The sequence below is a fragment of the Rhinoderma darwinii genome (genome assembly GCF_050947455.1).
Source record: "Rhinoderma darwinii isolate aRhiDar2 chromosome 12 unlocalized genomic scaffold, aRhiDar2.hap1 SUPER_12_unloc_5, whole genome shotgun sequence".
Classification (NCBI taxonomy): Eukaryota; Metazoa; Chordata; class Amphibia; order Anura; family Rhinodermatidae; genus Rhinoderma; species Rhinoderma darwinii.
The window spans coordinates 978,391-1,050,479 of NW_027461876.1; the positions used below are offsets into that span (position 1 = coordinate 978,391).

Here is a 72,089-nt window from a genome sequence, read left to right on the forward strand (position 1 = left end):
ACATAGTGATATATTCTGCAGATCATTACACCACTGACCTCTATAGAGATCTGCAGATCATTGCTCTGTCCTCTCTACCTCCTGACAGATACATAGTGATATATTCTGCAGATTATTACACCACTGACGTCTCTAGATCTGCAGAACATTGCTCTGTCCTCTCTACCTCCTGACAGATACATAGTGATATATTCTGCAGATCATTACACCACTGACCTCTCTAGATCTGCAGAACATTGCTCTGTCCTCTCTACCTCCTGACAGATACATAGTGATATATTCTGCAGATCATTACACCACTGACCTCTATAGAGATCTGCAGATCATTGCTCTGTCCTCTCTACCTCCTGACAGATACATAGTGATATATTCTGCAGATTATTACACCACTGACGTCTCTAGATCTGCAGATCATTGCTCTGTCCTCTCTACCTCCTGACAGATACATAGTGATATATTCTGCAGATTATTACACCACTGACCTCTCTAGATCTGCAGAACATTGCTCTGTCCTCTACCTCCTGACAGATACAGTGATATATTCTGCAGATTATTACACCACGGACCTCTATAGAGATCTGCACATTGCTCTGTCCTCTCTACCTCGTGACAGATACATAGTGATATATTCTGCAGATCATTACAACACGGACCTCTATAGAGATCTGCAGAACATTGCTCTGTCCTCTCTACCGCTTGACAGATACAGTGATATATTCTGCAGATCATTACACCACTGACCTCTCTAGATCTGCAGAACATTGCTCTGTCCTCTCTACCTCCTGACAGATACAGTGATATATTCTGCAGATTATTACACCACTGACCTCTCTAGATCTGCAGAACATTGCTCTGTCCTCTCTACCTCGTGACAGATACATAGTGATATATTCTGCAGATTATTACACCACTGACCTCTCTAGATCTGCAGAACATTGCTCTGTCCTCTCTACCTCGTGACAGATACATAGTGATACATTCTGCAGATTATTACACCACTGACCTCTCTAGATCTGCAGAACATTGCTCTGTCCTCTCTACCTCGTGACAGATACATAGTGATATATTCTGCAGATCATTACACCACTGACCTCTATAGAGATCTGCAGAACATTGCTCTGTCCTCTCTACCTCCTGACAGATACATAGTGATATATTCTGCAGATTATTACACCACTGACCTCTCTAGATCTGCAGAACATTGCTCTGTCCTCTCTACCTCGTGACAGATACATAGTGATACATTCTGCAGATTATTACACCACTGACCTCTCTAGATCTGCAGAACATTGCTCTGTCCTCTCTACCTCGTGACAGATACATAGTGATATATTCTGCAGATCATTACACCACTGACCTCTATAGAGATCTGCAGAACATTGCTCTGTCCTCTCTACCTCGTGACAGATATATAGTGATATATTCTGCAGATCATTACACCACTGACCTCTCTAGAGATCTGCAGAACATTGCTCTGTCCTCTCTACCTCGTGACAGATACATAGTGATATATTCTGCAGATTATTACACCACTGACCTCTCTAGAGATCTGCAGAACATTGCTCTGTCCTCTCTACCTCCTGACAGATACATAGTGATATATTCTGCAGATTATTACACCACTGACCTCTCTAGATCTGCAGAACATTGCTCTGTCCTCTCTACCTCCTGACAGATACATAGTGATACATTCTGCAGATTATTACACCACTGACCTCTCTAGATCTGAAGAACATTGCTCTGTCCTCTCTACCTCGTGACAGATACATAGTGATATATTCTGCAGATCATTACACCACTGACCTCTCTAGATCTGCAGAACATTGCTCTGTCCTCTCTACCTCCTGTCAGATACATAGTGATATATTCTGCAGATCATTACACCACTGACCTCTCTAGAGATCTGCAGAACATTGCTCTGTCCTCTCTACCTCATGACAGATACATAGTGATATATTCTGCAGATCATTACACCACTGACCTCTCTAGATCTGCAGAACATTGCTCTGTCCTCTCTACCTCGTGACAGATACATAGTGATACATTCTGCAGATTATTACACTACTGACCTCTCCAGATCTGAAGAACATTGCTCTGTCCTCTCTACCTCCTGACAGATACATAGTGATATATTCTGCAGATCATTACACCACTGACCTCTCCAGATCTGCAGAACATTGCTCTGTCCTCTCTACCTCGTGACAGATACATAGTGATATATTCTGCAGATCATTACACCACTGACCTCTCTAGATCTGCAGAACATTGCTCTGTCCTCTCTACCTCCTGACAGATACATAGTGATATATTCTGCAGATTATTACACCACTGACCTCTCTAGAGATCTGCAGAACATTGCTCTGTCCTCTCTACCTCCTGACAGATACATAGTGATATATTCTGCAGATCATTACACCACTGACCTCTCCAGATCTGCAGAACATTCCTCTGTCCTCTCTACCTCCTGACAGATACATAGTGATATATTCTGCAGATCATTACACCACTGACCTCTCCAGATCTGCAGAACATTGCTCTGTCCTCTCTACCTCCTGACAGATACATAGTGATATATTCTGCAGATTATTACACCTCGGACCTCTATAGAGATCTGCAGAACATTGCTCTGTCCTCTCTACCTCATGACAGATACATAGTGATATATTCTGCAGATTATTACACCTCGGACCTCTATAGAGATCTGCAGAACATTGCTCTGTCCTCTCTACCTCTTGACAGATACATAGTGATATATTCTGCAGATCATTACACCACTGACCTCTCTAGATCTGCAGAACATTGCTCTCTCCTCTCTACCTCTTGACAGATACATAGTGATATATTCTGCAGATTATTACACCACTGACCTCTCTAGATCTGCAGAACATTGCTCTGTCCTCTCTACCTCCTGACAGATACAGTGATATATTATGCAGATCATTACACCACTGACCTCTCTAGATCAGCAGAATATTGCTCTGTGCTCTCTACCTCCTGACAGATACATAGTGATACATTCTGCAGATTATTACACCACTGACCTCTCTAGATCTGCAGAACATTGCTCTGTCCTCTCTACCTCCTGACAGATACATAGTGATATATTCTGCAGATCATTACACCACTGACCTCTCTAGATCTGCAGAACATTGCTCTGTCCTCTCTACTGCCTGACAGATACATAGTGATATATTCTGCAGATTATTACACCACTGACCTCTATAGAGATCTGCACATTGCTCTGTCCTCTCTACCGCCTGACAGATACATAGTGATATATTCTGCAGATTATTACACCACTGACCTCTATAGAGATCTGCACATTGCTCTGTCCTCTCTACCGCCTGACAGATACATAGTGATATATTCTGCAGATTATTACACCACGGACCTCTATACAGATCTGCAGATCATTGCTCTGTCCTCTCTACCGCCTGACAGATACATAGTGATATATTCTGCAGATCATTACACCACAGACCTCTATAGAGATCTGCAGAACATTGCTCTGTCCTCTCTACCTCCTGACAGATACATAGTGATATATTCTGCAGATTATTACACCTCGGACCTCTATAGAGATCTGCAGAACATTGCTCTGTCCTCTCTACCTCCTGACAGATACATAGTGATATATTCTGAAGATTATTACACCACTGACCTCTCTAGATCTGCAGAACATTGCTCTGTCCTCTCTACCTCCTGACAGATACATAGTGATACATTCTGCAGATTATTACACCACTGACCTCTCTAGATCTGCAGAACATTGCTCTGTCCTCTCTACCTCGTGACAGATACATAGTGATACATTCTGCAGATTATTACACCACTGACCTCTCTAGAGATCTGCAGAACATTGCTCTGTCCTCTCTACCGCCTGACAGATACATAGTGATATATTCTGCTGATCATTACAACACGGACCTCTATAGAGATCTGCAGAACATTGCTCTGTCCTCTCTACCGCCTGACAGATACATAGTGATACATTCTGCAGATCATTACACCACTGACCTCTCTAGATCTGCAGATCATTGCTCTGTCCTCTCTACCTCGTGACAGATACAGTGATATATTCTGCAGATTATTACACCACTGACGTCTCTAGATCTGCAGAACATTGCTCTGTCCTCTCTACCTCGTGACAGATACATAGTGATACATTCTGCAGATCATTACACCACTGACCTCTCTAGAGATCTGCAGAACATTGCTCTGTCCTCTCTACCTCCTGACAGATACATAGTGATATATTCTGCAGATTATTACACCACTGACCTCTCTAGATCTGCAGAACATTGCTCTGTCCTCTCTACCTCCTGACAGATACATAGTGATATATTCTGCAGATTATTACACCACTGACCTCTCTAGAGATCTGCAGAACATTGCTCTGTCCTCTCTACCTCCTGACAGATACATAGTGATATATTCTGCAGATCATTACACCACGGACCTCTATAGAGATCTGCAGAACATTGCTCTGTCCTCTCTACCTCCTGACAGATACATAGTGATATATTCTGCAGATTATTACACCACTGACCTCTCTAGATCTGCAGAACATTGCTCTGTCCTCTCTACCTCGTGACAGATACATAGTGATACATTCTGCAGATTATTACACCACTGACCTCTCTAGATCTGCAGAACATTGCTCTGTCCTCTCTACCTCGTGACAGATACATAGTGATATATTCTGCAGATCATTACACCACTGACCTCTATAGAGATCTGCAGAACATTGCTCTGTCCTCTCTACCTCGTGACAGATATATAGTGATATATTCTGCAGATCATTACACCACTGACCTCTCTAGAGATCTGCAGAACATTGCTCTGTCCTCTCTACCTCGTGACAGATACATAGTGATATATTCTGCAGATTATTACACCACTGACCACTCTAGAGATCTGCAGAACATTGCTCTGTCCTCTCTACCTCCTGACAGATACATAGTGATATATTCTGCAGATTATTACACCACTGACCTCTCTAGATCTGCAGAACATTGCTCTGTCCTCTGTACCTCCTGACAGATACATAGTGATACATTCTGCAGATTATTACACCACTGACCTCTCTAGATCTGAAGAACATTGCTCTGTCCTCTCTACCTCGTGACAGATACATAGTGATATATTCTGCAGATCATTACACCACTGACCTCTCTAGATCTGCAGAACATTGCTCTGTCCTCTCTACCTCCTGTCAGATACATAGTGATATATTCTGCAGATCATTACACCACTGACCTCTCTAGAGATCTGCAGAACATTGCTCTGTCCTCTCTACCTCATGACAGATACATAGTGATATATTCTGCAGATCATTACACCACTGACCTCTCTAGATCTGCAGAACATTGCTCTGTCCTCTCTACCTCGTGACAGATACATAGTGATACATTCTGCAGATTATTACACTACTGACCTCTCCAGATCTGCAGAACATTGCTCTGTCCTCTCTACCTCCTGACAGATACATAGTGATATATTCTGCAGATCATTACACCACTGACCTCTCCAGATCTGCAGAACATTGCTCTGTCCTCTCTACCTCGTGACAGATACATAGTGATATATTCTGCAGATCATTACACCACTGACCTCTCTAGATCTGCAGAACATTGCTCTGTCCTCTCTACCTCCTGACAGATACATAGTGATATATTCTGCAGATTATTACACCACTGACCTCTCTAGAGATCTGCAGAACATTGCTCTGTCCTCTCTACCTCCTGACAGATACATAGTGATATATTCTGCAGATCATTACACCACTGACCTCTCCAGATCTGCAGAACATTCCTCTGTCCTCTCTACCTCCTGACAGATACATAGTGATATATTCTGCAGATCATTACACCACTGACCTCTCCAGATCTGCAGAACATTGCTCTGTCCTCTCTACCTCCTGACAGATACATAGTGATATATTCTGCAGATTATTACACCTCGGACCTCTATAGAGATCTGCAGAACATTGCTCTGTCCTCTCTACCTCATGACAGATACATAGTGATATATTCTGCAGATTATTACACCTCGGACCTCTATAGAGATCTGCAGAACATTGCTCTGTCCTCTCTACCTCTTGACAGATACATAGTGATATATTCTGCACATCATTACACCACTGACCTCTCTAGATCTGCAGAACATTGCTCTCTCCTCTCTACCTCTTGACAGATACATAGTGATATATTCTGCAGATTATTACACCACTGACCTCTCTAGATCTGCAGAACATTGCTCTGTCCTCTCTACCTCCTGACAGATACAGTGATATATTCTGCAGATCATTACACCACTGACCTCTCTAGATCTGCAGAATATTGCTCTGTGCTCTCTACCTCCTGACAGATACATAGTGATACATTCTGCAGATTATTACACCACTGACCTCTCTAGATCTGCAGAACATTGCTCTGTCCTCTCTACCTCCTGACAGATACATAGTGATATATTCTGCAGATCATTACACCACTGACCTCTCTAGATCTGCAGAACATTGCTCTGTCCTCTCTACCGCCTGACAGATACATAGTGATATATTCTGCAGATTATTACACCACTGACCTCTATAGAGATCTGCACATTGCTCTGTCCTCTCTACCGCCTGACAGATACATAGTGATATATTCTGCAGATTATTACACCACTGACCTCTATAGAGATCTGCACATTGCTCTGTCCTCTCTACCGCCTGACAGATACATAGTGATATATTCTGCAGATTATTACACCACGGACCTCTATACAGATCTGCAGATCATTGCTCTGTCCTCTCTACCGCCTGACAGATACATAGTGATATATTCTGCAGATCATTACACCACAGACCTCTATAGAGATCTGCAGAACATTGCTCTGTCCTCTCTACCTCCTGACAGATACATAGTGATATATTCTGCAGATTATTACACCTCGGACCTCTATAGAGATCTGCAGAACATTGCTCTGTCCTCTCTACCTCCTGACTGATACATAGTGATATATTCTGAAGATTATTACACCACTGACCTCTCTAGATCTGCAGAACATTGCTCTGTCCTCTCTACCTCCTGACAGATACATAGTGATACATTCTGCAGATTATTACACCACTGACCTCTCTAGATCTGCAGAACATTGCTCTGTCCTCTCTACCTCGTGACAGATACATAGTGATACATTCTGCAGATTATTACACCACTGACCTCTCTAGAGATTTGCAGAACATTGCTCTGTCCTCTCTACCGCCTGACAGATACATAGTGATATATTCTGCAGATCATTACAACACGGACCTCTATAGAGATCTGCAGAACATTGCTCTGTCCTCTCTACCGCCTGACAGATACATAGTGATACATTCTGCAGATTATTACACCACTGACCTCTCTAGATCTGAAGAACATTGCTCTGTCCTCTCTACCTCGTGACAGATACATAGTGATATATTCTGCAGATCATTACACCACTGACCTCTCTAGATCTGCAGAACATTGCTCTGTCCTCTCTACCTCCTGTCAGATACATAGTGATATATTCTGCAGATCATTACACCACTGACCTCTCTAGAGATCTGCAGAACATTGCTCTGTCCTCTCTACCTCATGACAGATACATAGTGATATATTCTGCAGATCATTACACCACTGACCTCTCTAGATCTGCAGAACATTGCTCTGTCCTCTCTACCTCGTGACAGATACATAGTGATACATTCTGCAGATTATTACACTACTGACCTCTCCAGATCTGCAGAACATTGCTCTGTCCTCTCTACCTCCTGACAGATACATAGTGATATATTCTGCAGATCATTACACCACTGACCTCTCCAGATCTGCAGAACATTGCTCTGTCCTCTCTACCTCGTGACAGATACATAGTGATATATTCTGCAGATCATTACACCACTGACCTCTCTAGATCTGCAGAACATTGATCTGTCCTCTCTACCTCCTGACAGATACATAGTGATATATTCTGCAGATTATTACACCACTGACCTCTCTAGAGATCTGCAGAACATTGCTCTGTCCTCTCTACCTCCTGACAGATACATAGTGATATATTCTGCAGATCATTACACCACTGACCTCTCCAGATCTGCAGAACATTCCTCTGTCCTCTCTACCTCCTGACAGATACATAGTGATATATTCTGCAGATCATTACACCACTGACCTCTCCAGATCTGCAGAACATTGCTCTGTCCTCTCTACCTCCTGACAGATACATAGTGATATATTCTGCAGATTATTACACCTCGGACCTCTATAGAGATCTGCAGAACATTGCTCTGTCCTCTCTACCTCATGACAGATACATAGTGATATATTCTGCAGATTATTACACCTCGGACCTCTATAGAGATCTGCAGAACATTGCTCTGTCCTCTCTACCTCTTGACAGATACATAGTGATATATTCTGCAGATCATTACACCACTGACCTCTCTAGATCTGCAGAACATTGCTCTCTCCTCTCTACCTCTTGACAGATACATAGTGATATATTCTGCAGATTATTACACCACTGATCTCTCTAGATCTGCAGAACATTGCTCTGTCCTCTCTACCTCCTGACAGATACAGTGATATATTCTGCAGATCATTACACCACTGACCTCTCTAGATCTGCAGAATATTGCTCTGTGCTCTCTACCTCCTGACAGATACATAGTGATACATTCTGCAGATTATTACACCACTGACCTCTCTAGATCTGCAGAACATTGCTCTGTCCTCTCTACCTCCTGACAGATACATAGTGATATATTCTGCAGATTATTACACCTATGACTTTTCTACACCCTTATGTTCCCCGTAGAAGAAAGGTTCCCTGGATAAATTCTCCTATATAAAAATGAAAGCACAAAAATGTGTAAAACAAATATATTTATTGTAGAATGTGGTAGAGTTGCTGCGATGTCTTCTGTGGCTCCGGCCCCTTAACAAGCGGTGATTGGTGAGATGAAGAGGGGGAGGGTCCGTCTTCACACGTGGATATGGCCGTCAGTCCACCTTTACACAGCTCAGTCCTGGATCAGAAGAGACCGGGACGTTTTTCATGTTTCTCACATTTTTCATAGTCGAATCCTAGAAAAGAAAAATCCAATAAGCAAAAAACATTCACAAAACCTTCACCAGCAGAAGATGAAGACGGAGCAGAGGACGTCAGACTTACCGGATCTCGCTTCTGTTCTGCTCGTCACTGCTTCTCAGCACTGGAGGAGTCTTCATGGGAATTTCAGATGGTTTAGGTGGTAAAGGCCACGATGTTGGGGTGACAACTGCAAAATAAAAATCATAAATTGAGTGCCCAGGCGGCTGTAGAAGAGATGAGAGAGGAGAAGATCATCAGTGGACGGCACTTACCTCACCTAAAGATGGTGAATGGGCCCTAAGTAAAGGATGGAATTAAGATGGCCGCTTTCTCTCTCAGGAGTTTCGGGGCCCTGATGGTAAATGGGCCCCAAGCGACAGATGGAATTAAGATGGCCGCTTTCTCTCCCGGGGGTTTGGGGCCCTGATGGTAAATGGGCCCCGAGTGGCAGATGGTACTAAAATGGCCGCTTTCTCTCCCGGGGTTTGGGGCCCTGATGGTAAATGGGCCCCAAGCGACAGATGGAATTAAGATGGCCGCTTTCTCTTCCGGGGGTTTGAGGCCCTGATGATAACCGTAGCCCCCGAAAGGTCCTCCATCTCCACATCATCAGGAAATTGGCGTCCGCCAATTTCCATTTTGTCACCCTCATCCTCCACGTCCTCCATCTCCACATCATCAGGAAATTGGCGTCCGCCAACCTCCATTTTTTCATCTTTGTCCTCCACGTCCACCATCTCCACATCATCCGGAAGCTGGCGTCCGCCAACCTCCATTTTCTCTACAGTACTCATCTTGGGAAACGTCTTCACCAACATCCTCTTCTTACGCGACACCTCCATGATGAGAGCCAGCAAGAGAAACTGACACCGTGGTCAATGTGTGACCCCAATTTATAAACTTTCTGATGTCATAACCGGTTGGCCATTATGTGGAAACGGAACACGTCCAGATTACAGGCCACGCCCCTCATGACATCACGCTCAGGTTTTTCACAGTGCAGAGAAATAGAATCTGCCCACATTCTGGATGACATCACAAGAAGCGTATCCCAGTGAACCGTTACACGCGAGCGGCCATATAAAATGTAATATGGTACAAGAATACAGGCAGGAGGGTCACACTACACCCTCTGGGGAGGTTTCTATCACCTCAAAGAATTCCCAAATCAATGTGGTCAATTCCACAGACTTTCTAATATGTAGAATCACACCCATAAAACATACAACACAGGCATTTACATACGGGTTCATGGACTCTCACCCAAAATTGCGTTCATGCCAAGGCCAATGGTGTAATATATGACCCCAGAGAAGAATCGCTCAATGTTTTCACAGCTAATGTAATCGCCACATGGGAAACACCCTCCACCATGGGTTATGGGTGCCAAGTGGAGAGGTGTCACATGGTCGCAGCTATGTCATGAGACGTGTCATCATCAAATTTACCAGAATGGGGTCAGATATCAAAAACATGCCCTGGGAGTTGTAGTTTTGCAACAGCTGAAGACTACTGATGTGCTGAACCGTGTCTGAATCCTAGATGAGGACATCACTGGAAGTTTCAGTATCGGCAGGGGCCCAAAAGGACCCACCAGCAGAGTGTATCAGAGCGTCGCCCTGTCTGCGGCCTCTAAACAATAATATGGCGCAATATACAGCACACAATACTGCACAACATGGGGCACAATACAGCTTCATATCACACACTAATCGCGGATATTGATTGTATACACCACAAATGCTTGATTAGAGGAGCCTGACTGCAGGTATAACCACTAATCATGAAAATGGGGGTGTCTGATCCCCCACTGTACACATTAGAGACGATAGTTAAAAACCAGATAGCTGGCTGCACTTCACTCTCTATTATAGTCTATGGGAGGTATGGAGTGAGCGTGCTCCTGTATAATCTAGGGGAGGTATGGAGTGAGCGTGCTCCTGTATAATCTAGGGGAGGTATGGAGTGAGCGTGCTCCTGTATAGTCTATGGGAGGTATGTAGTGAGCGTGCTCCTGTATAGTCTATGGGAGGTATGGAGTGAGCGTGCTCCTGTATAGTCCATGGGAGGTATAGAGAGAGCGTACCCCTGTATAGTCTATGGGAGGTATGGTGTGAGCGTGCTCTGTATAGTCTATGGGAGGTATGGAGTGAGTGTGCTCCTGTATGGTCTATGGGAGGTATGGAGTGAGCGTGCTCTGTATAGTCTATGGGAGGTATGTAGTGAGTGTGCTCCTGTATAGTCTATGGGAGGTATGGAGGGAGCGTGCTCCTGTATAGTCTATGGGAGGTATGGAGTGAGTGTGCTCCTGTATGGTCTATGGGAGGTATGGAGTGAGCGTGCTCTGTATAGTCTATGGGAGGTATGTAGTGAGCGTGCTCCTGTATAGTCTATGGGAGGAATGGAGTGAGCGTGCTCCTGTATAGTCTATGGGCGGTATGGAGTGAGCGTGCTCCTGTATAGTCTATGGGAGGTATGGAGTGAGTGTGCTCCTGTATAGTCTATGGGAGGTATGGAGTGAGCGTGCTCCTGTATAGTCTATGGGAGGTATGGAGTGAGCGTGCTCCTGTATAGTCTATGGGAGGTATGGAGTGAGTGTGCTCCTACGGGATTCTGTCCTGTTCACTCTTTTTTTAATGTGCTGCTGTTGGTGCTGCTACTCACTTCTACCACCAATCCACCTCCAGTGCCGTCTGCTACAAGCAGGCCTGGAGGGCTTGTGAAAAGCCATTGCTTGTTGCTTTTACATCCATGTATGGAAGAACCCCGGCAGGCATCTGCCAATAAAAAGGGTACATTTTTGGAGGGCTTGTGAAAAGCCATTGCTTGTTGCTTTTACATCCATGTATGGAAGAACCCCGGCAGGCATCTGCCAATAAAAAGGGTACATTTTTGGAGGGCTTGTGAAAAGCCATTGCTTGTTGCTTTTACATCCATGTATGGAAGAACCCCGGCAGGCATCTGCCAATAAAAAGGGTACATTTTTGGAGGGCTTGTGAAAAGCCATTGCTTGTTGCTTTTACATCCATGTATGGAAGAACCCCGGCAGGCATCTGCCAATAAAAAGGGTACATTTTTGGAGGTCTTGTGAAAAGCCATTGCTTGTTGCTTTTACATCCATGTATGGAAGAACCCCGGCAGGCATCTGCCAATAAAAAGGGTCCATTTTTGGAGGGCTTGTCAAAAGCCATTGCTTGTGCTTTTACATCCATGTATGGAAGAACCCCGGCAGGCATCTGCCAATAAAAAGGGTCCATTTTTGGAGGGCTTGTGAATAGCCATTGCTTGTTGGCTTGTTGCTTTTACATCCATGTATGGAAGAACCCCGGCAGGCATCTGCCAATAAAAAGGGTCCATTTTTGGAGGGCTTGTGAAAAGCCATTGCTTGTTGCCTTTACATCCATGTATGGAAGAACCCCGGCAGGCATCTGCCAATAAAAAGGGTCCATTTTTGGAGGGCTTGTGAAAAGCCATTGCTTGTTGCTTTTACATCCATTTATGGAAGAACCCCGGCAGGCATCTGCCAATAAAAAGGGTACATTTTAGGAGGGCTTGTGAAAAGCCATTGCTTGTTGCTTTTACATCCATGTATGGAAGAACCCCGGCAGGCATCTGCCAATAAAAAGGGTACATTTTTGGAGGGCTTGTCAAAAGCCATTGCTTGTTGCTTTTACATCCATGTATGGAAGAACCCCGGCAGGCATCTGCCAATAAAAAGGGTCCATTTTTGGAGGGCTTGTGAAAAGCCATTGCTTGTTGCTTTTACATCCATGTATGGAAGAACCCCGGCAGGCATCTGCCAATAAAAAGGGTACATTTTTGGAGGGCTTGTGAAAAGCCATTGCTTGTTGCTTTTACATCCATGTATGGAAGAACCCCGGCAGGCATCTGCCAATAAAAAGGGTACATTTTTGGAGGGCTTGTGAAAAGCCATTGCTTGTTGCTTTTACATCCATGTATGGAAGAACCCCGGCAGGCATCTGCCAATAAAAAGGGTCCATTTTTGGAGGGCTTGTCAAAAGCCATTGCTTGTTGCTTTTACATCCATGTATGGAAGAACCCCGGCAGGCATCTGCCAATAAAAAGGGTCCATTTTTGGAGGGCTTGTGAAAAGCCATTGCTTGTTGCTTTTACATCCATGTATGGAAGAACCCCGGCAGGCATCTGCCAATAAAAAGGGTACATTTTTGGAGGGCTTGTCAAAAGCCATTGCTTGTTGCTTTTACATCCATGTATGGAAGAACCCCGGCAGGCATCTGCCAATAAAAAGGGTCCATTTTTGGAGGGCTTGTCAAAAGCCATTGCTTGTTGCTTTTACATCCATGTATGGAAGAACCCCGGCAGGCATCTGCCAATAAAAAGGGTACATTTTTGGAGGGCTTGTGAAAAGCCATTGCTTGTTGCTTTTACATCCATGTATGGAAGAACCCCGGCAGGCATCTGCCAATAAAAAGGGTACATTTTTGGAGGGCTTGTCAAAAGCCATTGCTTGTTGCTTTTACATCCATGTATGGAAGAACCCCGGCAGGCATCTGCCAATAAAAAGGGTACATTTTTGGAGGGCTTGTGAAAAGCCATTGCTTGTTGCTTTTACATCCATGTATGGAAGAACCCCGGCAGGCATCTGCCAATAAAAAGGGTCCATTTTTGGAGGGCTTGTCAAAAGCCATTGCTTGTTGCTTTTACATCCATGTATGGAAGAACCCCGGCAGGCATCTGCCAATAAAAAGGGTACATTTTTGGAGGGCTTGTGAAAAGCCATTGCTTGTTGCTTTTACATCCATGTATGGAAGAACCCCGGCAGGCATCTGCCAATAAAAAGGGTACATTTTTGGAGGGCTTGTGAAAAGCCATTGCTTGTTGCTTTTACATCCATGTATGGAAGAACCCCGGCAGGCATCTGCCAATAAAAAGGGTACATTTTTGGAGGGCTTGTCAAAAGCCATTGCTTGTTGCTTTTACATCCATGTATGGAAGAACCCCGGCAGGCATCTGCCAATAAAAAGGGTCCATTTTTGGAGGGCTTGTTAAAAGCCATTGCTTGTTGCTTTTACATCCATGTATGGAAGAACCCCGGCAGGCATCTGCCAATAAAAAGGGTTCATTTTTGGAGGGCTTGTGAAAAGCCATTGCTTGTTGCTTTTACATCCATGTATGGAAGAACCCCGGCAGGCATCTGCCAATAAAAAGGGTACATTTTTGGAGGGCTTGTGAAAAGCCGTTGCTTGTTGCTTTTACATCCATGTATGGAAGAACCCCGGCAGGCATCTACCAATAAAAAGGGTACATTTTTGGAGGGCTTGTGAAAAGCCATTGCTTGTTGCTTTTACATCCATGTATGGAAGAACCCCAGCAGGCATCTGCCAATAAAAAGGGTCCATTTTTGGAGGGCTTGTCAAAAGCCATTGCTTGTTGCTTTTACATCCATGTATGGAAGAACCCCGGCAGGCATCTGCCAATAAAAAGGGTACATTTTTGGAGGGCTTGTCAAAAGCCATTGCTTGTTGCTTTTACATCCATGTATGGAAGAACCCCGGCAGGCATCTGCCAATAAAAAGGGTACATTTTTGGAGGGCTTGTGAAAAGCCATTGCTTGTTGCTTTTACATCCATGTATGGAAGAACCCCGGCAGGCATCTGCCAATAAAAAGGGTCCATTTTTGGAGGGCTTGTCAAAAGCCATTGCTTGTTGCTTTTACATCCATGTATGGAAGAACCCCGGCAGGCATCTGCCAATAAAAAGGGTACATTTTTGGAGGGCTTGTGAAAAGCCATTGCTTGTTGCTTTTACATCCATGTATGGAAGAACCCCGGCAGGCATCTGCCAATAAAAAGGGTCCATTTTTGGAGGGCTTGTCAAAAGCCATTGCTTGTTGCTTTTACATCCATGTATGGAAGAACCCCGGCAGGCATCTGCCAATAAAAAGGGTCCATTTTTGGAGGGCTTGTGAAAAGCCATTGCTTGTTGCTTTTACATCCATGTATGGAAGAACCCCGGCAGGCATCTGCCAATAAAAAGGGTACATTTTTGGAGGGCTTGTCAAAAGCCATTGCTTGTTGCTTTTACATCCATGTATGGAAGAACCCCGGCAGGCATCTGCCAATAAAAAGGGTACATTTTTGGAGGGCTTGTGAAAAGCCATTGCTTGTTGCTTTTACATCCATGTATGGAAGAACCCCGGCAGGCATCTGCCAATAAAAAGGGTACATTTTTGGAGGTCTTGTGAAAAGCCATTGCTTGTTGCTTTTACATCCATGTATGGAAGAACCCCGGCAGGCATCTGCCAATAAAAAGGGACAATTTTTGGAGGGCTTGTGAAAAGCCATTGCTTGTTGCTTTTACATCCATGTATGGAAGAACCCCGGCAGGCATCTGCCAATAAAAAGGGTACATTTTTGGAGGGCTTGTGAAAAGCCATTGCTTGTTGCTTTTACATCCATGTATGGAAGAACCCCGGCAGGCATCTGCCAATAAAAAGGGTCCATTTTTGGAGGGCTTGTGAAAAGCCATTGCTTGTTGCGTTTACATCCATGTATGGAAGAACCCCGGCAGGCATCTGCCAATAAAAAGGGTCCATTTTTGGAGGGCTTGTCAAAAGCCATTGCTTGTTGCTTTTACATCCATGTATGGAAGAACGCCGGCAGGCATCTGCCAATAAAAAGGGTACATTTTTGGAGGGCTTGTGAAAAGCCATTGCTTGTTGCTTTTACATCCATGTATGGAAGAACCCCGGCAGGCATCTGCCAATAAAATGGGTACATTTTTGGAGGGCTTGTCAAAAGCCATTGCTTGTTGCTTTTACATCCATGTATGGAAGAACCCCGGCAGGCATCTGCCAATAAAAAGGGTCCATTTTTGGAGGGCTTGTGAAAAGCCATTGCTTGTTGCTTTTACATCCATGTATGGAAGAACCCCGGCAGGCATCTGCCAATAAAAAGGGTACATTTTTGGAGGGCTTGTGAAAAGCCATTGCTTGTTGCTTTTACATCCATGTATGGAAGAACCCCGGCAGGCATCTGCCAATAAAAATGGTACATTTTTGGAGGGCTTGTGAAAAGCCATTGCTTGTTGCTTTTACATCCATGTATGGAAGAACCCCGGCAGGCATCTGCCAATAAAAATGGTACATTTTTGGAGGGCTTGTGAAAAGCCATTGCTTGTTGCTTTTACATCCATGTATGGAAGAACCCCGGCAGGCATCTGCCAATAAAAAGGGTACATTTTTGGAGGGCTTGTCAAAAGCCATTGCTTGTTGCTTTTACATCCATGTATGGAAGAACCCCGGCAGGCATCTGCCAATAAAAAGGGTCCATTTTTGGAGGGCTTGTGAAAAGCCATTGCTTGTTGCTTTTACATCCATGTATGGAAGAACCCCGGCAGGCATCTGCCAATAAAAAGGGTACATTTTTGGAGGGCTTGTCAAAAGCCATTGCTTGTTGCTTTTACATCCATGTATGGAAGAACCCCGGCAGGCATCTGCCAATAAAAAGGGTCCATTTTTGGAGGGCTTGTCAAAAGCCATTGCTTGTTGCTTTTACATCCATGTATGGAAGAACCCCGGCAGGCATCTGCCAATAAAAAGGGTACATTTTTGGAGGGCTTGTGAAAAGCCATTGCTTGTTGCTTTTACATCCATGTATGGAAGAACCCCGGCAGGCATCTGCCAATAAAAAGGGTACATTTTTGGAGGGCTTGTCAAAAGCCATTGCTTGTTGCTTTTACATCCATGTATGGAAGAACCCCGGCAGGCATCTGCCAATAAAAAGGGTCCATTTTTGGAGGGCTTGTGAAAAGCCATTGCTTGTTGCTTTTACATCCATGTATGGAAGAACCCCGGCAGGCATCTGCCAATAAAAAGGGTCCATTTTTGGAGGGCTTGTGAAAAGCCATTGCTTGTTGCTTTTACATCCATGTATGGAAGAACCCCGGCACGCATCTGCCAATAAAAAGGGTACATTTTTGGAGGGCTTGTGAAAAGTAATAAGTAGTAGTAGTCTTAAGTATAGTTCCACAGACTGATTAGTCCTCTCAGTTTGGCCATTAGTTTCAGGATGGAAGGCCGAGGAAAAGGACAGATCAATCTCCAGCTTCTTACAGAAAGCTCTCCAAAACAATGAAACAAATTGTACCCCTCTGTCAGAAACAATATTGACCGGAACCCCATGGAGACGCAGGATGTGTTTGACAAACAAGGTAGCCAACGTCTTGGCGTTGGGTAGTTTCTTGAGGGGCACAAAGTGGCACATCTTACTGAAGCGGTCTACTACAACCCACACCACCGACGTGCCTTGGAACGGAGGCAGATCGGTGATAAAATCCATGGAGATATGGGTCCAAGGTCTCTGGGGAATGGGCAAAGAACATAGTGAGCCCGCTGGTCGGGACCTGGGAGTCTTGGACCTAGCACAAATTTCACAAGCAGCGATGTAGGCCTTAACGTCTTTAAGCAACCCAGGCCACCAATAGGTTCTAGAAATGAGGTGCTTGGTACCCAGGATGCCTGGATGGCCAGATAGTGCAGAGTCATGATTCTCCCTGAGCAACCTTAGCCGGAATTGCAGGGGAACAAACAGCTTGTTCTCAGGAAGGTTCTCGGGAGCAGAAGCTTGATCAGCCGCAATTATGGAGACGAAGTCTGAATCCACAGAGGATAGGATTATACCTGGCTGCAAAATACAAGCGGGATCCTCCTCAGGAGGAGGGCTGGCCATGAAGCTACGCGACAGAGCTTCAGTTTTAATATTTTTAGACCCAGCCCTATAGGTAACCACAAAGTTAAATCTAGTAAAAAACAACACCCACACCCAACACCCTCCGGGCCGATTCTAGGAAAACCAGATTCTTGTGGTCGGTAAGGGCCGTTACCTGGTGCCTAGCCCCCTCCAGGAAGTGGCGCCACTCTTCAAATGCCCATTTAATGGCTAAGAGTTTGCGGTTGCCAACGTCATAGTTACTCTCAGTGGGCGAGAACTTCCTGGAGAAGTGGGCACAGGGACGGAGATGGGTGAGGGACCTGGTACCCTGGGACAAGACAGCACCCACTCCCACCTCGGAGGCGTCAACCTCCACGATGAATGGCTCCATTTGGTTAGGCTGAATCAGCACCGGGGCCGAGATCAAGCACTTCTTAAAGGGTTATTCCCAAGTTGAGTCAAAAAATTGTTTTTTAGACATTCTAAGCATGAAATTATTTTAAAAACATTTGCTGTTTACATTTTTTAAAAATTCATTTCCTAAGTACCTTTTTTTTACACTTGATAACTCAGCAAGTGCTGGTTATCTTTTAAAAAAAGGGGCGTGAGCGGCTCGATGTCAATCATTCCGCTCTGCTCTGCAGTGTGCGCGCTCCCGACGCTGCTAGATACTGTAGTTCTAGCAACATCGGGAGAATGTTCATCTCAAGCGGGCATGGTAAGCCCGGTTCAGGCGAACTTACCGTGAATGTCAACTACACTACACTACACACTACACTACATACTACACTACACTATACTACACTACACTACACTACACTACACTATACACTACACTACACTACACTATACTATACACTACATACTACACTCCACTCCACTACACTACACTACACTATATTACACTACACTATATTACACTACACTATACTACACTACACACTACACTACACTATACACTACACTATACTATACACTACACTATATTACACTACACTACACTACACTATACACTACACTATACACTACACTATATTACACTACACTATACTACACACTATACTATACACTACACTACACTATACACTACACTACATTACACTATACTACACTACACTACATTACACTACACTATACTACACTACACTATACACTACACTATACTACACTACACTATATTACACTACACTATACTATACACTACACTATACACTACACACTACACTACACTATACTACACTACACTACACTATACACTACATTACACTACACTACACTCCACTCCACTCCACTCCACTACACTCACCCCGTTTCGGTAACCAACTTTTCCCTCCCCACACTGTCACTACATGTAATTTTTGTAGCCGCCGCACCGGTGCTGCATCAGCACCCTGGGCTATAAGAGGGGTCCAGCCCCCTAGTTCGATGCCTGAGCGTTGTTAGTTTTCCCAGTCTGTTTTGCAAATGGTCCCTTAGTGTTTCCCGTTCCTGTTGTTACCCGTACCTTGTTCCCCGTTCCTGTTTCCCGTGCTTTGCCCTAGTATCAAGTCGTGCCACGTCCTGTGTCATCTGCCACGTCCTGTATCATCTGCCACGTCCAGAGGAATCTGCCACGTCCTGTGTCATCCGCCACGTTTGGCGCCATCTTCTGCACCCATCTCATCTGTGCCAGAGCTGCGGCCACCATCTGGACTATTCAGGTACCCTTGTGCGGGACATTGTATTTCTGGGGTGTCCTGTTGTTTGGCCAGGTGCCTCCCCGCTGCGGCGGTACCACCTAGTGGGTCCACTAACCCGCTCCGTGACAGTATGTATGTATGTTGTCATGTATGTATGTGTATATGTGCATGTATGTTTGCATGTGTCGTGGAAATCCATTGCTCAAAATATATTAGACCCCATTAGTCAGAATCCTAATTAGGATATTTCACCGATATATATCGAGAGAGGAGAAGAAAACACACAGACACGCTGAAATGTTCAAAATTCTCATCTGAAGGATTTATTACCAAACTCAAACTGTTAAACTGAAATTCAGAAGGGGTGTAGGCTTGAGGTAGACCAATCAGAGACAATGTAACAATATTTGTTATTCAGTAGAAAGCATATCATAACGTACATCCCAGATACATCATTATAATTCTTCACACATTATGTTTACAGGTTTCTTATCTCTCTTTTGGACAGAATGTCCTCGTGGAGATGGGGGAGACCTTCCCTCACGCATACTTGCCATCCTCCCATCTCCACTCCCTAACCAACTTCACATGGGAACCAAGGTCAAAGATAAAACATACAAAATCAACATTACTTGTATTAAAGGAACAATGACTTTTCTATTCACTACAAAAGAACCAAGATGGGAACTCCAGACAAGATGGGAACTCCAGGCAAGATGGGAACTCCAGGCAAGATGGGAACTCCAGGCAAGATGGGAACTCCAGGCAAGATGGGAACTCCAGGCAAGATGGGAACTCCAGGCAAGATGGGAACTCCAGGCAAGATGGGAACTCCAGGCAAGATGGGAACTCCAGACAAGATGGGAACTCCAGGCAAGATGGGAACTCCAGACAAGATGGGAACTCCAGACAAGATGGGAACTCCAGGCAAGATGGGAACTCCAGGCAAGATGGGAACTCCAGGCAAGATGGGAACTCCAGGCAAGATGGGAACTCCAGACAAGATGGCTGCTGCACGAAACTAAATCATTTACACATTATCATCACTTTCACATATTACATATCTTAGTAATTCGGCCTCCTGCTTGATAATTCACAATGTAATTTCATACAGAGAATATAAGCAAATAAATCATCCTTCACAAATGTATGTATGTATGTGCATGTATGTTTGCATGTATGTATGTATGTATGTATGTATGTTGACATGTATGTATGTTGGCATGTATGTATGTATGTGTATATTTGCATGTATGTTTGCATGTATGTATGTATGTTGGCATGTATGTATGTGCATGCATGTTTGCATGTATGTATGTTGGCATGTATGTATGTTGGCATGTATGTATGTTGGCATGTATGTATGTGTATATGTGCATGTATGTTTGCATGTAGGTATGTTGCCATGTATGTATGTATGTGTATATGTGCATGTATGTTTGCATGTATGTATGTATGTGCATGTATGTTTGCATGTATGTATGTATGTTGGCATGTATGTATGTTGGCATGCATGTATGTTTGCATGTATGTATGTATGTATGTATGTATGTGTATATGTGCAATGTGCATGTATGTTTGCATGTATGTATGTATGTTGGAATGTATGTATGTATGTGCATGTATGTTTGCATGTATGTATGTTTGCATGTATGTATGTTGGCATGTATGTATGTTGGCATGTATGTATGTTGGCATGTATGTATGTGTATATGTGCATGTATGTTTGTTTGCATGTATGTATGTTGGTATGTATGTATGTGTATATGTGCATGTATGTTTGCATGTATGTATGTATGTTGGCATGTATGTATGTATGTATGTATGTATGTGCATGTATGTTTGCATGTATGTATGTTTGCATGTATGTATGTTGGCATGTATGTATGTGTATATGTGCATGTATGTATGTTGGCATGTATGTATGTTGGCATGTATGTACGTTGGCATGTATGTATGTGTATATGTGCATGTATGTTGGCATGTATGTATGTATGTATGTGTATATGTGCATGTATGTTTGCATGTATGTATGTTTGCATGTATGTATGTTTGCATTGTAAGGGAATTAGGTAGCGGGACAGTCGTCTCCTGGGGTAGACGGGCACTCGATATCAAACACGCCAGTAAATTTCAGTCCGCACAGCAAAGATGTGGTACTACTGGCCTCAGCCAGTTTCATTTACAGGTTGTACATGAAATGTAAAAACTCTATGCCTGTCCGGCACTAACTATACAGTAGGTATCCTAACTAACACAGTGCAGGCCTAATGCCTGGCACCATAAACCATGCAGACCATACAACCTGTTATGAACGCTGTCGGTTTGCTATCACAAGCTCCTCTCCCAAGCCTGAGAGAGAGTGGGACTGAACTGCAGCCTTTTTTAAAGGGCTTTCACACCTGACCCCTGATTAATAGCTAGACAGCCCAAGACCAGGACTGTGTGGATGGAGTGGGGACCCACCCATCTCTCCCCACTCCAATAACCAGGCCCTTTTTCCAGGTTTTAGATAAACCTATTGCAGAGGGAGAACCACATTCTCTGCTGAATTTATTCCCTGGTTGTTTTCAGATAGCAGAAGACAGAAATCTTGGGTAAATATAGACCCACATCCACAACCTCTCCACATGGTCTGTCACAGTATGTATGTTGTCATGTATGTATATGTGTGCATGTTTGTATGTATGTTTGCATGTATGTGTATATGTGCATGTATGTTTGTTGTCATGTATGTATGTTGTCATGTATGTATGTATGTATGTATGTATGTATGTATGTTGTCATGTTTGTATGTATGTTTGCATGTATGTATGTATGTTGGCATGTATGTATATGTGTGCATGTTTGTATGTATGTTTGCATGTATGTATGTATGTTGGCATGTATGTATATGTGTGCATGTTTGCATGTATGTATGTATGTATGTTGGCATGTATGTATATGTGTGCATGTTTGTATGTATGATTGCATGTACGTATGTTTGCATGTATGTTGGCATGTATGTATATGTATGTATGTATGTATGTATGTTTGCATGTATGTATGTATGTATGTTTGTATGCATGTTGGCATGTATGTATATGTGTTCATGTATGTATGTTGTCATGTATGTATGTATGTATGTATGTTTGTATGTATGTTGTCATGTATGTATATGTGTGCATGTTTGTATGTATGTATGTTTGCATGCATGTTGGCATGTGAGAAATGATATGAAGGCGAGTGTGAAAGAGACAATAGTGGGTGAATACTGTGAGGAGGTTGAAACCTTGTGGGTGGAACTAGAAAGGGAGGTAAACACTGAAAAAATAACTTTTGGTGTAATCTATAGACCCCCCAATATAACTGAGGAGATGGAAGGTCAGCTATATAAACAGATGGAGCGGGCTGCACAGGCGGGTACTGTAGTGATAATGGGAGATTTTAATTTCCGGGATATTAATTGGTGTCATGGTTCAGCTTCAACTGCAAAGGGGAGACATTTCCTCAACCTGTTGCAGGAAAATTGTATGGGCCAGTTTGTGGAAGACCCGACTAGAGGTGAAGCTCTGTTGGATCTGGTCATTTCTAATAATGCAGAGCTTGTTGGGAACGTCAATGTTCGTGAAAACCTCGGTAACAGTGATCACAATATAGTTACATTTTACCTATACTGTAAAAAACAAACGCAGGCTGGGAGGGCAAAAACATTTAATTTTAAGAAAGCCAATTTCCCCAGGATGAGGGCGGCAATTCAGGACATAGACTGAGAAGAACTAATGTCAAATAATGGAACAAATGATAAATGGGAGATTTTCAAATCTACTTTGGGTTATTATAGTGCAAAATTTATTCCTATAGGTAACAAGTATAAACGACTCAAATTAAACCCCACATGGCTTACACCTTCTGTGAAAGGGGCAATACATGACAAAAAAAGGACATTTAAAAAATACAAATCTGAGGGTACATCTGAAGCCTTTGTAAAATATAAAGAGCTTAATAAAATCTGTAAAAATGTAATAAAATTAGCAAAAATACAAAATGAAAGGCAGGTGGCCAAGGATAGTAAAACAAATCACAAAAAATTCTTCAAGTATGTAAATGCTAAAAAGCCAAAGTCTGAACATGTAGGACCCCTAGATAGTGGTAATGGGGAATTGGTCACAGGGGATCAAGAGAAGGCAGAGTTACTAAATGGGTTCTTTAGCTCTGTATATACAACTGAAGAAAGAGCAGCTGATGTAGCCGCTGCCAGTGCTGTTAATATACCAGTTGATATACTGAATTGGATGAATGTAGATATGGTCCAAGCTAAATTAAATAAAATAAATGTGCACAAGGCCCCGGGACCAGATGGCATACACCCTTGAATTCTTAAGGAGCTTAGTTCAGTTATTTCTGTCCCCCTTTTCATAATATTCAGAGAATCTCTAGTGACTGGAATAGTGCCAAGGGACTGGCGCAGCGCAAATGTGGTGCCTATTTTCAAAAAGGGCTCTAGGTCTTCCCCGGGTAATTATAGACCAGTAAGCTTAACATCCATCGTGGGGAAAATGTTTGAGGGGCTATTGAGGGACTATATACAGGATTATGTGACAATAAATAGCATTATAAGTGACAGCCAGCACGGTTTTACTAAGGACAGAAGTTGTCAAACTAACCTAATCTGTTTTTATGAAGAGGTGAGCAGAAGCCTAGACAGAGGGGCCGCTGTGGATATAGTGTTTATATGAAGAGGTGAGCAGAAGCCTAGACAGAGGGGCCGCTGTGGATATAGTGATTATATGAGAGGTGAGCAGAAGCCTAGACACAGGGGCCGCTGTGGATATAGTGTTTATATGAAGAGGTGAGCAGAAGCCTAGACACAGGGGCCGCTGTGGATATAGTGATTATATGAGAGGTGAGCAGAAGCCTAGACACAGGGGCCGCTGTGGATATAGTGTTTATATGAAGAGGTGAGCAGAAGCCTAGACACAGGGGCCGCTGTGGATATAGTGATTATATGAGAGGTGAGCAGAAGCCTAGACACAGGGGCCGCTGTGGATATAGTGTTTATATGAAGAGGTGAGCAGAAGCCTAGACACAGGGGCCGCTGTGGATATAGTGATTATATGAAGAGGTGAGCAGAAGCCTAGACAGAGGGGCCGCTGTGGATATAGTGTTTATATGAAGAGGTGAGCAGAAGCCTAGACAGAGGGGCCGCTGTGGATATAGTGATTATATGAGAGGTGAGCAGAAGCCTAGACAGAGGGGCCACTGTGGATTTAGTGTTTATATGAGGGGTGAGCAGAAGCCTAGACAGAGGGGCCACTGTGGATTTAGTGTTTTTGGACTTTGCAAAGGCATTTGACACTGTCCCCCATAGACGCCTAATGGGTAAATTAAGGACTATAGGTTTAGAAAATATAGTTTGTAATTGGATTGAGAATTGGCTCAAGGACCGTATCCAGAGAGTTGTGGTCAATGATTCCTACTCTGAATGGTCCCCGGTAATAAGTGGTGTACCCCAGGGTTCAGTGCTGGGACCACTATTATTCAACTTATTTATTAATGATATAGAGGATGGGATTAATAGCACTATTTCTATTTTTGCAGATGACACCAAGCTATGTAATATAGTTCAGTCTATGGAAGATGCTCATAAATTGCAGGCAGATATAAACAATCCAAGTGTTTGGGCGTCCACTTGGCAGATGAAGTTTAATGTAGATAAATGTAAAGTTATGCATCTGGGTACGAACAACCTGCATGCATCATATGTCCTAGGGGGAGCTACACTGGGGGAGTCACTTGATGAGAAGGATCTGGGTGTACTTGTAAATCATAAACTAAATAACAGCATGCAGTGTCAATCAGCTGCTTCACAGGCCAGCAGGATATTGTCGTGTATTAAAAGAGGCATGGACTCGCGGGACAGGGATGTAATATTGCCACTTTACAAAGCATTAGTGAGGTCTCATCTAGAATATGCAGTCCAGTTCTGGGCTCCAGTTCATAGAAAGGATGCCCTGGAGTTGGAAAAAATACAAAGAAGAGCAACGAAGCTAATTCGGGGCATGGAGAATTTAAGTTATGAGGAAAGATTAAAATAATTAAACCTATTTAGCCTTGAAAAAAGACGACTAAGGGGGGACATGATTAATTTATATAAATATATTAATGGCACATACAAAAAATATGGTGAAATCCTGTTCCATGTAAAACCCCCTCAAAAAAAAAGGGGACACTCCCTTCGTCTGGAGAAAAAAAGGTTCAACCTGCAGAGGCGACAAGCCTTCTTTACAGTGAGAACTGTGAATCTATGGAATAGCCTACCGCAGGAGCTGGTCACTGCAGGGACAGTAGATGGCTTTAAAAAAGGGTTAGATAATTTCCTAGAACAAAAAAGTATTAGCTCCTATGTGTAGAAATGTTTCCTTCCCTTTTCCCGTCCCTTGGTTGAACTTGATGGACATGTGTCTTTTTTCAGCCGTACTAACTATGTAACTATTTATTTAGGGGTCCGGTCTGGGGTCTGTATTTATTTAGGAGTCTGGTCTGGGGTCTGTATTTATTTAGGGGTCTGGTCTGGGGTCTGCATTGATTTAGGGGTCTAGTCTGGGGTCTGTATTTATTTAGGGGTCTGGTCTGGGATCTGCATTGATTTAGGGGTCTAGTCTGGGGTCTGTATTTATTTAGGGGTCTGGTCTGGGGTCTGTATTTATTTAGGGGTCTGCTCTGGGGTCTGCATTTATTTAGTGCTCTAGTCTTTGATCTGTATTTATTTAGGGGTCTGGTCTTTGATCTGTATTTATTTAGTGCTCTAGTCTGGGGTCTGCATTTATTTAGTGCTCTAGTCTGGGGGTCTGCATTTATTTAGTGCTCTAGTCTGGGGGTCTGCATTTATTTAGTGGTCTAGTCTGGGGTCTGTATTTATTTAGTGCTCTAGTCTGGGTCTGCATTTATTTAGTGCTCTAGTCTGGGGGTCTGCATTTATTTAGTGGTCTAGTCTAGGGGGTCTTTATTTATTTAGGGGTTTGGTCTAGGGTCTGTATTTATTTAGGGGTCTTGTCTGGGGTCTGTATTTATTTAGGGGTCTAGTCTTTGATCTGTATTTATTTAGTGCTCTAGTCTGGGGGTCTGCATTTATTTAGTGGTCTAGTCTAGGGGGTCTGTATTTATTTAGGGGTTTGGTCTAGGGTCTGTATTTATTTAAGGGTCTGTTTTTGTTTAGGGAGGTCTGGGGACTATAATAGTTTTGTAGGTCTATCTGTATTTATTCTAGGGACTGCTCAGGGTCCTGAATTTATTTAGGGGTCTAGTATTTGGTTTGAATTATTTTGTGTTGTTATAAAGGCTGGGGATGACTAGAGAAGTGAGGGGCTACTATTGCAGGTTCCCCTGTGCTTAGACTTTGTATAGACTTGGTAAACTGTTGTTTGGCCAGCTACAATTCCACTATGGCGGTGCGGCATAGCGGGTCCACATACCCACAGATCATGACATGTTCTAACACAGTCTTATACTGTCAGCGATGATTGGAAACTGTCAGTATGTATGGACACAGACCTTTAACAATGGGAGTGGTAACACCTAGTTACCACAGAAAGGTGGTGTCCACTATAGACACCGAGGGTGTCGGTGGGAAAGTTTGGGTAATAACTCAGGGCTGTCATGAAGCGGGTTAGTGGACCCACTAGGATGTACCACCTTAGCGGGTAGGCAGCTGGCCAAACCACAGGAAACCCCAGAAATACAATGTCCCGCACAAGAGTACCTGGATAGTGCAGACGGTGGCCGCAGCTCTGGCACAGATGGAGATGGTTGCAGCAGACAGCGCCAAACGTGGCGGATGACACAGGAGCCGCAAGTTGCGCCAGACGTGGCGGATTCCTCCGGACGTGGCAGATGACACAGGACGTGGCAGATTCCTCCGGACGTGGCAGATAACACAGGACGTGGCAGATTCCTCTGGACGTGGCAGAGGAGACAGGGTGTGGCAGACTCCTCTGGACGTGGCAGATGACACAGGACGTGGTTGATTCCTCCGGACGTGGCAGAAGACACCTGACGTGGCACGACTTGATACTAAGGCACAGCACGGGAAACAGGAACGGGGAGCAAGGCACGGGTAACAACAGGAATGGGAAACACCAAGGGACCATTTGCAAGATAGACTGGGAAAACTAACAACGCTCAGGCAAGAATTAGAAGTCCGGGAGCCTTCTTATAGACCAGGAAATCGTGGCAGTTGATGATGATGACTTCCTCCTATTTGCGCGCGCTGGCCCTTTAAGGCCGGGTACGAGCGTGCGCGCACACCCTATGGGACACAGCCGAACGGAGCGGAAGTGAGCGCTGGCGTCTCCTAGGAAGGAGATGGGGACCAGCGCTCACAGATCCATGGCTGCGGGCGTCGGGAGGTGAGTAAACCCGACGGCCCGCGGCCATGGACGATACAGTATCCCCCCTCTTACGCCCCCTCTTCTTGGGGCCAGAGTGAGAGAGGAACTTTTTAATAAGAGCAGGAGCGCTGAGGTTCTCTTCTGGCTCCCAGGACCTCTCCTCAGGACCAAACCCTCTCCAGTCCACCAAATAGAAAGTCCTTCCTCCTACCCTTTTGCAGTCCAGGATCTCCTTTACCTCGAATACATCAGAAGGACCGCTGGGAGCAACTGTGGAACTAGAAGTCTAGCTGTAGCGGTTCAGGACCACGGGTTTCAGGAGGGACACATGGAAGGAGTTATACCCAGTTATCGTGCTGTGAAGAGATGAAGTGGCGGAGATATTCTCCATGATCTGGTTGATCCTCTCAACTTGCCCATTGGACTGGGGGTGATAGGCAGAGGAAAAGTCCAAACTCACATCCAGGAGTTTACAGAGGGCTCTCCAGAACTTAGAGGTAAACTGAACACCCCGGTCTGACACGATGTGTAGAGGCAAGCCATGCAAGCGGTAGATGTGCTGAATGAAGAGACTCACCAGTCGGGGAGCAGAAGGTAGGCCGGTCAGCGGGATAAAATGTGCCATCTTAGAGAACCGGTCCACCACCACCCAGACAGTGTTACATCCTGCTGAGAGGGGAAGGTATGTTACGAAGTCCATCGCAATGTGCTGCCAGGGGGCATTGGGTACAGGCAGAGGTTGTAGCAGGCCTGCAGGCTTGGAGTGAGTCACTTTGTTAGAGGCACACACCGTGCAAGGAGAGACAAAGTCCAGAACATCTTTAGGTAGCGTGGGCCACCAAAAGTGACGAGCAATCAGGTCTCTGGTTTTACGGACACCAGCGTGCCCAGCAAGTTTAGAACTGTGTCCCCAGCGGAGAAGTCTTCTCCTGTCTGCCAACCGAACAAAAGTTCTCCCAGGAGGGATGTCTCTAACCTACAGAGGATTAGCAGTGACAATGCAGGACGGGTCTATGATGGTCTGAAGGGACTCCACCGTGTCTTCCGTCTCAAACGATCTGGACAGGGCATCGGCCCTCACATTCTTGTCAGCGGGACGGTAGTGGAGCACAAACTGAAAACGGGTGAAGAACAGCGACCACCTGGCTTGACGAGGATTCAGTCGTTGTGCAAACTGAAGGTAAGTAAGGTTCTTGTGGTCGGTGAAGATCAGGATGGGGTGAGCAGCGCCCTCTAGAAGATGTCTCCACTCCTCCAGAGCCAATTTGATGGCCAGCAGCTCCCGATCTCCAATGGAGTAATTGCGCTCAGCAGAGGAAAACAGTCTTGAGTAGTAGCCACATACTACTGCCTTTCCTTTGGAGCTCCTCTGGAACAGAAGTGCACCTGCACCAACAGAGGAAGCGTCCACTTCCAGTGAGAACTGCCGAGATACGTCAGGGTGATGGAGGATCGAAGCTGAAGTGAAGGCTTTCTTGAGGCTAATGAATGCGGACTCTGCCTCTGGAGTCCATACCTTGGCGTCCACACCCTTCTTGGTAAGGGTCGAGATCGGAGCCGTCAGAGAAGAGAAGTTAGGAATAAACTGGCGGTAGAAATTGGCGAATCCCAGGAACCGCTGTATGGCCCTTAAGCCTTGAGGACGTGGCCACTCCAGGACAGCCTTCACTTTCTCAGGATCCATCTTGAGGCCTTGATCCGAGATGATGTAGCCCAGGAAGGGCAGAGAACTCTTCTCAATCGTAGTAGAACTTGACAGACATGCCTCCGATGAGTCGTCGGATCTGGGGAAAAAAATCAAAATATCATCGAGATAAACAACAAGACAGACATAGAGTAGATCCCGGAAGATATAATTAACAAACTCCTGAAACACTGCGGGAGCGTTACACAGTCCGAAAGGCATCACTAGGTATTTATAGTGCCCGTCCCGGGTGTTAAATGCCGTCTTCCATTCATCACCCCGGCGAATCCGGACTAGATTGTAAGCCCCCCGCAGGTCTAGCTTAGAAAAAATTTTGGCCCCTCGTATGCGATCAAACAGCTCAGAAATGAGTGGCAACAGGTATTTGTTCTTGACTGTGATCAGGTTGAGGCCCCAGTAGTCAATGCAGGGACGAAGGGATTCATCCTTCTTTTTAAAGAAGAAGAATCCAGCCCCGGCAGGGGACGAAGACTTCCTCCTATTTGCGCGCGCCGGCCCTTTAAGGCCGGGCACGAGCGTGTGCGCGCACCCTACGGGACACAGCCGAATGGAGCGGAAGTGCGCGCTGGTGTCTCCTAGGAAGGAGATGGGGACCAGCGCTCACAAATCCATGGCTGCGGGCGTCGGGAGGTGAGTAAACCCGACGGCCCGCGGCCATGGACGCTACAAGGGCCTATTGTCTGTGTATACCGAAGAAAGTGCTGTTAGTGGGGAAAGAGGTGCTGTAGTGGGGATTTAGTGCTGCACGAGGAAAGAGGGGAAGTTGTGGAGCTGCAGGAGGGGTGGGGGGATGTGGTGCTGCAGGAGGGGAGAGGGGGAGGATGTAATGCTACAGGAGATGAGAGCGGGAAGATTTGGTATTGTGAAGAGGAAGATGTGGTGTTGCAGGAGGTGGAGGGAGTTAATGCGGAAGGTAGGGAGTATGAGGAGATAATGCCTCAGTAGGGAGATGATGGCGCTAGACAGTGGATGGAGATGTTGAGGAGGTAGAGTTAAGATCAGTGGCGTAACTACCGCCGTAGCAGCCCTAGTGGCTGCTACGGGGCCCGCGGCATGAGGGGGCCCGTGTCGCCCGCCGGCACGGGCCCCCACCATGGCCGGAGGCTCCACTAGCAGCCGCTATGGCTGCTACAGCGTGACGCCACTGAACCCTACGGCAGAGCAGGGAGGTATCTCCCCGCTCTGCCATTAAACAAAAGACATGTATCCCATATCCACAGGATATCCACAGGAGAGGGGTTACATGTGTGATCGCTGGCAGCGATAGGGAGAACGAGGGACTGAAAGTCCCCTGAAGTTCTCCATCACAAACCTCGGACTTCCGGGGTCTGTGTCGGCAGCTCCGTAGAAATGAATGGAGCGCCGGTCGCGCTTCTGCGCATGCGTGACCAGCGCTCCTTTCATTTTTATTGAGCTACGCAGACGCCGGAAGTCCCCGTTCTCCCTATCGCTGCCAGAGATCACACATGTATCTCCTATCCTGTGGATAGGGGATACATGTCTTTTGTAGAACACACTGTAGGTCACATTTTTTTGGGGGGTTATGGCGTTCTCTACAGAGGGGGCTGTATGGCGTTATCTACAGGGGGGGCTGTATGGCGTTATCTACAGGGGGGACTGTATGGCGGTCTCTACAGTGGGGGCTGTATGGCGTTATCTACAGAGGGGGCTGTATGGCGCTATCTACAGAGGGGGCTGTATGGCGCTATCTACAGAGGGGGCTGTATGGCGTTCTCTACAGGGGGGGCTGTATGGCGTTCTCTACAGTGGGGGCTGTATGGCGTTCTCTACAGTGGGGGGTGTATGGCATTCTCTACAGTGGGGGCTGTATGGCGTTCCCTACAGGGGGGCTGTATGGCGTTCCCTACATAGGGGGGCTGTATGGCGTTCCCTACAGGGGGGGCTGTATGGCGTTCCCTACAGGGGGGGCTGTATGGCATTCCCTACAGGGGGGGCTGTATGGCGTTCCCTAAAGGGGGGGCTGTATGGCGTTCTCTACAGTGGGGGCTGTATGGCGGTCTCTACAGTGGGGGCTGTATGGCGCTATCTACAGAGGGGGCTGTATGGCGCTATCTACAGAGGGGGCTGTATGGCGCTATCTACAGAGGGGGCTGTATGGCGCTATCCACAGAGGAGGCTGTATGGCGCTATCTACAGAGGGGGCTCTATGGCGCTATCTACAGGGGGGGCTGTATGGCGTTATCTACAGGGGAGATGTATGGTGCTATCTACAGGGGGTGCTGTATGGCGTTATCTACAGGGGGGCTGTATGGCATTATCTACAGGGGGGCTGTAAAAAAGGCACTATCTACAAGGGGGGGGGTTGTGTGAAACCCAGGGGAGGGGGGGCCCCCAGTCAAAAGTTTGCTATGGGGCCCAGTCTTTCCTAGTTACGCCCCTGGTTAAGATGCTATTGAAACGATGGTGAGGCTGAAAGCGCTACAGGCTGTGTATGACATTTAGTTGTGAGAGGCGCTGGCACCCGGCTGCTGCTGCTGCTGCTGCTGCCGCCTTAGGCAATTGATATGTGCACACTGTTATTTGTGCTTAATATGACCAGTTCATTGATTTGACATTTATTTTATATTTACTTTATTGTAAATGAATGAATTTCTTTATGGTGGTGTTATCCAGTGTGTGTGGCTCTTTTATCTGGGGTTGTGCTCTATGGTATATGGCTCCTGTACGGCCCTGTTCTTACACATTGTATGCGGCTACATTACTGTCTTATTACCGCAATGTCAACTCAATTGTGTGCTGTGATTTTATATATAAACATTTGCTCTGGATCTCGATTAAAATTGTTGTCTGGTCTGGAGTCTGGATAAATGTCGCCATCAAGCCTGGGGTCTGAGTAAATTTGGGGGTCTGGTCGGGGGTCTGAGTAAATTTAGGGGTCTGGTCTGGGGTCTGAATGAATTGTTGTTTTGTCTGGAGTTTGGATGAATTTCGACATTTAGTTTGCGGTCTGAAATAATTTTGGGGGCTGATTTGGGGTCGAAATTAGTTTTAAGGTCTGGTCTTGGGTGTGAATTTATTTTCCCTTCTGCTTTGGGGTGTGAATTTATTTTGGGGTCTAGTCCTGCACAGTATACTGGCTACATATGGCAACATATTTTATTACTTGGGGTATATATGGCGGCACAGTATATCTCTGAGGACACTTGTATGGCACAGTACATCCCTGAGAGCACATGTGTGGCACATTATATCACTGAGGGTGCATGTGTGGCACAGTATATTTCTGAGGGCACATGTGTGGCACAGTATAGCTCTGAGGGCACATGTGTGACACAGTATAGCTCTGAGGGTGCATGTGTGGCACAGGTATTTTTCTGAGGGTACATGTGTGGCACAGTATAGCTCTGAGGGCACATGTGTGGCACAGGTATGTTTCTGAGGGCAGATGTGTGGCACAGTATATCTAGGAGGGTACATGTGTGGCACAGTATATCTCTGAGGGCACATGTGTGGCACAGTATATCTCTGAGGGCACATGTGTGGCACAGTATATTTCTGAGGGCACATGTGTGGCACAGTATATCTAGGAGGGTACATGTGTGGCACAGTATAGCTCTGAGGTTGCATGTGTGGCACAGTATATTTCTGAGGGCACATGTGTGGCACAGTATATCTCTGAGGGCACATGTGTGGCACAGGTATTTTTCTGAGGGCAGATGTGTAGCACAGTATATCTAGGAGGGTACATGTGTGGCACAGTATATCTCTGAGGGCACATGTGTGGCACAGAATATTTCTGAGGGCACATGTGTGGCACAGTATAGCTCTGAGGGCACATGTGTGGCACAGTATATCTCTGAGGGTACATGTGTGGCACAGTATATCTAGAAGGACACATGTGTGGCACAGGTTTTTTTCTGAGGGCAGATGTGTGGCACAGTATATCTAGGAGGGCACATGTGTGGCACAGGTTTTTTTCTGAGGGCAGTGTGTGGCACAGTATATCTAGGAGGGCACATGTGTGGCACAGTATATCTATGAGGGCACATGTGTGGCACAGTATATCTAGGAGGGTACATGTGTGGCACAGTATATCTCTGAGGGCACATGTGTGGCACAGTATATCTCTGAGGGCACATGTGTGGCACAGAATATTTCTGAGGGCACATGTGTGGCACAGTATATCTAGGAAGGTACGTGTGTGGCACAGTATAGCTCTGAGGGTGCATGTGTGGCACAGTATATTTCTGAGGGCACATGTGTGGCACAGTATATCTCTGAGGGCACATGTGTGGCACAGGTATTTTTCTGAGGGCACATGTGTGGCACAGTATATCTCTGAGGGCACATGTGTGGCACAGTATAGCTCTGAGGGCACATGTGTGGCACAGTATATCTCTGAGGGCACATGTGTGGCACAGTATATCTCTGAGGGCACATGTGTGGCACAGAATATTTCTGAGGGCACATGTGTGGCACAGTATATCTAGGAGGGCACGTGTGTGGCACAGGTTTTTTTCTGAGGGCAGATGTGTGGCACAGTATATCTAGGAGGGCACATGTGTGGCACAGTATATCTCTGAGGGCACATGTGTGGCACAGTGTATCTCTGAGGGTACATGTGTAGCACAGTATATCTCTGAGGGCACGTGTGGCACAGGTTTTTTTCTGAGGGCAGTGTGTGGCACAGTATATCTAGGAGGGCACATGTGTGGCACAGTATATCTCTGAGGGTACATGTGTGGCACAGTATATCTCTGAGGGCACGTGTGGCACAGGTTTTTTTCTGAGGGCAGTGTGTGGCACAGTATATCTAGGAGGGCACATGTGTGGCACAGTATATCTCTGAGGGCACATGTGTGGCACAGTATTTTACTGAGGGTGCATGTATGGCACAGTATGTCTTTGAGAGCGCATGTGTGGCACAGTATATCTATGAGGGCACATGTGTGGCACATTATATCTCTGAGGGCACATGTGTGGCACAGTATATTTCGGAGGGCACATGTGTGGCACAGTATATTTCTGAGGGCACATGTGTGGCACAGTATATCTATGAGGGCACATGTGTGGCACAGTATATTTCTGAGGGCACATGTGTGGCACAGTATATCTCTGAGGGCACATGTGTGGCACAGGTTTTTTTCTGAGGGCAGTGTGTGGAACAGTATATCTAGGAGGGCACATGTGTGGCACAGTATATCTCTGAGGGCACGTGTGGCACATTATATCTTTGAGAGCGCATGTGTGGCACAGTATATCTCTGAGGGCACATGTGTGGCACAGTGTATCTCTGAGGGTACATGTGTGGCACAGTATTTTACTGAGGGCACATGTGTGGCACAGTGTATCTCTGAGGGTGCATGTGTGGCACAGTATTTTACTGCGGGTGCATGTGTGGCACATTATATCTCTGAGGGCACATGTGTGGCACAGTATATCTCTGAGGGCACATGTGTGGCACAGTATTTTACTGCGGGTGCATGTGTGGCACAGTATGTCTTTGAGAGCGCATGTGTGGCACAGTATTTTACTGAGGGTGCATGTGTGTCATAGTATATTTCTGAGGGCACATGTGTGGCACAGTATATCTCTGAGGGCACATGTGTGGCACAGTATATCTCTGAGGGTACATGTGTGGCACAGTATTTTACTGAGGGTACATGTGTGGCACAGTATGTCTTTGAGAGCGCATGTGTGGCACAGTACTTTACTGAGGGTGCATGTGTGGCACAGTATATCTCTGAGGGCACATGTGTGGCACAGTATATCTCTGAGGGCACATGTGTGGCACAGTATATCTCTGAGGGCACATGTGTGGCACAGTATTTTACTGAGGGTGCATGTGTGGCACAGTATGTCTTTGAGAGCGCATGTGTGGCACAGTATTTTACTGAGGGTGCATGTGTGGCACAGTATATCTCTGAGGGTGCATGTGTGGCACAGTATTTTACTGAGGGTGCATGTGTGTCATAGTATATTTCTGAGGGCACATGTGTGGCACAGTATGTCTTTGAGAGCGCATGTGTGGCACAGTATTTTACTGAGGGTGCATGTGTGTCATAGTATATTTCTGAGGGCACATGTGTGGCACAGTATGTCTTTGAGAGCGCATGTGTGGCACAGTATTTTACTGAGGGTGCATGTGTGGCACAGTATGTCTTTGAGAGCGCATGTGTGGCACAGTATTTTACTGAGGGTGCATGTGTGGCATAGTATATTTCTGAGGGCACATGTGTGGCACAGTATTTTACTGAGGGCACATGTGTGGCACAGTATGTGTTTGAGAGCGCATGTGTGGCACAGTATTTTACTGAGGGTGCATGTGTGTCATAGTATATTTCTGAGGGCACATGTCTGGGAAGATCTCCAGGAACCGAAAGGCCTCCTCCAGGTCATCCGGAGAATGAACAGCAAATGAATGCCCCTGTCTGCGGAGTATGATGTGGAAGGGATGGCCCCATCTGTAGGTAGCTCCCGCCACTTTAGTAGCCTCCAGCAAAGGGCGGACTGCCCTGCGCATGTAGAGAGTCAATCTGGAGACATCCGGCAAGACGGTAACCACGGAACCATTGAAGGGAATGGCCCCTTCTCCCCGGCTCTCCGTGCAATGTCCTCTTTTTGTTTGTAGAAGTGTACTCTGCATATGACATCCCGCGGGCGGTTACCATCTCTTGCCCGTGAGCCCGCCAGTCTATGCACCCTATCCATCTTAATGACCATATCACGTGGTCTATCCAAGAGCTTGTTAAAGATATGTGTCACCGCGTCACATAGGCCATCCGGAGGATCTGGAGTAAACAGAGTTCTGGCGCTCCAATGCCTCCACCCGTGCGGCCAATGAACGTACCTCCTGTGAGACATCACCAATGGCCTTGTCATGCTTCTCTTAACCCTTGGCTGACATCTCACATCTGCCGCTATTGCCGTCTTTTACCTATTTCTGGCCATAGCCTCTCTTCAGCATGTTGACTGGGGGTGTGTTACAGGGCTACTCCCTGAATGGTTTTTCCCCAGTGTATCATGCTAGTTAGCATCTCGACGCCATGGTTACGGAGGCCCGGCCCAATACTGGCCTCTGATTGGTCATGTGCACCTACACTACGGTCAATAGCATTGGGAGTTGTCCGTCCCTGCTCTCCCAATGCTTGCCGCTCACAGGTTGAACTCCAGTATTACAGACTGCATGTACCCCGCTCTTTGTGGCTCCTTGATCCCTTTTTCTCCCCCTTTTCCATCCTAACTGTTTATAACCAAGTTACCGGCCCTATCTAATAAACGCTGGGCAGTTTTTTACCATTCATTTAGCGCTACACGCGTCTAATCTCTCCCTCTGTCCGGACACATCTAAATAATGTTTGATTTTTTAAGCTGTTGTTTTTAATATGTATTATCATTCATATTCATTCTGTTATGTTCACCTTGTGGGTTGCACTATATGAGGGGTTCATGGCCTGAGTTGCTCCTTTTTAAAATGATTTCTAATTGCAGACGTCTGATTGGTTGTTCTAATTGCCACTCATGACGTCATTAGGCCTTTTCTAGCGTCTTTTATGTTTATAAACGACATTATCTTGATGTTATGTGTAAATGGCCTTGCAGTCCCAGTGGATAGGAAGTAGCTGCAACTACATCATTCCTTGCAAGTAATCAGAGTTGTGCCTGGACATCGCACAACCATCCCAGGTGAGGGTCACCCCTATACCTCTATCGCTCTCTTCCTTATTGTTTGGAATTTCTGCACCATGAGGCGCTTTTTTTCCTTGATTTTTCAGATTTACATATTTGTGACCTCTGGGGTTTCCTCTAGGAGCGGAATCCCCGGCCATCGGCAGAGCATCGGCAACATGGATTCCGCTTAAGGAGTGGCCACTGACGTCACTGTTCATATATCCTCTGGCTGGAGATTCCAATTGCGCAATCTACAGGGGGAGGGGCTCTGTGGCACTACCTGGCAGGGGAGCTGTGTGGCACTATCTTTAAGAGGGGTGTGGCACTATCTCCATGGACACTGTGGTACTATGTAGGGGCACTATCTACATGGGGACACTGTGGCGCTATGTACATAGGCACTATCTACATGGACACTGTGTCACTATCTACAAGTGCACTGGCATTAGGGGTAGCTAAGTGGGCATTATACTGTTTGGGGGCAGCTATGCATTATGCTCTATGGGGAAATTTGTATGGGTATGTGTGGTGTTTTTTCTCCTATGACCCCTTATGAAAATAAAAAATTGGGAGTAAAAACGACATTTTTTTTTAAAAAGAACATTTTTAATTTTCACTGCCTAATTCTACACAATCTCCCTCGCTTTTCCCCCTTCCGAACCTTTGCCCTCCCTCCTGCCCTCCCTCCCTTTACCCTTCCTCTCTCCCTCCCTTTGCCCTCCCTTCCTCCCTTTGCCCTCCCTCCTTTTCCCTTCCTCTCTCCCTCCCTTTGCCCTTCCTCCATTTACCCTCCCTTCGCCCTTCCTCTCTCCCTCCCTTTGCCCTCCCTTCCTCCCTTCTGCCCTCCCTCCCTTTGCCCTTCCTCTCTCCCTCCCTTTGCCCTCCTGCTAGGGTTCTTAATCATAGCTTAGTTACCCAGTTCTCAGTTTGCATATTTATACTCCATATCCCAAGTCAAGTAATTTAAAGTAATGGGTTGGACTAAAAAATTAACCATTTCAGAACTATATATTTCTTCTTTCAAATTACTAGTACAGGGTCTCCCAACCTTTTTGGACTCGAGGCACCACTGGAAAAATAACATTTCCTCCGGGCTCCTACCAAAAATTGTTTTGAGAAAGACAAAAAATGGCTACAAACAAACTGTCACGTAGGGTTTGGTGGTATGGCAGCTGGCCAACAGGGCGCAGGTCAAAGTCTATAGCTCGTATAGGGTACCTGTGGCAGCTCGGACAGTAGCAAGGCAGGCTCGGCTGGGATTAGGCAGCAGGTAGACGTCAGGCGTGGTGAAGCCGGTCAGGCGCGGTATACAGCACGGCACGACTTTGGCTCAGCACAGTACTCGACCAGGATAGTACGGAATGCAGGTAACAGGATCAGGAACAGGAACTCACTAGGAGACCATTGCATAGACAAACTTAGGGAACAATACCACCAGGGAAACAGCGCAGGCGCAGAGAGCCAGAAAGACAGCCCGGCGGCAGGAATGACTATTCATTCATGTCCCAACTACTAATCCAGGGATGTAAGTATATATAAAATATGATTTTAGAAAAAAGCCCAACCGTGAATCTCCATATATATCTAGTTTATACATATATGAAGTTAAAAGTTACTTGCTATTGTATATCGTTATGAACTAGTGCCATCTAGTGGTTGAATTTAAGAATAAAAAAAGAAATTATAAATATAGTGCATTGTGAACAAGGTGTTGATGTAAATTAAAAAAAAATTGAATAATATTATAAATGGTGTGCAATATAAATAAATAATATTATAAGTACATATACATGAAATATTCATAGAAAAATAAACAGTGAATATTATGACAAGAATATGATCATCAGATTCATAGGTTAGACAGTAGCTACAAAGATCAAATGACATTATATGAAAACAGAGTGATTAGGGCAGTACAAAGTACGCAGAAAAGAAAAACGTGTAAGAGTGCATGTTAAAGCACATATAAAAAAATTACAAAATAACAAATGTATCAAAATAAAAATAAATATAAAAAACACCCAATAGTATAAATGACTATTATTAATATCGGCACCCCTTGAAAAAGCTACAAGCGAAACGCGCGTCGGGGCGCACTTCTACACCTTGGGTCACACTAATCTCCTCAACATGGGTAAGTGCATCTGTTAGACCTATTCGGGTTTATGCCGTTTTTTCAGACACGAGTCATCTTAAGTTAATACAGGCTGATCTCTTTTAACTCTGCATACTCCGTTTGGTTTTCTGTACCATCTGCACTGGAAACAATGAATATAGATGCACCCTGTGCTGAAGGAACATTGCATTTAATAAATATTTTATATATTCTATGTAAAATATATTAATATACTCGGCTCAATGTATATATTGGTGATCCAGACAAGGATTTATTTTAGATTCTCCGTTTTTGTAATTTTGTGTATCTGATGTCATTAATAAAGATGTTTCATTTTTTCATACTTTGAGATGTATGGACTCTTTTTTTCTCTAGTTTATAATATCAAGAGCCATGCAAGCTCAGATGGGGGAAATAAGCTCCAAGATGGCCGCTGTACACCAAGATCTACATAAAGTGGGGGCTCATATGCAGGCTATTGAAACCAAAATGACCTCCATCACTGCAAGGGTCAATCAGAATACCAGATTTATGGAGGACCTGCAGGAGTAATTGGAGGAGGCGAACACCAGAATTGAGGACCTGGAAAACAGATCCCGACGCTATAATTTCAGAATCAGAGGGGTCCCGGAATCTCAGACGGAGGTACCGGCGGTGGTTCGTATGCTACTCACTACCTTGATACCTGATATATCGGAATCACATATGGAAATTGACCGGGCCCATAGAGCACTGACGGCCATGAGGCGGGATGGACTTCCCAGAGATATTATAGTGAAACTCCACTATTACTCGGTTAAGGAGAAAGTGATGGAAAGAGCTAGGAAGCTTCCGGTGATCACCATTTGTAATACAGCGGTGCAGATATTTGCTGATCTGGCTCCCCAAACAATTCAAAAAAGGCGGATGCTTCGTCCTATCCTGCAGACCCTCAAACACCATGCTATCCCATACCGGTGGGCATTCCCATTTTGTCTCCTTTTCATGCGCAACAACAGGCAATATGGCTTCTCCACGCTACAGGAAGGGGAAGATCTGCTGAGGGACTTACATATTCTACCATCCCAGGATAAGTCCAGTTCTCCCCGACTCCCCATACAAGATCCCCCGTTGTCACCACTATGCCGCACCCAGGGAGGCCGTCCAGAGGTGCCTAGGGAACAGAGGGTGGACTCTCGTCGGCAACAATTGAATCCTCCATGACGGGTAGAGGGCCGAATATAGAAGCACTCATTTTATTTTTCTTTATTCTTCATATCGGCCGGAGATGTCTTCAAACAACACTGATGTTGAGTTTCAGCCTGATACCGCCAGTTGCAGTTCTCAGCGGACTGGGAGCCGTGGCCCCATACGTTGGGGTAGTTATGGGGATTTTTGATTTCCACTTATAGTAATGAAAGTTTGTTTATAGGCTGGCCCGAACAAGGCGAGGACGGTTCTTGATGTGTCGAGGTCGCAGTGAGTTGATATCCCGGACATAGATATGTTCGGTTCAAAATGTGAAGTTTGCTTTACCTTATTATTAACATGTGAATGTCTATTACGCTCAGGGATGATATAGGTTAAGGGGTTGAATGTCTGAGTACATATTTACGGAAATGCTGTGCCTTCACGACGGTCTGCTGCCCCCATTTTGCAGTCTTTTCTTGACTGCCTAGTCGGTAGACTATGTTCGGTATTACTGATATTTTGTGTCTGTCCTATTTTTGTTCTGTCTCTCACTCCCTTCCCTTTCCCTTCTTTCCTATTCTTGACCTTTGTCTCTATGGCTGGATCCCAATCAGCACATGGTTCTACCTCCTGCTCTATGATGGCGGTCCTGGAATCTGCTAAGACCTATAGTTTACTCACACATAATGTGCAGGGCCTTAACTCCCCGATCAAGCGTCGAAAAGCTTTCTTGTACTATAAATCTTCTCATGGTGATATACTATTTTTATAGGAAACGCATTTCTCTACCTCCTCTGCTCCATCGTACTTCCATAGACACTACTCACAACATTTTTGGCTAGTGCCTCTACTAAGCACAGGGGAGTGGGCATATGGCTGTCTCGGTCGGTCCCGTTTACATCTCACAAAGCGATCTCTGACCCGGATGGCAGGTACATCTTGGTCACGGGTCTGTTACACGAATCTCCAATAACCTTTATTAACTACTATGCCCCGAACTCTAACCAACCGGCGTTCTTCCAAGGCATGTGGCGCAAGCTCCACTCATCGATAGAGGGCCCGATAATTATTGGGGGGGATTCTAATATAGCTTTAGACGCGTCCATGGATAAATCCCACGCATCCAGGGTGCGACTTATTCCTCCTACGTCAACCAGCATACAAGTAGCACGTTTCTTCAATTCGGTGGATGTCAGATGTCTGGCGGGATTTTAATCCCACAGCAAGGGATTATACTTATTTCTCCTCAGCCCATAATATTCACACCCGCATTGATCATGTTATGTTGTGAACTAGCTTACTCCCTAAGGTCACGGATGCTAGGATTTTGGCTACACCCTGGACTGACCATGACCCGATTGTGGTTCGGCTGTCAGATTTATGCGGGAGACCTCCTATCTCCTCTTGGAGATTGAATGAGTCACTACTATCGGATCAGGAGATGGTCAAAGAAATCCAAAGGGAATTGGACACATATTTCCTACTTAATAAGGTACCAGACACCTCGATTATGTCCAATTGGGCGGCACACAAAGCAGTGATTAGGGGAAAATTCATTCAGATAGCCTCGCGTAATAAGAAACGGTCGAAAGAGGTACTGGCGTTAAAGGAAAGGAAGTTTGCGGATCTGTCCAAGCAATTCAAAACAGACCCATCGGCAGATATTAAAGCGAAATTGGCGGAAGCTAGAACAGAATTACATTTATGTCTGACAAGCTGGGCGGAAAAGAGCCTGCGATGGTCACAACATAAGTTTTTTTCACAAGGGGACAAACCGGGAACATTACTCTCCAGACGCCTCACGCCCAGATTTAACGCCTCAACACCACCGAAATTGCGCTTTGCGGATGGATCTCTATCACAGAACCCCACAAAAGTTTTAAAGGCCTTTCAGAATTTTTATTCAGCTTTGTACTCGGCACCACCTCAGTTTGATAAAAATAAGGCTAAGGTCTTGCTGGAAACAGCATTCCCTACTAAACTTTCCCAAGGGGATAGAGAAACACTGGATGCTGAATTTAGCTTGGAAGAGGTATTGGATGTTATTAAAAATCTGAAGGCTCACAAAGCCCCGGGGCCAGATGGGTTTTCCTCAGGTTATTACAAACACTTTAGGGAGGTCTTGGCCCCACACATGGTTGAACTGTTCAATGCCTATCGGGAGGGTAGTAACTTGCCTCCTTTTTCGAATTTAGCTTACATACATCTCATTCCCAAGCCTCATAAGGATCATACAGATCAGGCCAATTACCGCCCGATATCCCTTCTTGATGTGGATCTTAAGATTATGACAAAAATTCTGGCGGTTAGATTGAATTAGTTCCTCGCCACATATATACATAAGGACCAGGTGGGGTTTATACCCTTCCGCCAGGCGGAGGATCAGACAAGACGGGCTGTGGATATTATCTCAGCAGTTCGCTCGGGGTGGGATGGTACATTCGGACGTCAAAGTATGTTATTAAGCCTTGACCTACAGAAAGCCTTTGACTCGCTATCCTGGGAATACTTGTTTTATGTCCTAGAAAGGATGGGCTTTGGCTCCAGCTTTTTGTCTATTCTTAAGATCTTATATTGTCTCCCTACAGCAAAAATAAACTCTAGGGGATTTATGTCGGGAGCCTTTCCAATATGCAGAGGAACGAGACAGGGGTGCCCGCTATCACCTTCCCTGTTTGCGCTGGCTATTGAGCCACTGGCCAATCTCATACGAAATTCTCCCGACATTAGGGGAGTGAAGGTGGGAGGAGTAGAACATAAATGTGCATTGTTTGCGGATGACATTCTGCTTTTCATATCGACACCTCTCACATCCTTGCCGGATCTCTTTCATATTCTTGATCAGTTTGGCAAGCTGTCTGGGCTTAAGGTCAATCACTCCAAGTCGGTGGCAATGAATCTTACATTGCCAATTGGGGTAGTAAAGCTCTTAAAACTTAATTTTGATTTTCATTGGGATGCACGCAGACTGACGTATTTAGGTATCAAATTGACACTCACCATAGAGTCACTCTACAAGGACAACTTCCCTCCACTTTTTCAACAAATAGCTACAGATCTCACTAGATGGTCCCCTCTTAATCTCTCACGGTTTGGTCGCATTGCCTCCATCAAAATGACGATTTTGCCCAGATTGCTGTACTATTTTCGCACGCTCCCTATCGTGATCCCTCAGAAGGCGCTTAGACAAATCCAAGGGCTCATTATGTCGTTTATTTGGGGTTCTAAAAGACCGAGAATACAGAGACAAACTTTATTCACCCCTAAAAGTTTTGGGGGGGGGGTCTGGGGGTTCCCAATATCCAACATTACTACCATGCAGCACGTCTGGCGTAGCTTACAGATATTTATGTGAGACCATACTGCCCTCAGTGGACGCAAATTGAAACGGCCGCATGTACCCGTTTCCCGCTGGAAACGCTATTGTGGATGGAGTCCTCGGACAGACCACCGGTTCTCTCCCCTGTGCTTTCTCAGATGGTAAACTCCCTTACATGACTCGATGGGAACACGATTTAGGTACGGGGGTGGAATTGGAGCAGTGGCGGGAGATGGCATGCATGACCTCGAAATTATCTATCAATACATCGGGTGGCAGACAGAAAAATAATTCTCCGCTGGGGACACAGTTCTAAACTGGCTGGACACGCTGGTGTCCGTAAAACCCAAGACCTGATTGCTCGTCACTTTTGGTGGCCCACGCTACCTAAAGATGTTCTGGACTTTGTCTCTTCTTGCACGATGTGTGCCTTTAACAAAGTGACTCACTCCAAGCCTGCCGGCCTGCTTCAACCTCTGCCTGTACCCAGTGCCCCTTGGCAGCACATTGCGATGGACTTCGTCACATACCTTCCTCCCTCTGCAGGATGCAACACCATCTCGGTGGTGGTGGACCGGTTGTCTAAGATGGCTCATTTTAGCCCGCTGACCGGCCTACCTTCTGCTCCCCGACTGCCGAGTCTCTTCATTCTACACATCTTTCGCTTGCATGGCTTGCCTCTTCACATTGTGTCCGACCGCGGGGTTCAGTTTACCTCGAGGTTCTGGAGGGCCCTCTGTAAACTCCTGGATGTGAGTTTGCACTTTTCCTCTGCCTATCACCCCCAATCCAATGGGCAAGTTGAGAGGATCAACCAGATCATGGAAAATTATCTCCGCCACTTCATCTCTTCACAGCATGATAACTGGGTACAGCTTCTTCCATGGGCCGAGTTCTCATACAACAACCACACAAGTGAGTCCACCACTTCCACTCCGTTCCACATTGTGTACAGTCAACATCCTAGAGTCCCTCTTCCTGTGTCGACTTCATCTCAGGTACCCGCTGAGGACTCTGCATATGGGGACTTCCTGCAAATCTGGCAACAGACCCGGTCCTCTATTTTACTGGCAGTAGATCGCATGAAGCGAAAGGCGGATACTAAGAGAAGAGAGCCACCTCAGTATCTTCCGGGGACTAAAGTCTGGCTGTCGCTTGAGGGTACCCTCATACCAGTTTGCTCCCAGGTTCCTTGGCCCTTTCGAGATTCTGCAACAGATCAACCCTGTCTCCTATAAACTGCCTCCTACCCTCAGAATCCCTAGCTCCTTCCATGTGTCCCTCCTGAAACCAGTGGTCCTGAACTGCTACAGCAAGACTTCTAGTTCCACAGTTGCTCCCAGCGGTCCTTCTGATGTATTTTATTGTTTATTCACCTCCCGCAGCCATGGATCCGTGAGCGCTGGCCCCTGTCTCCTTCCTAGGAGACGCCAGCGCTCACTACCGCTCCGTCCTGCTGTGTCCCGTAGGGTGCGCGCGCTCGCGCACAGCCTTAAAGGGCCAGCGCGCGCACAAAAGGATCGTCATCATCATCAACTGCCATGACTTCCTGGTTTATAAGAAGGCCCCAGGCCTTCTGATCCTTGCCTGAGCGTTGTTAGTCTATCACAGTCTGTCTCGCAAATGGTCCCTTAGTGTTTCCCCGTTCCAGTTGTTACCCGTGCCCTGTTACCCGTTCCTGTATTAAGTATTGTTCTAGTTCCTGTGCCTACCAGCGTTGGAGTCGTGTCTACTGCACCTGCTGTCGTTTGCCACGTCCAGTGTCTTCTGCCACGTCCAGTGTCTTCTGCTACATCGGATATTGCCCGCCATGTCTGGCGCCACTTGCCGCACCAGCCTCCATCCGTGCTGAAGCCACAGCCACCGTCTGGACTATTGCAGGTACCCAAGCATTACTGTCTGCCATTGACTTTCGCTTAGACTGTGACCTGGTCCGCTGCCTCCCCACTACGGCGGAGCGGCCTAGTGGGTCTACATACCCTGTGCCCGTGACAGAACACACAGCGCTCCTTCCCTTCTGAGGTCTCCCATGGGCTCAAACGGCAGTTTATCGCCACAAATGGGGTATTGCTGCACTCAGGACAAATTGGGCAACAAAATTGGGTATTTTGGATTAGCCTGCAGTCTCCGTGCTGGGGGAGAATATAGAACTAGTACATGATGAGCGTTATATCTGACATGAACGGTGAAGCTGAAGAGCAACTTCTTCATGATGCCCGAAATGGAAACCTGGATGAAGTCCGAACGCTTCTAGAAGGCTGCAAAAAAGGACAAATGACAATTAATCTAGATTGCAAAGGTAAAAGCAAGTCTAATTTGGGATGGACACCTCTTCATCTTGCATGTTATTTTGGACACCGGGAAGTGGTAGAAGATTTATTAAAGGGAGGAGCTGACATCAATGTTCAGAATGACATGGGGGACACTCCATTACACCGAGCTGCCTTTACAGGACGTAAGGAGCTGGTGATGTAGGGGGATGAAGCAGTGCGCCTCCAGACTTCTTAAAAGTGGAGCAGATGTAAATATCAAGAATAAAAACAACCAGAAGCCTATAGACCTAGCCCAGCGTATAGAAATAAAGCAAGTACTACAAGGCAAGACTGTGAAGTATATTGTGAAAAATCTCCAGAGATTTGAAGGTCCACTATGCAAGAGCTCGCGTTTCTTTGGGTGGAAACTCTTTTGGGTGGTACTCGAGCATGGTGTTATGTCTTGGTATGAGAAACAGTCAGATGCACTGAACAATGTATATCGGCAAGGCTGCAAACACCTAACACAAGCCATCTTTACGGTAAAGTCATCAGACAGTGTGTCTTTCTCTGTAAAATGCTTTGATGACAGCATCCACAATTTCAAAGTTCTTCCCAAAAACCTTAAGCATACGAGGGAGGACTGGCTGGCAGCCATTGAGGAGCATTCAGCTTACAGCACTCACTACTGTTCTCAAGATCAGCAAAGTGATGATGAAGATGAAGACTTGGTACTTGTTGGAGACTTAAAGGATTCACTTGAGAATGCCCAGCTCAGTCATCAGAGACTGGATAAAGAGATCTCCACATTTCTAAGTGCTATAATGACTTTGGAGGACTCCGAAGATATTGTTCCAGTTATCCAGCAACAAATAAAAAAAGTATCTGATGCATCCCAAGAAACTTGCGGCGCTTTAACGGACTGTCTCCTTCTCTTCACCAGGCATGATCAGGCGAGAAATCTGAAACTAGAACACGAGCAAGAGAAAAGTAAGATCTTATCAGAGGCATTACAGACATTGGCTACTGAACACCACGAACTAGAGCAGTCTCTGGTTAAAGGAACACCTCCGCACCACAGTATTCTCAGCGAGGATGAATTCTATGATGCTTTCTCAGATTCAGAGTCTGATCATTCCTTGAGCGGATTTGAGACCGTTGGAAATACTTCAGCAGAAGAAAGTTTGGAATTTAACTTCGAGAATCAAGCCAACATGTCAGATGACAAGAAGCTCGGAGGAGTAGAGGACACATCTAATGGCATCAAAAAGCACAGAACGACATTGCCGTCCCCAATGTTTTCCAGAAATGATTTCAGTATTTGGAGTATTTTAAGAAAGTGCATTGGAATGGAATTATCCAAGATCACAATGCCTGTCATATTCAATGAACCGCTGAGCTTTCTACAACGCCTGTCCGAGTATATGGAGCACACCTACCTCATTAATAAAGCAAATCAATGTTCAGACCCCATGGAACGAATGCAGTGTGTTGCTGCCTTCGCTGTCTCAGCAGTTGCATCACAGTGGGAACGTACGGGAAAACCATTCAACCCTCTTCTTGGAGAAACATATGAATTAGTTCGTGATGATCTTGGATTTAGACTCATTTCTGAACAGGTCAGCCACCACCCACCGGTTAGCGCTTTCCACGCAGAAGGCATTTCTAAAGACTTTGTATTTCACGGATCAATATATCCAAAACTAAAATTCTGGGGGAAGAGTGTTGAAGCAGAACCTAAAGGAATAATTACACTGGAACTTCCTAAGCACAATGAGGCGTATACGTGGACAAATCCTACTTGTTGTGTACATAATATAATTGTTGGCAAGCTATGGATTGAGCAGTATGGCAATATGGAAATCACTAATCACAAGACTGGTGATAAATGCATTTTAAACTTCAAGCCTTGTGGTCTGTTTGGAAAGGAATTACACAAAGTGGAAGGATACATTCAAGACAAGAGCAAAAAGAAGCTTTCATCTCTATATGGAAAGTGGACGGAGTGTCTGTACAGTACCGATCCTGCTTCGTTTGAATCCTTTAAAAAGAATGACAAGAAAAATGGAGACGATAAGAAAAGTTCCAAACCGTCTGGAAGTACTGAGGAGCCTGATGATATGCCATTACCAGATGCCGAGAGTGTACAACTTATTCCAGGGAGTACGCTGCTGTGGCGAATAGCCCCTCGACCATCCAATTCTGCACAGATGTATAACTTCACCAACTTTGCTCTGGCCTTAAATGAATTGGATAAAGGAATGGAAAAGATAATGCCTAAGACGGATTGCAGACTGCGTCCTGATATCAGGGCAATGGAAAATGGAGATATTGACACGGCAAGCGAGGAAAAGAAGAGACTAGAAGAAAAACAAAGAGCTGATCGAAAGAATCGCTCGAAGTCAGATGAAGACTGGAAAACAAGGTGGTTTTATCAAGGCCCTAATCCACACAACAATGGACAGGACTGGCTTTACTGTGGACAGTACTGGGACAGAAATTACACAAACCTACCAGATATCTATTGATCATGGCGCACTACCATGAGAGGAGTCTTTTCAGCCGTATGAAATGTAGATTCGTGTGTTCTGACTTTTCATGCAACTTGCACCTTTTCAACCCTGTAGCACTTAGTTCAAGCAATCTTACTGGCTTGCTTTTTTGTAAAGCAAACCAAGCAATATATGATGCGACCTTCTGAGGTACCATAAACACCAGTGGGAAGTTTAGCGATGAACTGGTGATGGAAGATTATATATATATATATATATATATATATATATATATATATATATATATATATATATATATTATAGAATCTTATGTGAAACTAAAATATATATATTGCAAAATAAACATTATTTTGATAACTTTGAAAAAAAAAAAAAAAAAAAAAAATGGGGTATTTTGTTCCCTGTGAAAATAAGACATTTTTATCAAAAATGACATCTTATTGGAAAAAATTTAATTTTTTAAATTTCACAGCCCAATTCAAATAGGTGCTGTGAAAAAACAGTGCGGTAAAAATGGTAATAACAACCATAAATGAATTCCTTGAGGGGTCCAGTTTCCAAAATGGGGTCATTTCTGGTGGGTTTCCATTGCTTTGATACCTCTGGGGCTCTGCAAATACGACATGGCACCCGAAAACCAATCCAGCAAAATCTGCACTCCAAAGAACACACAGCGCTCCTTCCCTTCTGAGGCCACCCATGGGCCCAAACGGCAGTTTATCACCACAAATGGGGTATTGCTGCACTCAGGACAAATTGGGCAACAAAATGGGGTATTTTGTTCCCTGTGAAAATAAGACATTTTTATCAAAAATGACATCTTATTGGAAAAAATTTAATTTTTTAAATTTCACAGCCCAATTCAAATAGGTGCTGTGAAAAAACAGTGCGGTAAAAATGGTAATAACAACCATAAATGAATTCCTTGAGGGGTCCAGTTTCCAAAATGGGGTCATTTCTGGTGGGTTTCCATTGCTTTGATACCTCTGGGGCTCTGCAAATACGACATGGCACCCGAAAACCAATCCAGCAAAATCTGCACTCCAAAGAACACACAGCGCTCCTTCCCTTCTGAGGCCACCCATGGGCCCAAACGGCAGTTTATCACCACAAATGGGGTATTGCTGCACTCAGGACAAATTGGGCAACAAAATGGGGTATTTTGTTCCCTGTGAAAATAAGACATTTTTATCAAAAATGACATCTTATTGGAATAAATGTCATTTTTTTTATTTCACAGCCCAATTCAAATACGTGCTGTGTAAAAACTGTGGGGTCAAAATGGTAATAACAACCATAAATTAATTCCTTAAAGGGTGTAGTTTCGGAAATGGGGTCACTTTGTGAAATTTCTACTGCTTTGGCACCTCAACACCTCTTCATACCTGGCATGCTGCCTAAAATATATTCTAATAAAAAAGAGGCCTCAAAATGTACTAGGTGCTTCTTTGCTTCTGGGGCTTGTGTTTTAGTCCACGAGAACACTAGAGCCACGTGTGGGACATTTCTAAAAACTGCAGAATCTGGACAATACATATTTAGCAGTGATTCTCTGGTAAAACCTTCCGTGTTACAGAAAAAAAATAACCGTCTGTTTCACAAGCAGATGCATTTAAATTCTGAAAAATGCTATTTTTTATAAATTTTCTCTAAATTTTGCTCTGTCCTCTCTACCTCCTGACAGATACATAGTGATATATTCTGCAGATCATTACACCACGGACCTCTATAGAGATCTGCAGAACATTGCTCTGTCCTCTCTACCTCGTGACAGATACATAGTGATATATTCTGCAGATTATTACACCACTGACCTCTCTAGAGATCTGCAGAACATTGCTCTGTCCTCTCTACCTCCTGACAGATACATAGTGATATATTCTGCAGATTATTACACCACTGACCTCTCTAGATCTGCAGAACATTGCTCTGTCCTCTCTACCTCGTGACAGATACATAGTGATATATTCTGCAGATTATTACACCACGGACCTCTATAGAGATCTGCACATTGCTCTGTGCTCTCTACCTCCTGACAGATACATAGTGATATATTCTGCAGATTATTACACCACTGACCTCTCTAGATCTGCAGAACATTGCTCTGTCCTCTCTACCTCGTGACAGATACATAGTGATATATTCTGCAGATCATTACACCACTGACCTCTCTAGATCTGCAGAACATTGCTCTGTCCTCTCTACCTCCTGACAGATACATAGTGATATATTCTGCAGATTATTACACCTATGACTTTTCTACACCCTTATGTTCCCCGTAGAAGAAAGGTTCCCTGGATAAATTCTCCAATATAAAAATAAAAGCACAAAAATGTGTAAAACAAATATATTTATTGTAGAATGTGGTAGAGTTGCTGCGATGTCTTCTGTGGCTCCGGCCCCTTAACAAGCGGTGATTGGTGAGATGAAGAGGGGGAGGGTCCTTCTTCACACGTGGATATGGCCGTCAGTCCACCTTTACACAGCTCAGTCCTGGATCAGAAGAGACCGGGACGTTTTTCATGTTTCTCACATTTTTCATAGTCGAAACCTAGAAAAGAAAAATCCAATAACCAAAAAACATTCACAAAACCTTCACCACCAGAAGATGAAGACGGAGCAGAGAACGTCAGACTTACCGGATCTCGCTTCTGTTCTGCTCGTCACTGCTTCTCAGCACTGGAGGAGTCTTCATGGGAATTTCAGATGGTTTAGGTGGTAAAGGCCACGATGTTGGGGTGACAACTGCGAAATAAAAATATCAGAAATTGAGTGCCCAGGCGGCTGTAGAAGAGATGTGAGGGGAGAAGATCATCAGTGGACGGCACTTACCTCACCTAAAGATGGTGAATGGGCCCTAAGTAAAGGATGGAATTAAGATGGCCGCATTCTATCCCGGGAGTTTCGGGACCCTGATAGTAAATGGGCCCCAAGCGACAGATGGAATTAAGATGGCCGCTTTCTCTCCCGGGGGTTTGGGGCCCTGATGGTAAATGGGGCCCAAGCGACAGATGGAATTAAGATGGCCGCTTTCTCTTCCGGGGGTTTGAGGCCCTGATGATAACCGTAGCCCCCGAAAGGTCCTCCATCTCCACATCATCAGGAAACTGGCGTCCGCCAACCTCCATTTTTTCGTCTTTGTCCTCCACGTCCACCATCTCCACATCATCCGGAAGCCGGCGTCCGCCAACCTCCATTTTCTCTACAGTACTCATCTTGGGAAACGTCTTCACCAACATCCTCTTCTTACGCGACACCTCCATGATGAGAGCCAGCAAGAGAAACTGACACCGTGGTCAATGTGTGACCCCAATTTATAAACTTTCTGATGTCATAACTGGTTGGCCATTATGTGGAAACGGAACACGTCCAGATTACAGGCCACGCCCCTCATGACATCACGCTCAGGTTCTTCACAGTGCAGAGAAATAGAATCTGCCCACATTCTGGATGACATCACAAGAAGCGTATCCCAGTGAACCGTTACACCCGAGCGGCCATATAAAATGTAATATGGTACAAGAATACAGACAGTAGGGTCACACTACACCCTCTGGGGAGGTTTCTATCACCTCAAAGAATTCCCAAATCAATGTGGTCAATTCCACAGACTTTCTAATATGTAGAATCACTCCCATAAAACATGCAACACAGGCATTTACATACGGGTTCATGGACTCTCACCCAAAATTGCGTTCATGCCAAGGCCAATGGTGTAATATATGACCCCAGAGAAGAATCGCTCAATGTTTTCACAGCTAATGTAATCGCCACATGGGAAACACCCTCCACCATGGGTTATGGGTGCCAAGCGGAGAGGTGTCACATGGTCGCAGCTATGTCATGAGCAGGGGCGTAACTAGGAAAGACTGGGCCCCATAGCAAACTTTTGACTGGGGCCCCCCCCCTCTGCTGGGTATCACACAACCCCCCCCCCCCCCTTGTAGATAGTGCCTCCCTATAGATTCCACCACACAGCGCCCCCCTATAGATAGCACCATACACAGCCCCCTGTAGATAACGCCATACAGACCCCCTGTAGATAACACCATACAGCCCCCTCTGTCGATAACACCATATAAGCCCCCCCCCCCAAAAAAAAAAACGGCCTATAGTTTGTCCTACAAAAGACATGCATCCCCTATCCACAGGATAAGGGATACATGTGCGATCGCTGGCATTGATAAGGAGAACGGAGGACCGAAAGTCCCCCGAAGTTCTCCATGACTAACCTCGGACTTCTGGCGTCTGCGCAGTTCAATAAAAATGAAAGGAGCGCTGGTCACGCATGCGCACAAGCGCGACCGGCGCTCCATTCATTTCTACGGAGCTGCCGACACAGACCCCGGAAGTCCGAGGTTTGTCATGGAGAACTTAGGGGGGACTTTCGGTCCCCCGTTCTCCTCATCGCTGGGCGTCCCAGCGATCCCACATGTATCCCCTATCCTGTGGATAGGGGATGCATGTCTTTTGTAGGAACAACCCCTTCAGTGGCGTCGCGCTGTAGCAGCCATAGCGGCTGCTAGCGGAGCCTGCGGCCATGGGAGGGGGCCGTGCCGGCGGGTGCCACGGGCCCCCTCATGCTGCAGGCCCCGTAGAAGTCGCTACGGCTGCTATAGCGGTAGTTACGCCACTGCGTATAGGTTTGTACGGTGTAAAACTACAGCTCCCAGCAATGGCCGGAACAATGGTAAGGATATGCTGGGAGATGCGGTTTCACAAAAAAAAATCATACCACCATCATCTCGCTGCAGATCATACAGTGACTACAATACTGATTAGAGGCAGAATAAACATTTACATTAAGTGACTCACCGGTGACCTCTCAGATTCTAGTTCTTTTCTTCTCCCTCCGGTTCAGACATCTATGATGGATTTCTCCCGGCCATGACCCATTTCTGCAGTTTTCCGTTTAGATGTCTTCAGCTTCTCACTTTTAAAACATTTCTGCACCTATAAACAAAGTTACAATTCTCAACACATCTAAATATAACTGTCACACACACACACACACACACACACACACACACCGTGCCCCCTGTAGATAGTGCCCACATATGGACTCCAGAGCTGCAAGGCAATAGCGCTAACCACTGAGCCACCGTGCTGCCCTACATATAGCTTCCCCTATAGTTAGTGCTCCACGTATAGCCCACCTCTGTAGATAGTGTCTCACATATAGCTCCCCCTGTATATAGTGTCCCACATATAGCCCACCCCTGTAGACTGTGCACTACATATAGCCACCCTGTTGCTAGTGCCCCACAGGTATCCCACCCCTGTATATAGTGTCCCACACATAGCCCACCCCTATAGAAAGTACCCTAAAAAATAGCTCCCCTATAGATAGTGCTCTACATATAGCCCACCCTTGTATAGTGTCTCACATATACTGCCCCACATATAGACCCCCCTGTAGATAGTGGCCCACATCCCCACATACAGACCTCCCCTGTAGCTAGTGCCCCACATATAGACCCCCCCTGTATATAATGGCCCACATATAGAGCCCCCTGTATATAATGGCCCACATATAGAGCACCCTGTATATAGTGGCCCACACCCGCACATATAGACCCCCCTGTAGCTACTGCCCCACATATAGACCCCCCTATATATAATAGCCCACATAAAGACGACCCCCCCCCCCCCATTATAGATAATGCCATTCACATTTTTGAAGAAAAAAATAAATAAATTGCCATACTCACATGATCCCGTTCCCACGCTGTTCACTGGCGATGCAGACATGCTCTCTTCTGAGCATGTCTGCAGGAGCTGAACGAGCGTCCTCCAATGACGCTGATTGGCGGGGCAGAATGACTTGCCCCGCCAATCAGCACCTTCCAAGCATGGAAGCGGCGCGATGATGTCATCGCGCCGCTAGCCAATCAGTGTCATTGTAAGGCACTGGATGGTCAGGCACGGAACATGCCCGGCCATTCAGTGCTAACACATGTATTTGGCTGCCGCTAGCACTGGGGCCCCCTCCGGTGCTAGCAACACCTACAGGCATGATGAGAGGGCCTGTGTAAGGCTCGGCGGCGCGGGCCCCACAGTAGCGGCGCTACCGCTGTAGCAGCCATAACGGCTGCTAGCGGCGCCACCGGGCATTTGTGTGGGCGTGTGGGCGCTGGCGGCACGGGCCCCCTAAAGCCCCGGGCCCCGTAGCAGCCGCTACTGCTGCTACCGCGGTAGTTACGCCACTGGTCATGAGACGTGTCATCATCAAATTTACCAGAATGGGGTCAGATATCAAAAACATGCCCTGGTTGTTGTAGTTTTGCATCAGCTGAAGACTACTGATGTGCTGAACCGTGTCTGATTCCTAGATGAGGACATCACTGGAAGTTTCAGTATCGGCAGGGGCCCAAAAGGACCCACCAGCAGAATGTATCAGAGCGTCGCCCTGTCTGCGGCCTCTAAACAATAATATGGCGCAATATACAGCACACAATACTGCACAACATGGGGCACAATACAGCTTCATATCACACACTAATCGCGGATATTGATTGTATACACCACAAATGCTTGATTAGAGGAGCCTGACTGCAGGTATAACCACTAATCATGAAAATGGGGGTGTCTGATCCCCCACTGTACACATTAGAGCCGATAGTTAAAAACCAGATAGCTGGCTGCACTTCACTCTCTATTATAGTCTATGGGAAGTAAGGAGTGAGTGTGCCCCTGTATAATCTAGGGGAGGTAAGGAGTGAGCGTGCTCCTTTACAGTCTATGGGAGGTATGGAGTGAGCGTGCTCCTGTATAGTCTATGGGAGGTATGGAGTGAGCGTGCTCCTGTATAGTCTATGGGAGGTATGGAGAGAGCGTACCCCTGTATAGTCTATGGAAGGTATGGAGAGAGCGTACCCCTGTATAGTCTATGGGAGGTATGGATTGAGCATGCTCCTGTATAGTCTATGGGAGGTATGGAGTGAGCGTGCTCCTGTATGGTCTATGGGAGGTATGTAGTGAGCGTGCTCCTGTATAGTCTATGGGAGGTATGGAGTGAGCGTGCTCCTGTATAGTCTATGGGAAGTAAGGAGTGAGTGTGCTCCTGTATAGTCTATGGGAAGAAAGGAGTGAGTGTGCTCCTGTATAGTCTATGGGAAGTAAGGAGTGAGTGTGCTCCTGTATAGTCTATGGGAGGTATGGAGTGAGCGTGCTCCTGTATAGTCTATGGGAAGTAAGGAGTGAGCGTGCTCCTGTATAATCTAGGGGAGGTATGGAGTGAGAGTGCTCCTGTATAGTCTATGGGAGGTATGGAGAGAGCGTGCTCCTGTATAGTCTATGGGAGGTATGGAGTGAGCGTGCTCCTGTATAGTCTATGGGAGGTATGGAGAGAGCGTACCCCTGTATAGTCTGTGGGAGGTATGGAGTGAGCGTGCTCCTGTATAGTCTATGGGAGGTATGGAGAGAGCGTGCTCCTGTATAGTCTATGGGAGGTATGGAGTGAGCGTGCTCCTGTATAGTCTATGGGAGGTAAGGAGTGAGCGTGCTCCTGTATAGTCTATGGGAGGTAAGGAGTGAGCGTGCTCCTGTATAGTCTATGGGAGGTATGTAGTGAGCGTGCTCCTGTATAATCTAGGGGAGGTAAGGAGTGAGCGTGCTCCTGTATAGTCTATGGGAGGTATGGAGTGAGCATGCTCGTGTATAGTCTATGGGAGGTATGGATTGAGCATGCTCCTGTATAGTCTATGGGAGGTATGGAGTGAGCGTGCTCCTGTATAGTCTATGGGAGTTATGGAGTGAGCGTGCTCCTGTATAGTCTATGGGAGGTATGGAGTGAGCGTGCTCCTGTATAATCTAGGGGAGGTAAGGAGTGAGCGTGCTCCTGTATAGTCTATGGGAGGTATGGAGAGAGTGTGCTCCTGTATAGTCTATGGGAGGTATGTAGTGAGCGTGCTCCTGTATAGTCCATGGGAGGTATAGAGAGAGCGTACCCCCTGTATAGTCTATGGGAGGTATGGAGTGAGCAAGCTCCTGTATAGTCTATGGGAGGTATGGAGTGAGCGTGCTCCTGTATAGTCTATGGGAGGTATGGAGTGAGCGTGCTCCTGTATGGTCTATGGGAGGTATGGATTGAGCATGTTCCTGTACAGTCTATGGGAGGTATGGAGTGAGCGTGCTCCTGTAGTCTATGGGAGGTATGGAGTGAGCGCGCTCCTGTATAGTCTATGGGAGGTATGGAGTGAGCGTGCTCCTGTATAGTCTATGGGAGGTATGGTGTGAGCGTGCTCCTATATAGTCTATGGGAGGTATGGAGAGAGCGTGCTCCTGTATAGTCTATGGGAGGTATGGAGAGAGCGTGCTCCTGTATAGTCTATGGGAGGTATGGAGTGAGCATGCTCCTGTAGTCTATGGGAGGTATGGAGTGAGCGTGCTCCTGTATGGTCTATGGGAGGTATGGATTGAGCATGCTCCTGTATAGTCTATGGGAGGTAAGGAGTGAGCGTGCTCCTGTATAGTCTATGGGAGGTATGGAGTGAGTGTGCTCCTGTATAGTCTATGGGAGGTATGGAGTGAGCGTGCTCTTGTATAGTCTATGGGAGGTATGGAGTTAGCGTGCTCCTGTATAGTCTATGGGAGGTATGGAGAGAGTGTGCTCCTGTATAGTCTATGGGAGGTATGGTGTGAGCGTGCTCTGTATAGTCTATGGGAGGTATGGCGTGAGCGTGCTCCTGTATGGTCTATGGGAGGTATGTAGTGAGCGTGCTCCTGTATAGTCTATGGGAGGTATGGAGTGAGCGTGCTCCTGTTTAGTCTATGGGCGGTATGGAGTGAGCGTGCTCCTGTATAGTCTATGGGAGGTATGGAGTGAGCGTGCTCCTGTATAGTCTATGGGAGGTATGGAGTGAGCGTGCTCCTGTATAGTCTATGGGAGGTATGGAGTGAGCGTGCTCCTGTATAGTCTATGGGAGGTATGGAGTGAGCATGCTCCTGTATAGTCTATGGGAAGTAAGGAGTGAGCGTGCTCCTGTATAGTCTATGGGAAGAAAGGAGTGAGTGTGCTCCTGTATAGTCTATGGGAAGTAAGGAGTGAGTGTGCTCCTGTATAGTCTATGGGAGGTATGGAGTGAGCGTGCTCCTGTATAGTCTATGGGAAGTAAGGAGTGAGCGTGCTCCTGTATAATCTAGGGGAGGTATGGAGTGAGCGTGCTCCTGTATAGTCTATGGGAGGTATGGAGAGAGCGTGCTCCTGTATAGTCTATGGGAGGTATGGAGTGAGCGTGCTCCTGTATAGTCTATGGGAGGTATGGAGAGAGCGTACCCATGTATAGTCTGTGGGAGGTATGGAGTGAGCGTGCTCCTGTATAGTCTATGGGAGGTATGGAGAGAGCGTGCTCCTGTATAGTCTATGGGAGGTATGGAGTGAGCGTGCTCCTGTATAGTCTATGGGAGGTAAGGAGTGAGCGTGCTCCTGTATAGTCTATGGGAGGTAAGGAGTGAGCGTGCTCCTGTATAGTCTATGGGAGGTATGTAGTGAGCGTGCTCCTGTATAATCTAGGGGAGGTAAGGAGTGAGCGTGCTCCTGTATAGTCTATGGGAGGTATGGAGTGAGCATGCTCGTGTATAGTCTATGGGAGGTATGGATTGAGCATGCTCCTGTATAGTCTATGGGAGGTATGGAGTGAGCGTGCTCCTGTATAGTCTATGGGAGTTATGGAGTGAGCGTGCTCCTGTATAGTCTATGGGAGGTATGGAGTGAGCGTGCTCCTGTATAATCTAGGGGAGGTAAGGAGTGAGCGTGCTCCTGTATAGTCTATGGGAGGTATGGAGAGAGTGTGCTCCTGTATAGTCTATGGGAGGTATGTAGTGAGCGTGCTCCTGTATAGTCTATGGGAGGTATGGTGTGAGCGTGCTGCTATATAGTCTATGGGAGGTATGGAGTGAGCGTGCTCCTGTATAGTCTATGGGAGGTATGTAGTGAGCGTGCTCCTGTATAGTCTATGGGAGGTATGGAGTGAGCGTGCTCCTGTATAGTCCATGGGAGGTATAGAGAGAGCGTACCCCCTGTATAGTCTATGGGAGGTATGGAGTGAGCAAGCTCCTGTATAGTCTATGGGAGGTATGGAGTGAGCGTGCTCCTGTATAGTCTATGGGAGGTATGGAGTGAGCGTGCTCCTGTATGGTCTATGGGAGGTATGGATTGAGCATGTTCCTGTACAGTCTATGGGAGGTATGGAGTGAGCGTGCTCCTGTATAGTCTATGGGAGGTATGGAGAGAGCGTACCCCTGTATAGTCTGTGGGAGGTATGGAGTGAGCGTGCTCCTGTATAGTCTATGGGAGGTATGGAGAGAGCGTGCTCCTGTATAGTCTATGGGAGGTATGGAGTGAGCGTGCTCCTGTATAGTCTATGGGAGGTAAGGAGTGAGCGTGCTCCTGTATAGTCTATGGGAGGTAAGGAGTGAGCGTGCTCCTGTATAGTCTATGGGAGGTATGTAGTGAGCGTGCTCCTGTATAATCTAGGGGAGGTAAGGAGTGAGCGTGCTCCTGTATAGTCTATGGGAGGTATGGAGTGAGCATGCTCGTGTATAGTCTATGGGAGGTATGGATTGAGCATGCTCCTGTATAGTCTATGGGAGGTATGGAGTGAGCGTGCTCCTGTATAGTCTATGGGAGTTATGGAGTGAGCGTGCTCCTGTATAGTCTATGGGAGGTATGGAGTGAGCGTGCTCCTGTATAATCTAGGGGAGGTAAGGAGTGAGCGTGCTCCTGTATAGTCTATGGGAGGTATGGAGAGAGTGTGCTCGTGTATAGTCTATGGGAGGTATGCAGTGAGCGTGCTCCTGTATAGTCCATGGGAGGTATAGAGAGAGCGTACCCCCTGTATAGTCTATGGGAGGTATGGAGTGAGCAAGCTCCTGTATAGTCTATGGGAGGTATGGAGTGAGCGTGCTCCTGTATAGTCTATGGGAGGTATGGAGTGAGCGTGCTCCTGTATGGTCTATGGGAGGTATGGATTGAGCATGTTCCAGTACAGTCTATGGGAGGTATGGAGTGAGCGTGCTCCTGTAGTCTATGGGAAGTATGGAGTGAGCGCGCTCCTGTATAGTCTATGGGAGGTATGGAGTGAGCGTGCTCCTGTATAGTCTATGGGAGGTATGGAGAGAGCGTGCTCCTGTATAGTCTATGGGAGGTATGGAGAGAGCTTGCTCCTGTATAGTCTATGGGAGGTATGGAGTGAGCTTGCTCCTGTATAGTCTATGGGAGGTATGGAGTGAGCGTGCTCCTGTATAGTCTATGGGAGGTATGGAGTGAGCGTGCTCCTGTATAGTCTATGGGAGGTATGGAGTGAGCGTGCTCCTGTATAGTCTATGGGAGGTATGGAGAGAGTGTGCTCCTGTATAGTCTATGGGAGGTATGGTGTGAGCGTGCTCTGTATAGTCTATGGGAGGTATGGCGTGAGCGTGCTCCTGTATGGTCTATGGGAGGTATGTAGTGAGCGTGCTCCTGTATAGTCTATGGGAGGTATGGAGTGAGCGTGCTCCTGTTTAGTCTATGGGCGGTATGGAGTGAGCGTGCTCCTGTATAGTCTATGGGAGGTATGGAGTGAGCGTGCTCCTGTATAGTCTATGGGAGGTATGGAGTGAGCATGCTCCTGTATAGTCTATGGGAAGTAAGGAGTGAGTGTGCTCCTGTATAGTCTATGGGAAGAAAGGAGTGAGTGTGCTCCTGTATAGTCTATGGGAAGTAAGGAGTGAGTGTGCTCCTGTATAGTCTATGGGAGGTATGGAGTGAGCGTGCTCCTGTATAGTCTATGGGAAGTAAGGAGTGAGCGTGCTCCTGTATAATCTAGGGGAGGTATGGAGTGAGCGTGCTCCTGTATAGTCTATGGGAGGTATGGAGAGAGCGTGCTCCTGTATAGTCTATGGGAGGTATGGAGTGAGCGTGCTCCTGTATAGTCTATGGGAGGTATGGAGAGAGCGTACCCCTGTATAGTCTGTGGGAGGTATGGAGTGAGCGTGCTCCTGTATAGTCTATGGGAGGTATGGAGAGAGCGTGCTCCTGTATAGTCTATGGGAGGTATGGAGTGAGCGTGCTCCTGTATAGTCTATGGGAGGTAAGGAGTGAGCGTGCTCCTGTATAATCTAGGGGAGGTAAGGAGTGAGCGTGCTCCTGTATAGTCTATGGGAGGTATGGAGTGAGCATGCTCGTGTATAGTCTATGGGAGGTATGGATTGAGCATGCTCCTGTATAGTCTATGGGAGGTATGGAGTGAGCGTGCTCCTGTATAGTCTATGGGAGTTATGGAGTGAGCGTGCTCCTGTATAGTCTATGGGAGGTATGGAGTGAGCGTGCTCCTGTATAATCTAGGGGAGGTAAGGAGTGAGCGTGCTCCTGTATAGTCTATGGGAGGTATGGAGAGAGTGTGCTCCTGTATAGTCTATGGGAGGTATGTAGTGAGCGTGCTCCTGTATAGTCTATGGGAGGTATGGTGTGAGCGTGCTGCTATATAGTCTATGGGAGGTATGGAGTGAGCGTGCTCCTGTATAGTCTATGGGAGGTATGTAGTGAGCGTGCTCCTGTATAGTCTATGGGAGGTATGGAGTGAGCGTGCTCCTGTATAGTCCATGGGAGGTATAGAGAGAGCGTACCCCCTGTATAGTCTATGGGAGGTATGGAGTGAGCAAGCTCCTGTATAGTCTATGGGAGGTATGGAGTGAGCGTGCTCCTGTATAGTCTATGGGAGGTATGGAGTGAGCGTGCTCCTGTATGGTCTATGGGAGGTATGGATTGAGCATGTTCCTGTACAGTCTATGGGAGGTATGGAGTGAGCGTGCTCCTGTAGTCTATGGGAGGTATGGAGTGAGCGCGCTCCTGTATAGTCTATGGGAGGTATGGAGTGAGCGTGCTCCTGTATAGTCTATGGGAGGTATGGTGTGAGCGTACTCCTATATAGTCTATGGGAGGTATGGAGAGAGTGTGCTCCTGTATAGTCTATGGGAGGTATGGAGAGAGCGTGCTCCTGTATAGTCTATGGGAGGTATGGAGTGAGCATGCTCCTGTAGTCTATGGGAGGTATGGAGTGAGCGTGCTCCTGTATGGTCTATGGGAGGTATGGATAGAGTATGCTCCTGTATAGTCTATGGGAGGTAAGGAGTGAGCGTGCTCCTGTATAGTCTATGGGAGGTATGGAGTGAGTGTGCTCCTGTATAGTCTATGGGAGGTATGGAGTGAGCGTGCTCCTGTATAGTCTATGGGAGGTATGGACTGAGCGTGCTCCTGTATAGTCTATGGGAGGTATGGAGAGAGTGTGCTCCTGTATAGTCTATGGGAGGAATGGTGTGAGCGTGCTCTGTATAGTCTATGGGAGGTATGGCGTGAGCGTGCTCCTGTATGGTCTATGGGAGGTATGTAGTGAGCGTGCTCCTGTATAGTCTATGGGAGGTACGGAGTGAGCGTGCTCCTGTTTAGTCTATGGGCGGTATGGAGTGAGCGTGCTCCTGTATAGTCTATGGGAGGTATGGAGTGAGCGTGCTCCTGTATAGTCTATGGGAGGTATGGAGTGAGCGTGCTCCTGTATAGTCTATGGGAGGTATGGTGTGAGCGTGCTCCTGTATAGTCTATGGGAGGTATGGAGTGAGTGTGCTCCTACGGGATTCTGTCCTGTTCACTCTTTTTTTAATGTGCTGCTTTTGGTGCTGCTACTACTTCTACCACCAATCCACCCCAGTGCCGTCTGCTACAAGCAGGCCTGGAGGGCTTGTGAAAAGCCATTGCTTGTTGCTTTTACATCCATGTATGGAAGAACCCCGGCAGGCATCTGCCAATAAAAAGGGTCCATTTTTAGAGGGCTTGTGAAAAGCCATTGTTTGTTGCTTTTACATCCATGTATGGAAGAACCCCGGCAGGCATCTGCCAATAAAAAGGGTACATTTTTGCAGGGCTTGTGAAAAGCCATTGCTTGTTGCTTTTACATCCATGTATGGAAGAACCCCGGCAGGCATCTGCCAATAAAAAGGGTACATTTTTGGAGGGCTTGTCAAAAGCCATTGCTTGTTGCTTTTACATCCATGTATGGAAGAACCCCAGCAGGCATCTGCCAATAAAAAGGGTCCATTTTTGGAGGGCTTGTGAAAAGCCATTGCTTGTTGCTTTTACATCCATGTATGGAAGAACCCCGGCAAGCATCTGCCAATAAAAGGGGTACATTTTTGGAGGGCTTGTCAAAAGCCATTGCTTGTTGCTTTTACATCCATGTATGGAAGAACCCCGGCAGGCATCTGCCAATAAAAAGGGTACATTTTTGGAGGGCTTGTGAAAAGCCATTGCTTGTTGCTTTAACATCCATGTATGGAAGAACCCCGGCACGCATCTGCCAATAAAAAGGGTACATTTTTGGAGGGCTTGTGAAAAGCCATTGCTTGTTGCTTTTACATCCATGAATGGAAGAACCCCGGCAGGCATCTGCCAATAAAAAGGGTCAATTTTTGGAGGTCTTGTGAAAAGCCATTGCTTGTTGCTTTTACATCCATGTATGGAAGAACCCCGGCAGGCATCCGCCAATAAAAAGGGTACATTTTTGGAGGGCTTGTGAAAAGCCATTGCTTGTTGGTTTTACATCTATGTATGGAAGAACCCCGGCAGGCATCTGCCAATAAAAAGGGTAAATTTTTGGAGGGCTTGTGAAAAGCCATTGCTTGTTGCTTTTACATCCATGTATGGAAGAACCCCGGCAGGCATCTGCCAATAAAAAGGGTCCATTTTTGGAGGGCTTGTGAAAAGCCATTGCTTGTTGGTTTTACATCTATGTATGGAAGAACCCCGGCAGGCATCTGCCAATAAAAAGGGTAAATTTTTGGAGGGCTTGTGAAAAGCCATTGCTTGTTGCTTTTACATCCATGTATGGAAGAACCCCGGCAGGCATCTGCCAATAAAAAGGGTACATTTTTGGAGGGCTTGTGAAAAGCCATTGCTTGTTGCTTTTACATCCATGTATGGAAGAACCCCGGCAGGCATCTGCCAATAAAAAGGGTTAATTTTTGGAGGGCTTGTGAAAAGCCATTGCTTGTTGCTTTTACATCCATGTATGGAAGAACCCCGGCAGGCATCTGCCAATAAAAAGGGTACATTTTTGGAGGGCTTGTGAAAAGCCATTGCTTGTTGCTTTTACATCCATGTATGGAAGAACCCCGGCAGGCATCTGCCAATAAAAAGGGTCCATTTTTGGAGGGCTTGTGAAAAGCCATTGCTTGTTGCGTTTACATCCATGTATGGAAGAACCCCGGCAGGCATCTGCCAATAAAAAGGGTACATTTTTGGAGGGCTTGTGAAAAGCCATTGCTTGTTGCTTTTACATCCATGTATGGAAGAACCCCGGCAGGCATCTGCCAATAAAAAGGGTCCATTTTTGGAGGGCTTGTGAAAAGCCATTGCTTGTTGCTTTTACATCCATGTATGGAAGAACCCCGGCAGGCATCTGCCAATAAAAAGGGTACATTTTTGGAGGGCTTGTGAAAAGCCATTGCTTGTTGCTTTTACATCCATGTATGGAAGAACCCCGGCAGGCGTCTGCCAATAAAAAGGGTCAATTTTTGGAGGGCTTGTGAAAAGCTATTGCTTGTTGCTTTTATGTCCATGTATGGAAGAACCCCGGCAGGCATCTGCCAATAAAAAGGGTACATTTTTGGAGGGCTTGTGAAAAGCCATTGCTTGTTGCTTTTACATCCATGTATGGAAGAACCCCGGCAGGCATCTGCCAATAAAAAGGGTCCATTTTTGGAGGGCTTGTCAAAAGCCATTGCTTGTTGCTTTTACATCCATGTATGGAAGAACCCCGGCAGGCATCTGCCAATAAAAAGGGTACATTTTTGGAGGGCTTGTGAAAGCCATTGCTTGTTGCTTTTACATCCATGTATGGAAGAACCCCGGCAGGCATCTGTCAATAAAAAGGGTCCATTTTTGGAGGGCTTGTGAAAAGCCATTGCTTGTTGCTTTTACATCCATGTATGGAAGAACCCCGGCAGGCATCTGCCAATAAAAAGGGTACATTTTTGGAGAGCTTGTGAAAAGCCATTGCTTGTTGCTTTTACATCCATGTATGGAAGAACCCCGGCAGGCATCTGCCAATAAAAAGGGTGCATTTTTGGAGGGCTTGTCAAAAGCCATTGCTTGTTGCTTTTACATCCATGTATGGAAGAACCCCGGCAGGCATCTGCCAATAAAAAGGGTACATTTTTGGAGGGCTTGTCAAAAGCTATTGCTTGTTGCTTTTACGTCCATGTATGGAAGAACCCCGGCAGGCATCTGCCAATAAAAAGGGTACATTTTTGGAGGGCTTGTGAAAAGCCATTGCTTGTTGCTTTTACATCCATGTATGGAAGAACCCCGGCAGGCATCTGCCAATAAAAAGGGTACATTTTTGGAGGGCTTGTGAAAAGCCATTGCTTGTTGCTTTTACATCCATGTATGGAAGAACCCCGGCAGGCATCTGCCAATAAAAAGGGTGCATTTTTGGAGGGCTTGTGAAAAGCCATTGCTTGTTGCTTTTACATCATGTATGGAAGAACCCCGGCAGGCATCTGCCAATAAAAAGGGTACATTTTTGGAGGGCTTGTGAAAAGCCATTGCTTGTTGCTTTTACATCCATGTATGGAAGAACCCCGGCAGGCATCTGCCAATAAAAAGGGTCCATTTTTGGAGGGCTTGTCAAAAGCCATTGTTTGTTGCTTTTACATCCATGTATGGAAGAACCCCGGCAGGCATCTGCCAATAAAAAGGGTCCATTTTTGGAGGGCTTGTGAAAAGCCATTGCTTGTTGCTTTTACATCATGTATGGAAGAACCCCGGCAGGCATCTGCCAATAAAAAGGGGCAATTTTTGGAGGGCTTGTGAAAAGCCATTGCTTGTTGCTTTTACATCCATGTATGGAAGAACCCCGGCAGGCATCTGCCAATAAAAAGGGTCCATTTTTGGAGGGCTTGTCAAAAGCCATTGCTTGTTGCTTTTACATCCATGTATGGAAGAACCCCGGCAGGCATCTGCCAATAAAAAGGGTACATTTTTGGAGGGCTTGTGAAAAGCCATTGCTTGTTGCTTTTACATCCATGTATGGAAGAACCCCGTCAGGCATCTGCCAATAAAAAGGGTCCATTTTTGGAGGGCTTGTCAAAAGCCATTGCTTGTTGCTTTTACATCCATGTATGGAAGAACCCCGGCAGGCATCTGCCAATAAAAAGGGTACATTTTTGGAGGGCTTGTGAAAAGCCATTGCTTGTTGCTTTTACATCCATGTATGGAAGAACCCCGGCAGGCATCTGACAATAAAAAGGGGCAATTTTTGGAGGGCTTGTGAAAAGCCATTGCTTGTTGCTTTTACATCCATGTATGGAAGAACCCCGGCAGGCATCTGCCAATAAAAAGGGTACATTTTTGGAGGGCTTGTGAAAAGCCATTGCTTGTTGCTTTTACATCCATGTATGGAAGAACCCCGGCTGGCATCTGCCAATAAAAAGGGTACATTTTTGGAGGGCTTGTGAAAAGCCATTGCTTGTTGCTTTTACATCCATGTATGGAAGAACCCCGGCAGGCATCTGCCAATAAAAAGGGTCCATTTTTGGAGGGCTTGTGAAAAGCCATTGCTTGTTGGTTTTACATCCATGTATGGAAGAACCCCGGCAGGCATCTGCCAATAAAAAGGGTACATTTTTGGAGGGCTTGTGAAAAGCCATTGCTTGTTGCTTTTACATCCATGTATGGAAGAACCCCGGCAGGCATCTGCCAATAAAAAGGGTACATTTTTGGAGGGCTTGTGAAAAGCCATTGCTTGTTGCTTTTACATCCATGTATGGAAGAACCCCGGCAGGCATCTGCCAATAAAAAGGGTACATTTTTGGAGGTCTTGTGAAAAGCCATTGCTTGTTGCTTTTACATCCATGTATGGAAGAACCCCGGCAGGCATCTGCCAATAAAAAGGGTACATTTCTGGAGGGCTTGTGAAAAGCCATTGCTTGTTGGTTTTACATCCATGTATGGAAGAACCCCGGCAGGCATCTGCCAATAAAAAGGGTACATTTTTGGAGGGCTTGTCAAAAGCCATTGCTTGTTGCTTTTACATCCATGTATGGAAGAACCCCGGCAGGCATCTGCCAATAAAAAGGGTCCATTTTTGGAGGGCTTGTGAAAAGCCATTGCTTGTTGCTTTTACGTCCATGTATGGAAGAACCCCGGCAGGCATCTGCCAATAAAAAGGGTACATTTTTGGAGGGCTTGTGAAAAGCCATTGCTTGTTGATTTTACATCCATGTATGGAAGAACCCCGGCAGGCATCTGCCAATAAAAAGGGTACATTTTTGGAGGGCTTGTCAAAAGCCATTGCTTGTTGCTTTTACATCCATGTATGGAAGAACCCCGTCAGGCATCTGCCAATAAAAAGGGGCAATTTTTGGAGGGCTTGTGAAAAGCCATTGCTTGTTGCTTTTACATCCATGTATGGAAGAACCCCGGCAGGCATCTGCCAATAAAAAGGGTACATTTTTGGAGGGCTTGTGAAAAGCCATTGCTTGTTGCTTTTACATCCATGTATGGAAGAACCCCGGCAGGCATCTGCCAATAAAAAGGGTACATTTTTGGAGGGCTTGTGAAAAGCCATTGCTTGTTGGTTTTACATCCATGTATGGAAGAACCCCGGCAGGCATCTGCCAATAAAATGGGTCCATTTTTGGAGGGCTTGTGAAAAGCCATTGCTTGTTGCTTTTACATCCATGTATGGAAGAACCCCGGCAGGCATCTGCCAATAAAAAGGGTCCATTTTTGGAGGGCTTGTGAAAAGCCATTGCTTGTTGCTTTTACATCCATGTATGGAAGAACCCCGGCAGGCATCTGCCAATAAAAAGGGTCCATTTTTGGAGGGCTTGTGAAAAGCCATTGCTTGTTGCTTTTACATCCATGTATGGAAGAACCCCGGCAGGCATCTGACAATAAAAAGGGTACATTTTTGGAGGGCTTGTGAAAAGCCATTGCTTGTTGCTTTTACATCCATGTATGGAAGAACCCCGGCAGGCATCTGCCAATAAAAAGGGGCAATTTTTGGAGGGCTTGTGAAAAGCCATTGCTTGTTGCTTTTACATCCATGTATGGAAGAACCCCGGCAGGCATCTGCCAATAAAAAGGGGCAATTTTTGGAGGGCTTGTGAAAAGCCATTGCTTGTTGCTTTTACATCCATGTATGGAAGAACCCCGGCAGGCATCTGCCAATAAAAAGGGGCAATTTTTGGAGGGCTTGTGAAAAGCCATTGCTTGTTGCTTTTACATCCATGTATGGAAGAACCCCGGCAGGCATCTGCCAATTAAAAGGGTACATTTTTGGAGGGCTTGTGAAAAGCCATTGCTTGTTGCTTTTACATCCATGTATGGAAGAACCCCGGCAGGCATCTGCCAATAAAAAGGGTACATTTTTGGAGGGCTTGTGAAAAGCCATTGCTTGTTGCTTTTACATCCATGTATGGAAGAACCCCGGCAGGCATCTGCCAATGAAAAGGGTCCATTTTTGAAGGGCTTGTGAAAAGCCATTGCTTGTTGCTTTTACATCCATGTATGGAAGAACCCCGGCAGGCATCTGCCAATAAAAAGGGTACATTTTTGGAGGGCTTGTCAAAAGCCATTGCTTGTTGCTTTTACATCCATGTATGGAAGAACCCCGGCAGGCATCTGCCAATAAAAAGGGTCCATTTTTGGAGGGCTTGTGAAAAGCCATTGCTTGTTGCTTTTACATCCATGTATGGAAGAACCCCGGCACGTATCTGCCAATAAAAAGGGTACATTTTTGGAGGGCTTGTGAAAAGCCATTGCTTGTTGATTTTACATCCATGTATGGAAGAACCCCGGCAGGCATCTGCCAATAAAAAGGGTACATTTTTGGAGGGCTTGTGAAAAGCCATTGCTTGTTGCTTTTACATCCATGTATGGAAGAACCCCGGCAGGCATCTGCCAATAAAAAGGGTCCATTTTTGGAGGGCTTGTGAAAAGCCATTGCTTGTTGCTTTTACATCCATGTATGGAAGAACCCCGGCACGTATCTGCCAATAAAAAGGGTACATTTTTGGAGGGCTTGTGAAAAGCCATTGCTTGTTGATTTTACATCCATGTATGGAAGAACCCCGGCAGGCATCTGCCAATAAAAAGGGTACATTTTTGGAGGGCTTGTGAAAAGCCATTGCTTGTTGCTTTTACATCCATGTATGGAAGAACCCCGGCAGGCATCTGCCAATAAAAAGGGTCCATTTTTGGAGGGCTTGTGAAAAGCCATTGCTTGTTGCTTTTACATCCATGTATGGAAGAACCCCGGCAGGCATCTGCCAATAAAAAGGGTACATTTTTGGAGGGCTTGTCAAAAGCCATTGCTTGTTGCTTTTACATCCATGTATGGAAGAACCCCGGCAGGCATCTGCCAATAAAAAGGGTACATTTTTGGAGGGCTTGTCAAAAGCCATTGCTTGTTGCTTTTACATCCATGTATGGAAGAACCCCGGCAGGCATCTGCCAATAAAAAGGGTCCATTTTTGGAGGGCTTGTGAAAAGCCATTGCTTGTTGCTTTTACATCCATGTATGGAAGAACCCCGGCACGTATCTGCCAATAAAAAGGGTACATTTTTGGAGGGCTTGTGAAAAGCCATTGCTTGTTGATTTTACATCCATGTATGGAAGAACCCCGGCAGGCATCTGCCAATAAAAAGGGTACATTTTTGGAGGGCTTGTGAAAAGCCATTGCTTGTTGCTTTTACATCCATGTATGGAAGAACCCCGGCAGGCATCTGCCAATAAAAAGGGTCCATTTTTGGAGGGCTTGTGAAAAGCCATTGCTTGTTGCTTTTACATCCATGTATGGAAGAACCCCGGCAGGCATCTGCCAATAAAAAGGGTACATTTTTGGAGGGCTTGTCAAAAGCCATTGCTTGTTGCTTTTACATCCATGTATGGAAGAACCCCGGCAGGCATCTGCCAATAAAAAGGGTACATTTTTGGAGGGCTTGTGAAAAGCCATTGCTTGTTGCTTTTACATCCATGTATGGAAGAACCCCGGCAGGCATCTGCCAATAAAAAGGGTCCATTTTTGGAGGGCTTGTGAAAAGCCATTGCTTGTTGCTTTTACATCCATCTATGGAAGAACCCCGGCAGGCATCTGCCAATAAAAAGGGTCCATTTTTGGAGGGCTTGTGAAAAGCCATTGCTTGTTGCTTTTACATCCATGTATGGAAGAACCCCGGCAGGCATCTGACAATAAAAAGGGTACATTTTTGGAGGGCTTGTGAAAAGCCATTGCTTGTTGCTTTTACATCCATGTATGGAAGAACCCCGGCAGGCATCTGCCAATAAAAAGGGGCAATTTTTGGAGGGCTTGTGAAAAGCCATTGCTTGTTGCTTTTACATCCATGTATGGAAGAACCCCGGCAGGCATCTGCCAATAAAAAGGGTCCATTTTTGGAGGGCTTGTCAAAAGCCATTGTTTGTTGCTTTTACATCCATGTATGGAAGAACCCCGGCAGGCATCTGCCAATAAAAAGGGGCAATTTTTGGAGGGCTTGTGAAAAGCCATTGCTTGTTGCTTTTACGTCCATGTATGGAAGAACCCCGGCAGGCATCTGCCAATAAAAAGGGTCCATTTTTGGAGGGCTTGTCAAAAGCCATTGCTTGTTGCTTTTACATCCATGTATGGAAGAACCCCGTCAGGCATCTGCCAATAAAAAGGGGCAATTTTTGAAGGGCTTGTGAAAAGCCATTGCTTGTTGCTTTTACATCCATGTATGGAAGAACCCCGGCAGGCATCTGCCAATAAAAAGGGTACATTTTTGGAGGGCTTGTGAAAAGCCATTGCTTGTTGCTTTTACATCCATGTATGGAAGAACCCCGGCAGGCATCTGCCAATAAAAAGGGTAAATTTTTGGAGGGCTTGTGAAAAGCCATTGCTTGTTGCTTTTACATCCATGTATGGAAGAACCCCGGCAGGCATCTGCCAATAAAAAGGGTCCATTTTTGGAGGGCTTGTGAAAAGCCATTGCTTGTTGGTTTTACATCCATGTATGGAAGAACCCCGGCAGGCATCTGCCAATAAAAAGGGTCAATTTTTGGAGGGCTTGTCAAAAGCCATTGCTTGTTGCTTTTACATCCATGTATGGAAGAACCCCGGCAGGCATCTGCCAATAAAAAGGGTACATTTTTGGAGGGCTTGTGAAAAGCCATTGCTTGTTGCTTTTACATCCATGTATGGAAGAACCCCGGCAGGCATCTGCCAATAAAAAGGGTCCATTTTTGGAGGGCTTGTGAAAAGCCATTGCTTGTTGCTTTTACATCCATGTATGGAAGAACCCCGGCAGGCATCTGCCAATAAAAAGGGTCCATTTTTGGAGGGCTTGTGAAAAGCCATTGCTTGTTGCTTTTACATCCATGTATGGAAGAACCCCGGCACGCATCTGCCAATAAAAAGGGTCCATTTTTGGAGGGCTTGTGAAAAGCCATTGCTTGTTGCTTTTACATCCATGTATGGAAGAACCCCGGCAGGCATCTGCCAATAAAAAGGGTACATTTTTGGAGGGCTTGTGAAAAGCCATTGCTTGTTGCTTTTACATCCATGTATGGAAGAACCCCGGCAGGCATCTGCCAATAAAAAGGGTCCATTTTTGGAGGGCTTGTGAAAAGCCATTGCTTGTTGCTTTTACATCCATGTATGGAAGAACCCCGGCAGGCATCTGCCAATAAAAAGGGTACATTTTTGGAGGGCTTGTCAAAAGCCATTGCTTGTTGCTTTTACATCCATGTATGGAAGAACCCCGGCAGGCATCTGCCAATAAAAAGGGGCAATTTTTGGAGGGCTTGTGAAAAGCCATTGCTTGTTGCTTTTACATCCATGTATGGAAGAACCCCGGCAGGCATCTGACAATAAAAAGGGTACATTTTTGGAGGGCTTGTGAAAAGCCATTGCTTGTTGCTTTTACATCCATGTATGGAAGAACCCCGGCAGGCATCTGCCAATAAAAAGGGTCCATTTTTGGAGGGCTTGTGAAAAGCCATTGCTTGTTGCTTTTACATCCATGTATGGAAGAACCCCGGCAGGCATCTGCCAATAAAAAGGGTACATTTCTGGAGGGCTTGTGAAAAGCCATTGCTTGTTGGTTTTACATCCATGTATGGAAGAACCCCGGCAGGCATCTGCCAATAAAAAGGGTACATTTTTGGAGGGCTTGTCAAAAGCCATTGCTTGTTGCTTTTACATCCATGTATGGAAGAACCCCGGCAGGCATCTGCCAATAAAAAGGGTCCATTTTTGGAGGGCTTGTGAAAAGCCATTGCTTGTTGCTTTTACGTCCATGTATGGAAGAACCCCGGCAGGCATCTGCCAATAAAAAGGGTACATTTTTGGAGGGCTTGTGAAAAGCCATTGCTTGTTGATTTTACATCCATGTATGGAAGAACCCCGGCAGGCATCTGCCAATAAAAAGGGTACATTTTTGGAGGGCTTGTGAAAAGCCATTGCTTGTTGCTTTTACATCCATGTATGGAAGAACCCCGGCAGGCATCTGCCATTAAAAAGG

The 72,089-nt window shown here is 46.0% G+C and overlaps 2 long non-coding RNA genes and 1 pseudogene across 2 annotated transcripts; 1 reads left to right on the forward strand and 2 right to left on the reverse strand.

Annotated features, from left to right (window-relative positions):
- Positions 1-8,877: 8,877 nt before the first annotated feature.
- LOC142698182 (uncharacterized) lies at positions 8,878-10,071 on the reverse strand. Its single transcript, XR_012865720.1, has 3 exons — positions 9,375-10,071; positions 9,184-9,289; positions 8,878-9,095 (listed from the first exon to the last, which is right to left on the reverse strand). It is a non-coding gene; the product is annotated as an uncharacterized LOC142698182 (long non-coding RNA).
- A 36,189-nt stretch (positions 10,072-46,260) lies between these two features.
- Positions 46,261-48,735, forward strand: LOC142698192 (oxysterol-binding protein-related protein 1 pseudogene; annotated as a pseudogene).
- A 2,150-nt stretch (positions 48,736-50,885) lies between these two features.
- Positions 50,886-51,514, reverse strand: LOC142698191 (uncharacterized). The gene is made up of 3 exons (XR_012865724.1): positions 51,383-51,514; positions 51,190-51,295; positions 50,886-51,101 (listed from the first exon to the last, which is right to left on the reverse strand). It is a non-coding gene; the product is annotated as an uncharacterized LOC142698191 (long non-coding RNA).
- Between the last annotated feature and the right edge of the window lie 20,575 nt (positions 51,515-72,089).